General features: G+C 42.0%; 22 non-coding genes across 22 annotated transcripts; all 22 read left to right on the top strand.

Moving 5' to 3' along the window:
• Nucleotides 1–32780: 32780 nt before the first annotated feature.
• trnah-gug (transfer RNA histidin (anticodon GUG)) lies at nucleotides 32781–32852 on the top strand. Its single transcript has one exon. It is a non-coding gene; the product is annotated as a tRNA-His (tRNA).
• Nucleotides 32853–32951: 99 nt separating this feature from the next.
• On the top strand, nucleotides 32952–33024 carry trnar-acg (transfer RNA arginine (anticodon ACG)). Its single transcript has one exon. It is a non-coding gene; the product is annotated as a tRNA-Arg (tRNA).
• A 322-nt stretch (nucleotides 33025–33346) lies between these two features.
• Nucleotides 33347–33418, top strand: trnac-gca (transfer RNA cysteine (anticodon GCA)). The gene has a single exon. It is a non-coding gene; the product is annotated as a tRNA-Cys (tRNA).
• A 967-nt stretch (nucleotides 33419–34385) lies between these two features.
• On the top strand, nucleotides 34386–34458 carry trnar-acg (transfer RNA arginine (anticodon ACG)). Its single transcript has one exon. It is a non-coding gene; the product is annotated as a tRNA-Arg (tRNA).
• Nucleotides 34459–35125: 667 nt separating this feature from the next.
• Nucleotides 35126–35198, top strand: trnar-acg (transfer RNA arginine (anticodon ACG)). Its single transcript has one exon. It is a non-coding gene; the product is annotated as a tRNA-Arg (tRNA).
• A 322-nt stretch (nucleotides 35199–35520) lies between these two features.
• On the top strand, nucleotides 35521–35592 carry trnac-gca (transfer RNA cysteine (anticodon GCA)). The gene has a single exon. It is a non-coding gene; the product is annotated as a tRNA-Cys (tRNA).
• A 10766-nt stretch (nucleotides 35593–46358) lies between these two features.
• trnac-gca (transfer RNA cysteine (anticodon GCA)) lies at nucleotides 46359–46430 on the top strand. The gene has a single exon. It is a non-coding gene; the product is annotated as a tRNA-Cys (tRNA).
• A 217-nt stretch (nucleotides 46431–46647) lies between these two features.
• trnar-acg (transfer RNA arginine (anticodon ACG)) lies at nucleotides 46648–46720 on the top strand. The gene has a single exon. It is a non-coding gene; the product is annotated as a tRNA-Arg (tRNA).
• A 495-nt stretch (nucleotides 46721–47215) lies between these two features.
• On the top strand, nucleotides 47216–47287 carry trnah-gug (transfer RNA histidin (anticodon GUG)). The gene has a single exon. It is a non-coding gene; the product is annotated as a tRNA-His (tRNA).
• A 99-nt stretch (nucleotides 47288–47386) lies between these two features.
• trnar-acg (transfer RNA arginine (anticodon ACG)) lies at nucleotides 47387–47459 on the top strand. The gene has a single exon. It is a non-coding gene; the product is annotated as a tRNA-Arg (tRNA).
• A 322-nt stretch (nucleotides 47460–47781) lies between these two features.
• trnac-gca (transfer RNA cysteine (anticodon GCA)) lies at nucleotides 47782–47853 on the top strand. The gene has a single exon. It is a non-coding gene; the product is annotated as a tRNA-Cys (tRNA).
• Nucleotides 47854–47910: 57 nt separating this feature from the next.
• Nucleotides 47911–47982, top strand: trnah-gug (transfer RNA histidin (anticodon GUG)). Its single transcript has one exon. It is a non-coding gene; the product is annotated as a tRNA-His (tRNA).
• A 99-nt stretch (nucleotides 47983–48081) lies between these two features.
• trnar-acg (transfer RNA arginine (anticodon ACG)) lies at nucleotides 48082–48154 on the top strand. Its single transcript has one exon. It is a non-coding gene; the product is annotated as a tRNA-Arg (tRNA).
• A 322-nt stretch (nucleotides 48155–48476) lies between these two features.
• On the top strand, nucleotides 48477–48548 carry trnac-gca (transfer RNA cysteine (anticodon GCA)). Its single transcript has one exon. It is a non-coding gene; the product is annotated as a tRNA-Cys (tRNA).
• A 57-nt stretch (nucleotides 48549–48605) lies between these two features.
• trnah-gug (transfer RNA histidin (anticodon GUG)) lies at nucleotides 48606–48677 on the top strand. Its single transcript has one exon. It is a non-coding gene; the product is annotated as a tRNA-His (tRNA).
• A 100-nt stretch (nucleotides 48678–48777) lies between these two features.
• On the top strand, nucleotides 48778–48850 carry trnar-acg (transfer RNA arginine (anticodon ACG)). The gene has a single exon. It is a non-coding gene; the product is annotated as a tRNA-Arg (tRNA).
• Nucleotides 48851–49517: 667 nt separating this feature from the next.
• trnar-acg (transfer RNA arginine (anticodon ACG)) lies at nucleotides 49518–49590 on the top strand. The gene has a single exon. It is a non-coding gene; the product is annotated as a tRNA-Arg (tRNA).
• Nucleotides 49591–49912: 322 nt separating this feature from the next.
• trnac-gca (transfer RNA cysteine (anticodon GCA)) lies at nucleotides 49913–49984 on the top strand. Its single transcript has one exon. It is a non-coding gene; the product is annotated as a tRNA-Cys (tRNA).
• Nucleotides 49985–50212: 228 nt separating this feature from the next.
• Nucleotides 50213–50285, top strand: trnar-acg (transfer RNA arginine (anticodon ACG)). The gene has a single exon. It is a non-coding gene; the product is annotated as a tRNA-Arg (tRNA).
• Nucleotides 50286–50607: 322 nt separating this feature from the next.
• Nucleotides 50608–50679, top strand: trnac-gca (transfer RNA cysteine (anticodon GCA)). The gene has a single exon. It is a non-coding gene; the product is annotated as a tRNA-Cys (tRNA).
• Nucleotides 50680–50895: 216 nt separating this feature from the next.
• trnar-acg (transfer RNA arginine (anticodon ACG)) lies at nucleotides 50896–50968 on the top strand. Its single transcript has one exon. It is a non-coding gene; the product is annotated as a tRNA-Arg (tRNA).
• Nucleotides 50969–51463: 495 nt separating this feature from the next.
• On the top strand, nucleotides 51464–51535 carry trnah-gug (transfer RNA histidin (anticodon GUG)). Its single transcript has one exon. It is a non-coding gene; the product is annotated as a tRNA-His (tRNA).
• Nucleotides 51536–71404: the final 19869 nt, after the last annotated feature.

Raw genomic sequence — 71404 nt, 5'->3', positions numbered from 1 at the left:
GCACGCAAAGAGGAGTCAGATCGATTGCTGCATGGTGGGGGAAGCTGCCTAGCATAACGCCACTTGGTTACGCTGTCTTCATCCTTGATGGGCTTTGTCAGAGCCATAAACGCGCAGAGGTGTTCAACCTGGGTCAGAGAGCGCGGACGAACTGGCACGGACATTGATGAGTCCTGGGGGAAAAGAGTGCATGCATAACATGACCCATGTTGTCCTGCGGCCTGCAAGAATGATCTCAGAGTGTGCCACCAGACGTTACCGGTGATCCCATTACTGGTCTGACCCACATCAATGTTGCTATGGTCGCCTATGTATAGATTAAATGTAGATGTACCTATGGATGTCAACAGTGGCGTCAAAGGTTGCTTACGCTTTTCCGGGTCTGAGTTTTGGGCGCGATGTCTATGTAAAATGTGCCACACGGGTCGGCGCCGGATACATACAGACAACAAAATAAAATAAATGTGGTTCGCCCTGCTTTCCCCATGTACCTCTTAGATACCTCGATTTTGGCTGACATGCTGTGTGCTGAAATGGATACATAAAATATAGGACTAGTCCTAACACAACTATCATGGCAAGTATGCAGAGGAACCATTCTATGATTGTCCAGGCTCTCCAGTAGCATTCACATTGCTCACGGTTGCGTTGTCGTCTCTCCAGGCGAGCCCTCATCACGAGGGGGAAATGTTCCATGAAGTGTGTGTGTGTATTCTCTCGGTCGATTTCGTGACCCGGACCGTCAGACTTCGCACACTGATAACACAAACGAGGAACCAGAGAGCATATGGAACCGCTCAGCTGGCACTCGCTCGTGACACCTTGTGTGTAGTGTGTTTTGGTGTATGTAGTGCAAGTGTGGTGCTGGTGGTGACTTGGCCATGTCACTTGTTGTCATCTGTTGGTGACTTGGATATGTCACTTGTTGTCATCTGTTTCTATCGTTTCTCCTTTCCTGTGACCACGACCTTGCAGTGGCTGGCGTGGACCCATGTAGCTCTCTCGGCGACCTTGACCTCTGTCTGGGTGACGAGAAGCACCTGGTAGGGACCTGCCAACGATTGGATTTCCAGCTCTTTCTCCGGAAATCCTTGACCAGCACGAAGTCGCCCGGTTGAAGGCGGTGAAGCGGACCAGTGGCAGTCGCTAAAGTGGATGATAGGTTAACACAATATGACAACATAGCATCCTCACACAAAGTTGTGGAGGGAGGAGGACATCCTGGAGCCTTGAGTCCAATCTGGATTAGCATAGGATTTCAAATGGGCTGAGTTGACTCCGTGTTCTTTTCCGCATCCTCATGTACATCAGCACAATGGGCAGAGCTTGTGTCCATGACAGACCTGTGTCTGCACAGCATTTTGCTAGTTTGTAATTTTGCATAATGCAGATTAGCATGCTTCACAGTGCTTTTGAGCTGTTACTGTGAACCCCCTTGTGAACCACTCCTGATTTATAGACTCTAACATCCCCCCTTTTGACACATGATCCCACCCATGTGTCAACTTAGCGAAATGAGGGAAAAAAATGTCTGGGAAGACATGGATTGGAATTTGGGCCAACCCAAAAAACAGCCCCAGCAGCCTTCCATTGAGCCTTCTCAACTGGCGTAGCTAGCTGCTGCATGGAAGTCAGTGATGACATTTTGTCAGTAAAGGAGGAGACAGGGATTTTAACAAATGAGTGTGAGTGAGGTGCGAGAGGAATCAGGGCAGCTGCCTTTGCGGCTGAGTCAGCAGACGCATTTCCTAGGGAAACTGGGTCTGTACTGCTTGCGTGTGCGGCACATTTACAGACTGCAACCTCAGATGGGAGCAAAATGGCGTCTAGTAAGCCTGCAACCAGTACATGGTTAAGCACTGGTTTGCCATCAGATTTCAGGAATTGTCTACACTTCCAAATAGCCCCAAAATCGTGTACTACCCCGAAAGCATATCGTGAGTCAGTGTAAATAGTCACGGTTTTGCCTTCTGCAAACGTGCAGGCTTCAGTTAGTGCGATGAGCTCTGCTGCTTGTGCTGAGAGGTGACATGGAAGCGGTCCAGAACGGAGTACAGCAGAATCTGAAACAACAGAAAAAAACAAAAACAAAAAAAAACACAACAAAAAAAAACAAACAAATAAATTAGTGCCCCCTTGGTAAAAAAAAGAGGCAGACCCATCAACATACAAAATGAGGTCAGCGTTGGTCAGAGGAACGTCTTTTAAGTCCAAACAATAAAAACCTGTCTGTCTTTAAGTCCGGTCTACAGTAGGTGTGCACACAATGGAAATTATGTCAACCGTCTTCAGGCAATATTCAAACTAAATGAAGTCTCTCCTTTTGAAACATCATGTGTTGAAATAAACACCTGTAGTTAAAAAAAAAAAAAAATGAATTGCCTAATATTTTTGTTGTGGAATCAATTAATTTCTTTCTTTAAAGGCAAAAACATGAAAAAGCTAAGAGAAAAACCCTATTGATACAATATTATTTGGAGCAACTTAATTTATAAATAGTTGTCAACTTAAAAACATGTGTTCATGTTCAACATGTGGTAATTAAGTACATACAATTTAAGATTAGATTTAAATCATACGGTAAAACAAGTTGGAACTTTTGGAGTAATCAACTTAAAAACGTGTGTTTATGCTACCAATTATTAAGTGAGTGGTAATTGAAAACATCTCTGATTGCAGAGGAAAAGCCTTCTCCCCTAACCCAAATAACTTTGTTGCTTTAACAACATTTCAATAGAAGTTGTCTTAACTCAATAACCATCGATGCAACCTATTGCCTTGATTTTCTTTGTTAAGCCAAGGCATTTGTTGTTAGAGTGTACGTAGACTGGGCCTCCCATATAACCTGGCTGAGCCGATATAAAAACCAATCAGCAAATAACTTTTCAATACATTATTGATTACTATTTTTTAGGTACTTTTAGGTTGGAAGTGAACATAAGTCATAGGTACATGGTGTACTTTTCCTTCACTTCATGTATTAATACCTTTAGTTACTTCACAGATGTGGATGAATGATGTGAAATATAATCAAGTGTTAAATCAGACTTTAGTTCCACCTGGAGTGAATCCACCAGCTACCCTGCAGAATACAAATTCATTCAAACTAGCTGCACCTTCACCAGCTTTGAGAACACTTTCATGATCAATCATTATATAACATATCACATATATTATTCTGAAATGGACCAATCTGCACAACGACTACTTTTACTGTCTTTACTTTCACTATATTCTGATAATACTTTTCTACTTTTACTTGAAGAACATTTTGAATGCAGGACTGTTACTGTAACACTCTGGTATTTCTACTTTTACTCAAGTACAAGATCTGAGTACTTATTCCTTTACTCAAATACAATATCTGAGTACTTCTAATTTCACTACAATATCTGAGTACTTATTCCACTTCTGGTAGTGTATTAGTCTGAATTGTAGCTACAAAATCACACAGAGCTGCATAAAAATAGAATAATATGTACACGTGTGTACAATGATTTGTAGGTAATTTTGACTACTCAAGACACCTCACTTATACATCTTCAAAGTATTGGCTTTCAGAATATTAAACTTGTTTCGGCAAATTCAGATGATAAATACAACTTTGAAGCTTGTAACGGCATAATTACAAGCAGAGAACGGACTAAGGTAACATCACAGCAAGCATAACAACAGCCGTGTGTTATGAACACATACGCAAGAATGACATCATCTGTTGCTTAGTGACTTTTTTAACATTTAGTCTTAACACAAACGTGTGAATGTGTAAGGTTTACCATTATATTCAAATGTGAACAAAAATTGACTGTCTTTGTGTACCGGAACACTGGAAAAAATGCATTTGAGACATCTATGGCAGTAAATATGTTGCAGAGGCTGGAACTTGGGAAATAATCAGATAAGAATTCCGGACGAGCGTGCATGCACAGCTGCATTTACATCGTAAATCCTGGACAAATCTCCACTCGTCAGGAGGTTTGTCTCTGATCTTTTTGACAGGAAACACTGGAATCGTTACACGGAATAATGACCCCTTGTTTAAGCAGAGAGGTAAACACTGGCCATCAACAGCTTCACGTTTCAATGGGTACGGTACGTGAACGTGGACATTAACCCTACGTCATATCTGTGAGCTGCCCAGAGTGAGTATGGCACATCTGAAAGCGCGGCAGGAAGCTCAGAGATATGAGAATTACCTTATCCTCAACCAACAGCAATGTGCGCAGAACGGCTACGTTCGTGCACATTTTCCTTTGATACACGTCACGTGACAGAGTACATGACATATTCTGTGTGTGTAGGTGCCCAATCAGTGACTGACTCCCAATCTTTAACGATTGGACCCAAATCCCTCCATTTATCAGTGGGGCCCCCTGGCTAGTGAAATGTGTGGACCGCCCCTGGGATTTGACACAGCTGGTTGTGTCTTGTGTGTGTGTGAGTCTAACAGAGATAGTGCTACCCAGCGAATTCCAATACATTTTTAAATATGAGCTCATCATTCACACATTCTAACAGTAAAACTCTCATCATAGCAGTTAGGCGGATCTTTCAACCACGTTAGCAGTACAATGCAAAATGAGAAGTTTCCACACAGCAGGTGGAAAACCACGTTGACCAGTCAAATGCAACAACTCCTGAAAATCAGGATATGTCAGCAGCCCATTGATACACATTCACCAGTTCTTTATCATCAAATGACACTTTTTGAACCATCGTAGGAGATGGCTGTCGGACTTTAAGACCCTCATTTGTGGAAAAATGAGGTCCAAGCCGAACCGGAGAACCAGATCTCTGCCCAGTAAATGTATTGGGCAGACAGATGATAAAATAACTGTTTTTTACTGATGTGGGAAATGGATTACTGTCAACACCGTTATCTCCACTCTGAAGTGGTACAGAAACTTCTCCTTTTCATAAACCCAGCACATGAATAAATCTATCACTAAATTTGCATTCAGGCAAATCTACCCTTTTTTACCACAGAATGTGTAGCCCCAGAATCAACCAAAAATGTGTGGGACATTTCTTAACGCAAACATTCACTGTCATATTTCAAATATGTACCCTTTTTAATTACAGACATGTCCTCTAATTCTTCTAATTTCTCAATAGCATGTATGATGCGTGTGTGTGTGTGTGTCACTTCCCTGGTTAGATGCTGCTTGCTGAATTTCCATCTCGCTCGATTGGGCCCCTTCCCTGCTGTCCCCCTCTGCCTCCACTCCAGTGTTCTGTGAGCAGTCCCATAATCCAATGTTCAACACTTCCACACTTGGAAACATCTTTCTTCAAATGAACGTCTTGCTTCTTGTCCTCTGCCTCTGAAAACCTCCTCTGCCTCTCCCTCGGTATTGTGAGCGGCCAGCATTTTGTTTAGCTTGCGCTGTGTCTGTGAGTCCGTTGAGAAAGGCATTACTGAGGTTTGTTTCCCAAACACCTGCTTGGTCTCCTAGGGCATCGGGTTTGTTTATCCCGCTGTTGTCGAGCTTGGAGTTGACGCTGACTGCATGGCTGGGGCTTGTAGTGGAGGTGGTTGAGGTGTTCCAACCAGATTGCCAGGGTTGTACGCCGGAGGAGGGAAGGGATACCCAGTCGAGGAGAGGTCATTCAGGCCTGCAATGGAAGGACACAGAGATGTCTGGGGTTTACATGTCTTTTGGAAATAATGTATTTCTTTTCTTCACATTCATTTTCAACCTTAATATTTTATTTAATCCCCAAGGCCAACTGCCTTTTTTTTACTCCCCAGTATTATAAACACTTTCTATGAGTGTCCAGTTTTTCCAAGTCTTTTACTTTAATTGTACTCTTCTTTTTCATCCCATCTCCATACTCTTGTAATTTATCTCTTAGGTTTTTGATTTTTAATTTACTCAAAGAACCTCCCTTAGGAAATCCGAACATTTCCGTCCATATATTTAATTTAGACAGACTTTCTTCACCATATTTTGCTCGCATGACATCAACTATCGGACCCTCAGGAGGCTGTACATACCCCCCCCCTGCTTTGCCCCCATAGCAAAGTCTTTTAAAGTGTCACCAAAACACTCCGTGTCACCAAAACACTATTAAAGTGTCACCAAAACACTCCGTGTCACCAAAACACTATTTTTCATCCGTCGATGCTAGATATGCCAAATATCTCTGTTTTCGAGCAGTCCCTCTCCTGATGTCATGGAGTTTTAATTACGTTTAACTTTAAACAATTTAGACTTTGCACATCTCACCGAGTATTGAAAGCCCTTTGAGTTCGTTGGATCTCATGAAGTCAATCGGTTCCACCCCTCGCGCTGGTCCCCTCGTCCTGTACGTTTTATGTCGGGGTAGAGGAGGATCCAAGATCCCGGAGCAACCCACCAGCGTCCAGAGGTTTCCCCGATCAAGCATACAGAGATCCTGCCGACAACGCCATTTGTTATGGAAATCTAGGGCCCAACACAGCTGGAGAGAGTCAAATGATCATAACAAATAAATGGTGAATCGAGAAAAGCTGTCTTTTGGTTATTTATTTGAAGCTTCAAATACACGATATAATGATTGAATAATGTCACAAGTCGCACAGAGTATAAGATAGTCTGCGCGAGAGTGCGCAGAACAATGGAAAAGCAAAGGTTATATAGAAAAGGAGTGGGAAAGAGAACAATCTGGGTTCACACAGTCAGATTGTTGATGAGACACCCAGTGGCCTTGAGTAGATAGCATAACGGTTCTCAGAGCAGGGAAGTTCGTGATGTGTCTGACTGTGTATGAGTCTCCCAGTCTGCTGAAACAGCTGTGGCCTTGCAGAGACTGGGAAACTCATAAGAGAATATAATAGAATAATAATGGTAAAAGCACAACAAGAGGAAATAAGAAGCATTTGGTTTAAACATATGAAAGATATAATAAGGATAATAATAAGGATGATAATAATAACATTTTCCACTACACTAGCCAGAGATTAGTTGTGACTGACTTTGTCAGTAACTGAACTCTTTTTTACTTTCTTTGAAAATGTACCTCAACAAGTAACAAAATGCAGATTCAGTTTCAACAGTTGAAAATTAATATAATAGCTCTTACCAATATAAAATCTTTCTGTGTGGGTCAGTGGTAAAGAGGATGATGAACCTATGAAGGAAAACATTTCGAATCAGTGGATTTAAGATACATAATGAGATAAAAGACTACAAACAATTATAACAAAAGCACATGGAATATATACATACTTAAATATAACAAGTCCTCCTCTCTGCTCTTGTCTGTGTGTGTGTGTGTGTGTGTGTGTGTGTGTGTGTGTGTTAAACAATGCCAGTGCTAGCTAGATAGCTAACATTAGCTAAACATAGCCTCATGATGACGTGAATGTCACGGACCAAAGTTGTGTGGCTAGGCTAACTAGCAAACTACTTTACAGCGTTATGACTGCCTGAACGTGCAGTCGGCGGTAGTCACTAACTTTATGTTAAATCGGCAAAACAAAACTTCAGCCGTTGGCAGCACAGAGCCCCACATTATCTCGTATTTGTTCAGAAAATGAATAATAATCCTTGTCACAGACAGTCCTTGGCATGCGGAAAACAGTCGCTGTTTTAAAAAAAGTTCATATGACATTATTTTAAGTGTGGAAAGGGCACCAACAACGATAGCTTAGCCCGACCCGATCTCCATTCAGAAAAGGGCTGCTTTAAAGTGTTTTGCCTGCAGTTTTGCAACTACACTTCCCACAGTAGTCAATCATTGTTTAAATTAATCGGTGTCAGTATGTTGTTGATTCGGCCTAATTGTTATACGTTTATTACAATGAAATCACGGCAAATAAGCGAACTAAATGTACTTACTTGGACCGAGACCGACTCACATACACACGCGTGAGCACACTAAAACAGCCACACGTTCGCCATGCCCAACACTAGCGCTGAGCTTGATAGCTAACATTAGCAATACATGGTGTCATGTACATACACACGTCCCCGTAATTGTAAGATACCGAACGAATACAGCACTATATTGGAAAGGGGTACAAACATTTATGGAGCAGAAACATTTCATTTAATTAACTTACTTTTGGAGACTCTCACAGAGGTTGGCTTTGTGTAACCAACTGTTACTTTTCGCGGTAGTCGACACCTCTTCTTCTGTACTTTTTTTCGGCAGTTCCTGAGGACCAATCACAGCTCCGGACGCCACTTGAATATATACTTCATTTCCGTTTCTAACCCCATTCGATTACATTGATTAAAATGTTTCAATTAAATCACGTTCAGTCAAAGCGATTTAAATACAGAGATTTAACAAATAAATGTAATAAATGAAGTCTGCTTAATTAAATCACATTCAGAGACAGAACATGAACTAATTCCATTGCATTTACTGTTTTTATTTGTGTAAATTCAAAGAACCTCTATGTCCTTTTTTTTCAGTGTGCGTGTGTGTTCAGTGTTCACCTCTGCGTGTGTGTTCAGTGTTCACCTCTACGTGTGTGTTCTGTGTTCACCTCTGCGTGTGTGTTCAGTGTTCACCTCAGTGTGTGTGTTCTGTGTTCACCTCTGCACCTTTTAAGACCTCATCGCAACTTTGAGTTCTAACCGGTTACATTGGCGACACACTTGACCTCACATTTGCTATATTGATTGTAAGACAGCACAACTAAACAGAGTGCAGACAGACTACTGAAGCCTCCTCTCCACATGAACTTCCACCTCTCTGTGAAGGTCAGGGTTAATGCAGCATGCTGCTTTGTTGCTTCTGTACTCCGTGCTCTTTCATTCCAGTAGAACTCCTCAGAAACCATTATAAACCAGTATTTGACCATTAAACAAAACAATTGACAAAACTTTGAACTATGAAATATATGAAACTTCATGAGCTTCAGCGGGGTAATGCCATATAGAGCTCCCTCACAAATACCCAGGGGTTCAATTGGGCTGGGGCTGTCCGGGGCTAAGCCCGGCACAGAGGACGATGCTCTGACGTCATCGCCCTCACACATTTGTCATATGTTTACAAATAACGATAAATATGTTAAGACTTTTCTCGTTCTTAATAGGGTCGATATGTGTTGACCTTACTTTAAAATAGCAGATCTCTGTGACCGGATATAGTTTGGCTTAGACCCCGGCCCCACGAGGACGCAGACAGGAAAACGCAAACGCAAAAAAGTCTTCCGTTCACACGCATTCGATTCATTAATGTGTCCGTTCACACTAGACCGCTGGAAATGCTGGAAACGCTGTAGTACACATGCCAGGCCTGTAAGTGGCGCTGCTGCCGCCACAAAATACACCAAAAGCAGCGAAGAAGACCCCAGAGCATGGTTAACATGGTCGCCCTTCTGTTTATTCTCCGCGGTGGACGGCGTGTTCTCCTGCTGTATATCTCTCAGGTAGTCCACCAGCAGATAAACCCCCCCCCACACACACAGAGCGGAGCAAGGCAACGAAACTTAAAATAAGAAGCAGAATTTTATGGCACGCTATGCATGGGGCCACCTTGAGGGGTTTCCCGACATGTTGTTTCAGTAAAGTAAAGGGTGTTTCATGTTGTCGTTGCTGTGGACCTTCTTCATACCTTGGAAAATGCCGTTTAATACTTTTTAATACTTTTTAATAGCCTTAATTTTCGCTAAATTGATTTATCAACTTTTAATACTTTTTAAGACCCCGCGGACACCCTGATTTTAAGGATGAGCACCAGCAACATCTCCAGGTGCTCCTTTGAGAACCAGGGCAAACAAGTGATGTGCACCCCTGATTATAAGTGTATTTAGCAACGTAACGATAACCAATCAAAGGCCGGGGGTCATTGGTCAAACAAAAGACCAATGAAAGCAGTTGTTTTTTTATTTGTTTTCTTTTCTGAGACAGCGGCGGGAAAACAAGATTAGACATTAGAGATGTTTGCGTATGTTAAATACACTGACGGCTACAAAGCCGTTGTCCCAATTTCTTTCATAAAACATTTTTGATTTAAAAACCTACCAAAGAGATATTCTTTATCAAATTATTTGGGAAAACGAATACTTCAACGGTCAGGTTCTCCTAGTGAAAGGTAAGTGACATAACTATTTATTTTCTGAACAAGCTAACGTTGGCTTAATTAAATGACTAGCCAATAAGCTAATAAGATCTTGGCGCATTAATTCCACTGCAGCGGGTAGCTCGCTTTGGTTGCGTTTCCACTTGGCCTAGCACCGGCTAGTGGGTCCTAATTCACAGTTTTTCTGGCCCCATAAAATTGTGGTTCTAGGGCGAGGAACAACCAGGCTGAGTCGGGCTGAGTATGCTAAACTAGAGAGAGAATCGCTGGCTCGGGAGCTACAACTACAACAAGATGAACATATTTGACCGTGATTTAATTGTAATACACGTTTCAAAATGATGCCGAAGTAACAACATACTGATACCGGTTAGTAAAAAACATGAATTAATGCTTTGACAAGTCTGCAGACAGACGGCAGGCGAAAAACCCTTTTAAAATGCGTGTTTTCTAAATGTAGCTCGGCTAAGCTAACGTTATATATGCTCCGGCCGTCCTCACTCACAACAACGGCCTACAGGCATAAATAAACCAGCGACTGTGTTCTCCATGACACAGGCAGTCTGTGGTTTGTACTTGTTTAACTTCTGTCTAGTTTCTGAACAGATATGAGGAGCTGTGAGCTCTGAGTGCTAACAGCTAACGGCTGTGTTATATTTCTGGGGTGCTCATTGAAGATGACGTCACGGCTCCGCCTACACTGCGTTACTATAGTAACTACCCCAGTTCCTAAACTGTAATGGAAGCGCAGCATTAAAGTGAGCCTAACCAAACCGAGCGAAGCCCAGCGAGGCCTGCAGTGGAAACGCGCCATAAGATAGCTATCAAGTTAACACAGACGCTTAACATTTACTACATTTTCACTCACCTTTTAACAGAAACCTGAGAAGAGATTGAGGAGTCAACTGTGAATCCTAAAAAAAGGATAAGAGTCCCCAAGATCCATCACGAAGAAGGCGTTATGGAGGAGAACAATGAAGGGACATCCGCCGAAAAAGATGGCTTAAAAAAGAAGACGGTATGTATTAGGAATTAAGTGACTAAGAAATAAGAATAGCCTACTTGTTGTCGTTTGACGCTAAATACATCCCAACTTTTTGAAGGGGGAGTGGTAACAAGGTGCGTTCGGCCAACGGGGGAGGGGGGGGTACTCTGTGTCGCCTGTCAGCGCAACTTACATGATGCCGTTTAGACAATATAATAATAAAGGGTGGTGCTGGCCGTCAGCGAACCGATCCGGCCTTTCTGCGCGACTGTCACTCAAATGCGAGACGTCTCAAGCCCCGGCTCCACAAGTATGAAACGTGTCCGCATAATTCTCTTGCGTATAGCCCTCTGAGTCCCACGAGGCCGCAACTAAACGATAGAAACGACTCGGAAAACGATAACGGCTAAAAAGGCAGATAGATCTGGGAGCGCTCTGGGGGGTCATATGGCTCCGTGGGATCGCCTCTATGCGATAATTTTTTATACGTTGACGCAATAGCCCCACCTCTCCTGCTCACCCCCGCATCAAAGTAAACTGCACACTGAATTCAGATTATGTATCTTTCTCTCGATATGGACATAAACGCGAGTGAAGTCTAACGGAGCGTCCACACAGCAGCGTGCGTTGGCGCTTGGAGCTGGGCGTGTCTGAAGCTTGGGGATTTTTTGCTACCAATCACATGAATCTCCCGCCCCCGGCATACAAAGCAAGAGCAATGTTAAAACGAAGTAAACTGGATATAAAATCCCCAAACAGGCGAAAACCTACCAGTTTCACCCACTGTCTCTGCCACCTCCCTCCATGCCTCGCTCCTCCGGTTTGTATCCCGGTAGATGAACAGAGACTGATCATACAGCACCGGGTGATCCACGACCGCTATAATGAATTTTCCCTCCATTTTTTGGAATATGAGGAAAAGACCTACGTAGTCTCTCCCAGCATACACGCGGTTTGATTGGCTAGCGCTTGTACTGGCAGATTTGCATAAACGGGTTTTCATTGGCTGACGCCTCCGTCGAGGCCAGCAACGCTCCACGTCGCTTCCCAAAATGCAGTTCGGCTAAAAGTGACGTCACCCCATTCAAAGTGAATGGGCAGAAGTGTTGGAAGCTTCAACGCACGCCGCTGTGTGGACGGGCCGTAATCTGACAGGACGGAGACACGCAGCCCTGCTCACATGCAGCTCCTCCCGCTGTGAAGCAGCGGTGAACGGAGCAAATCACACACTTCAGTCAGATCATCACCCTTAGCTATTTTAACTACCTCTCAAACTCCCTAAGCTAGTTATAAATATGTTTATATAATATATTTACTGTCGGCCGGGTCACTCATTACTGGATCAGCTGCTGCATGAGACAGACACTGACGCTGTCAGAAGAGAGGGAAAAGAGAGGCTCCGTGTATTTCATCATTATTTAGTCGTTATTCATTTGTTTTAAAGCTCAATAAATAACAAAGAAGACCTTTGACTGGCACTTTTATAATTTTGTCCGGAAGATTTAAACTTTAATACATGTTGACTGGCGAATAACTCGCCCGGTTCCATCTCGGATAATAAACAGAATGACAACCATGCGCGGGAAATCTTCTTCGCTGCTTTTGTGGCAGACTACAGTGCCACTTACAGGCCTGGCATATGTACTGCAGCTTTTCCAGCGGTTGGAATTAAACGGTGTGTCAATGTGTGGGACACGGAACAAATGATAAAAATGCTGTGCAGTCCCATACAAAGCGGGACACCTGGTCACCCTACACAGACACACGGTGCTGCCCCTCACACACACACACACGCTTCAAATCAAGTTGCATAAATGCATGAGCTACGTTTTATTATAATTACTGTGAAATGTATTGTGTTTTCGTCATTATTACAACAAATACACACTTGCAACTGATAACACTGGCAATGATTTTATATTTATTAGACTATTAAAAAAAGAAATCATGCTTCAAATAAGTGGGGGTATGGCGTACCCCCGCGTCCAACACCCACTACATCACTGGCGTTGGTGAGGCAGAGTACATGCTGACAGCTCTCCGCAGCAGAGTGCACCGCTTGCCTACAGAAAAACAGAAAGTGCTTTATAAAAAATAAAAATATTCATAGCAATAATTTCACCATTCTTCGCCGTATTTTTTTACAATTAAAAATGATTATATATATTATTATTTTAATCATCTCATAATGAACAATTGCTTTATAGAAATGTATAGTAGCCTATTGTAAGGGAAATCGGCAAATCAGATTCGTAACTTCGGGATAAGGATTGGTTCTAAGGGCTGGGTCGGTCGGGCTGGGGTGCGAAGCGGGGCTGGGCTCGAGCCGCGGCTGGGGGAGCAGTCGTCCCGTCGCCCTTCCTCTCTCAGCCGCTGGATTCGCGGTCGAGGCCCGTCCTCTCCAGGGGCTCTCGTGCCGCAGCGCGGGAGCTTTCGGTCGGGGGTGGTGTCCGAGGTCATGCGGAAGGCCCCCCAGTGAGATGATAGTGAACTGTTCATGAACTTGTCATGAAAAGTTCATGGAATATCAGTGAACCATATTCATGAACAGCTCATAAACAGCTCATAACAAAGTTGATGAACTGTTCATGAATTGGTCATGAACATTAAATGGCACTAGGGCAGTTCATGAACTACTCATGAAACTCCTGTGCTGGAATGGTTCATGAACAATTCATGGAATATGGTTTTAGGCAGGTTCATGAACAATTCATGAAATGGAGTTTTCAGTGAGTGTGTAGGGATATTCAGTTTTCAACCAAGAACATTTCAAGAATTGTTCATGAACATATCAAGAACTGTTCATAACAACTTCATGAACCATTCATGAACAGTTCATACCCAGTCACTGAATATAATTCAATGGCTGGCTATGAACCATTGACTGTGGGTCAATTGGCAACCATAGAAAACAACAATTATGTCAATCTCAATTGAACTTTACTCAAATTAACAAACAAACATACATACATGTATACAGGTGGAGCACTACAATTAATCCTATCACTATTTGAAGCACAGTTCTTGATACTCAGCTGCACAAAAAAATGTGTTACGGGTCCCAAAAGCTTGGGTACCACGGCAACAATAAATGATTTCTGTAGAAAACAGAAAAGTGCAGCAGCAATAATTATACACAGGATCCGGTTGATCGTCTGGAATGCTTCTTATTCAAAATTCAAAGTACACAGTTACATTCAAATAGCTGTACTTTACAAACATCACATTTCTCCATTTAAGTTATCCGTCTGTCACAGTCAATTACTGTATCTCAAGGAGAAATTCAACATAGTCAATATAAATTATTACATCACATTGCATTTAGCTGACGCTTTTATCCAAAGCAACTTACAATAAGTGCGTTCGACCAACAAAATACAAACTTGAAGAAAACAGAATCATAAAGAACATCAGGTTTCATAGAGCAAAAACATGTCAAGTGCTACTCAACTGGCTTTAGGTAAGCCAGTCCTTTGTTAGTATATAAGTGCTTTGTTAGTAGTTCTATCGCTCGAGGTGGAGTCGAAAGAGATGAGTTTTCAGTCTGGAAGGTGTGTAAGCTTTCTGCTGTCCTGATGTCAATGGGGAGCTCATTCCACCATTTTGGAGCCAGGATAGCAAACCCACGTGTTTCTGCTGATGGGAACTTGGGTCCCCCTCGCAGTGCGGGTGCAGCGAGTCGTTTGGCTGATGCAGAGCGGAATGCACGTGCTGGGGTGTACAGTTTAACCATGTCCTGGATGTAGGAAGGGCCAGATCCATTCGCAGCATGCACCAGTGTCTTGAAGTGGATTCTAGCAGTTACCGGAAGCCAGTGGAGGGAGCGGAGGAGCGGTGTGGTGTGGGAACATTTAGGAAGGTTGAAGACCAGACGAGCCGCTGCATTCTGGATGAGCTGCAGAGGTCGGATGGCACATGCAGGTAGACCAGCCAGGAGGGAGCTGCAGTAGTCTAGGCGTGAGATGACGAGAGCCTGGACCAGAACATGCGTGGCTTTCTGGGTCAGCTGGGGACGTATCTTCCTGATGTTATAAAGCGTGTATCTGCAGCAGCGGGTTGTAGCAGCTATGTTTGCAGTGAAGGACAGGTTGTTATCTATAAACACATAACGCTATCAAATAATACTTTCTATCAATATATCTATCTTTACCAAATATAACATATTATGGAAATCACAAAAATACACTGTCAATGTTAATAAACAAAAAACAAGGCAATGTGCCTGCAAGACTGCACTCAGGTAAACAAAACATATTACCCGTGCGCAGCAGCTAACCTGCCTGCGAGCCTTCGCTCAGGTCACTATTACCCAGGCGCGGCTGAAGCCCGCGAAAATGGCATCTATTGTTGCCGACAGTTTAGTATTTTTAAAATACCGTTACTATGTCAAACATGCTCAAAACTTTCTGACACACTCTCCTAAACATCTCCAACATCATATCTAATTCACACAAGTTATCATCGACCATTTTCATTATGTACTGACCTGTAGAAAACAGAAAAGTGCAGCAGCAATAATTATACACAGGATCCGGTTGATCGTCTGGATTGCTTCTGAGGAGGGGGCGGAAGTGTCCCCCCTAAAATAACCCAGATGTCACCGCTCACCTGCCAAAGGTTCCACCTTGGCGCTACTTACTCGTACTGCTTCTCAAACAGTACAGATAAACCATAAAATGATATGAATGTCACCAAAATAAATATAATGTTCAGTTTCAAATTCACTATTGTTTTTTTTTAAGATTAAAAGTTTTTAAAAATAAAGACATGTTCAAATAGTAGATGAATATTCAAGAGGTCTTTAAAATCATCACACTGATCATCAAAAGTTCATAAAATGCTCATGAATATTCAAAAATATTCTGAACTTGCCACAATCATCCAAAAGTCATGAAATGCTCATAGTCATGAAAAATTCATGAAATGCTCATGCAAACTTTTTGGGGTTTTAATTATAATGTTGTGATTGGCTGGATCATGAAAAGTTCATAAATTGCTCATAAAAGTCTGTCATGAGCAAAACAGGAACTTTATATGAATGAACAATGTTCATAAACATTTCATGAACTGCTCTTTAAAATGGTTCATGAGCATTTTAAGAATTTTGGTTCATGAACATGACAAGTGAACATATAATGAGTTGTTCATGAATGTTTCATGAGTGCTCATGAACAGCTCATAAAGTCATGAACTCCATCTCGCAGGGGTGTTTTAACAATTCCTTATATGTAATCTCCTTTCTTTAACAGGCACCGTATTAACATTTAATGTCACATTTTGTTTTTGCAGCTGTGGCATCGATCATGGTAGTTGCACAAGTGGGCAGGTCAGAAGGGCCGCTGAGACTCTGGTAGCCACCAGTTTCACAGAGACACATGCTGCCTATATGTGCCGTTCAGACCTCATGGCAGATACCCACTACAGGATGCCAGTGCCTTCAACTATGGTGGCCACAGCTGTGCTGTTGGACGCCCTGCCTGGGTATGTCTTCACCTTACATTGACATAGCACATCACAATGACATGAGTCAGTTGTCCAATTTCTAATATGTTGAATCATATTTTCCTCTATTTCACAGCTTTACTCCTGAGCGGTACCTCCCTACCCAAACTGATTCTCCCGGCTCGTGCATGTCAGGAAAATAATTCTCTGACTTTCAACACACATTTCCTGTTTCAAGGGACTGCCAGCCACCAACAAAGAAGCAGAGGGTCGAAGCAGGGTTTTCAGAGAACCGTGTATACTATGACAGGTGGCGAAAAGGCCAGTATGCCGATCGACAGGAACATCTGTTGTGTAAGTATTGGAATCATTAACAGTGGGCAATTGTATTCAGTGTCACAAATTCATGACTGAATGTATCGTATCCTTTCTTTCAGCATACTACACATATCGGAAGCCATCAGGCAGAAAGATAGAACGTCTCATTAGCAAGGAGGGGTGGACGTCCAACTGTCCCAAGGCGCAAGACATTTTGGACATGTGGACACCAGCCCTCAAATACGTCATTGAGAGTGATAAGAAGATCTTGAACAGTTGTTCTCGGCAGAAGTGGAAAGGCCTTGCCATCAAATCTTTTGATGGACAAAAGGGGGAAGGTAAGACAATTGAGGAAATAGTATCACTCAAATTAGCACTATAGCGTTTTGAAAAGTGTGCCAACTTGCAAAGTTTATTTCGTTCATCGTCTAACTCGATGTTATGCTCTCTTTATCACAGGAGTTGTTGCAACAACACATTTCACTGAAGGTGACATAGTGTGTGACTACCATGGAAAGGTCATCACAAAAGCTGAAGGGGAAATGATGATGAAGGACCAAGGAGACCAAGCCGGTTACTTGTTCTTCTTCAAAGCTGGTGGGGAGGCCCTCTGCATTGATGCGCAGACGTGGCCATGCCCGTGTCATGCCGGTGTGGAAACATTTGGCCGCAAGATAAACCACTCATCAAAGCATCCAAACATCAAGCCGCTTTGTGTTGTTTTGAGGCTGGATGATGAGGACGTGCATACTATCCTCTTCAAAGCAACAAGGGACATCAAAGTGGACACTGAACTGAAGTTCAACTACGGAGTCAACAGAAAATCTTTCCGAGGAGAGGCTTTGGACCTTGATTGGCTGGATGAGTAGGCTACTCATAGGTGGATGAACAGCCCAGTGTGTGCGGAAGAGACACCCTGTCCTCGCTGTGCAGCACCTTCAGCGACAGGCTGCTCACACGGAGAGATACCGCAGGTCCTTCCTTCCTGTATTTTTTCATTTTTTTGAAAATTATGTAACTTTTTTAGTTTTTATCCTTTTTTTTAGCATATTGTTTATTATATTATAACTTAGTACTTTTTTTAACGCATTTAAGATATGCAACACTAAGCTGTCTGTGGCTCTTTCCTGCTGTAACGCTGTAAATATGCATTGAGATGTCGCAATAAACTGGTTCAAACCCCACTTTCTCTTTCACAAATTGTCATAATATAACCATTGCTAATTTACCCTAAACATGCTTCAAAGTACACATGGCATACATTTAATTAAAGGTGAGACTCTGTTGTTCGCAGCAAGCATTGTCTCATCTATCTTGCACAAAGTGTCCTCGAGAAAATAAACTTTGAAGTTGCTGAATCACACATCTCTGTAAAATCCAGAATCCTGTTCACATATTAGCAAGTCCATTTTGGCCCCAGAAACTCAAATCCTGAAATGCTTGATGTCCCTGGAATGGTCTTAATCTCAGTTTTCGGATATCTTTGATTGAAGTATGTGAGACAAACGATGGTTGAGTTACAGCCCGAAACATAAGCCGATTGCGGGACATATAAAGTAGATATGCCGATTTGTCCACCTCAAAACTTCACTATTGAGCTCAGACTTTCTGTCAGAGACTTGGTTCAAGGCTCGTTACAACGAACACAATCCAGGCTTTCAGGATATGCAAAGCTGGTGTAATTCTAAGCAGGTGAAGGATGACTGGCACCCTGTTTAGTTTGGAAATTAGCTTTCAAAGCACAATGTACACTCTGATTGTGTCTGATTACTCCGTGATTAACCTTAATCATATATTCTTTTGCAGTTATCATTTATCGAAGTATATTCAGTACTTTTCAATATGTTTTGCTGCAGTCAGCGTGTCGTTGTGTCCCTGGGACACTTCACCCCACATTCCTCCAGTGGTGATTGCCTACAGTATTGAGTATGTAAGTCGCTTTGGATAAAAGCGTCTACTAAGTCTACTAAGTGTAAGAGAGAGACACTGATTTAGATGTTGAAGTTGTAAACGGGCTTGGCAGAATCAGCGGTGAAAGAAGACCCTGTTGAGCTTGACTCTAGTCTGGCACTGTGAAGAGACGTGGGAGGCTTCGGCCGACGCTGAAATACCAATACTCTTATCGTTTTTTCACTTACCCGGAGAGGCGGTATATATATATTGTGAGTTTGGAATAAATATGCACTTTATGAAAATGATTAGTTGGTTACTGTTAGTAAAAAACAGTAAGGTTAATACGGGATGTTTGTTACACTTGGATATGTTTTCTGTAATACTTGTAACATAATTATTCTCCAGTTTATGCATTTGAGCGACTTGCAGTTAATGCTCGACATGACAGTTTAAAGGGCTACTATGCTACTTTCAAGTTTTTAGAAGAGTAGTATTTAATACTGTGGAAAAATGTTTTTACGGTACAATACATGTCTACTGAATGCGAAATTCAAGTGAAATATGTGTTTATCACAGAAAAGGGTAACTGACAGTGAATGTATGTTAGTGGGACTGTGTCAGGAAAGCGAAGTGTTAATTAAAGAATGTTAATGAAGAACTGAAATGCATAGAAGAGAAAGTTAATTGACATGCAACAAAACAATCAGAGAAGCGATCTGCAAGGTGCTTAATACAGGTCTCATCACTGGTCAAATCGGGGACCCGTTACAATAGTTGAGATGTGAAGGGGTTCCTGCAGTGTTTTGAACAGACAGTTCACACGTTCAGAGGATGAAGCTGTTAACGTGCTGCTAACATAAACTGGCTGTCGCCCACAAACTGAAGCGGAATGATCAAGTTAAATAATAACAAGCTCCAGTGTTAGAATTCCATAATTCCATACTCATAAATAAAATGACATGCAAATAACATTTTCTTGGCTGTGGACTTGTACTGTACATAATTATGTTGAGCTCATCCTAACCCTAACCCTGGGCGAGAGCTGTTGGTGTCTGAACTGCCAACTGTGAGGGATATCCTGAGGTATGGCAGCTACTAGAGGGATCAAACTAAAGATGGCAGGAGGAACTACCCAGTGGACCAGCTGGTGGGTGACATCTTCCCTGGTCTGATTGGTCAGTGGAGCAAAGCGAATGCTCTTTTCAAGCCACCTGTTATTAATGAAAAGGTGACCATCATGTCCAAGCTCAAGGAGGTCTGGAATCAGGCAGTGAAGTGTTCCCTTGGGAAGGGCACACTTGATGCCAAAGAGAGGTTTAGTGTCAAGTTAGTCACATTATTTGATATTTTCACTTGCAAGTGTCGGATTACCAGTTGTGAGGCTGTGATGGCTGTGTGATCCAAGCCCACTTTAACTTTTCCTGCAGCAGAGAAAATGATTCCTTTAAAAGATCTTGCATACATCAAGGGACAGAAAGAGAAGGTCCCCACCAAATGGGGCCCCTGATCTGCAGGAGCACAAGAGACAGGTGAGGACATTGGAAAGGCAGGGGATGGAAAACATGGCTGAGGAAAGGAGAAGGAGCAAGGAGGGAAATGCTGCAGCCAGGAAGGATGTGAAGAGGTGTTTGGCAGATGGTGATGAGGATCTGGAATTGGAGAGTGGTGCTGAAGATGAGTTTGTTCCTGAAGTTGAGCTCTTCCCTGAAACTGAACCTGAGCTTCAACAAAAGTACAGAAAAACTATGATGATATTCCAAATATTGCCAGTGTAAGGTATGGCATAGGGCTGAGACCAACTGCAACTGATTGATGCAGGAATCATCACAGAAGACAACACAAGTAAAGTGATTGATAAGAACAAGGTCAAGAGAGCACAGGACAAGCTGATGAGAGAGCTGGGAGAAGAGTTTGAGGACAAGTGCAGGGAGATGGGGATGCAGATTAATCCCTCTGGTGCCGCCAAATGTCAAAGGTTATGGCTTAAAATGTAACAAAACAGGAGGTGGCGTCAATACACACATGGGTACCTCCATAGATATATATAACCACTAGATGGCTCACACGCGCTGCTGGCCAATGGAGACCGACGTTGCCACTTGGCCACCATCTTGCTACAGGCAGTGCTCTCATTCATAACATTATGGTTTACTATTTAAATAACCATAGCTTGCTCAATTTTCAACCGATTTTCAAACGGTTTGGTTTTTTATAAACATCAAAGATGTAGTTATGATACTGCATACTTATAATCATGGACTTTCATATGAAAATAACATTAATCAGATAAAGCAATAGCTATACACACACACAAGGTATTTATATTAAATATTTGCCGGTGTATATATTTCCATTTATTTTATTATATTGTCAATATTTAAAATAAATTATAAATAAATTATAAAATTAAAATACATTTATATTTTATATATAAAAATCGGTCTCATGTTACCACTCTGTAAACCAAGAGTTGTTAATTGAGCAATGCCTTAGCTTGAAGAACAGGGACACAACTAATGACAATAGCATATGTTGGTATATTATTTAGATATTCACACCTTTATCAGAAGAACCAAACCAACATAAAATGTGCTCACAGACAGGCCAGTTCTGTCTAATTTATCACAATTATTTTTGACATGAGATCTTCATATCATCCTAGTTTTGTATTTAGTTTCTAGATTTGTAAACAAATCCAGAACCTTTGAAATATGTTATTGAAAAAAGACCAAGAATAATATAAACTGTACCATATGTCCTCCTGTAGTCCATTTGTGGTTTGTCTTGACTCACCCCGGCTGATATATCACAAAATCCACTGTTTAAATTGTTCCCTATATTGCCCCTATGCCCCTGTAAGGTGTCCTTGGGTGTTATGAAAGGCGGCCCCCCAACATAAATGTATTATTATTAATGCTGTCAAAATTATCGCGTTAACGGCGGTAATACATTTTTTGAATTAATTGCGTTAAAATATTTAACGCATTTAACGCATGTGCAGAATGGCCCGCCCCATACGTGCCACCAGTGGCAGCGCCAGGGTATGGCTGGGGTAGGCTACACCCATACCAAGAAATGGCTTAGCCCCACCATGAAAAATGATGTTAAAGTAAGCAAAATAAAGTCCACCAACTCGCGGAGTAAATTGCACAGACAGCAGTTAGTAAGATTGATTTCAGTAGCCACGGTTTTGAAAACTTTTGTCACGTAGTGATCGTCTTCTCAATAGAACATCTTTGATAACGGCGTGGTGTTGTTGCAGGAAGTCCCGACGGAGAATACTTTTGCTGTAGTTCAGGGCAGAGCCATATAATAGTAATAATATTACCATATAATAGTAATAATATGGCTCTGGTACAGGGGTGCACATAACTGGTACGCAGGTTATGTGCGTCATCTGAAATGCGTACCGTCACTTGTGTCACAAAGCGCATTTGCGTACCGACGTACTTGTGAAGCTTTTCCAGAAGGCGGTTCGATCACCGGACGACAGAGTCGGTCTCCGTGTGCACAGACAGGCTGCTGTTAACGTCGGTCTGTACAACGGAACTGTGCCAAAACTACGGCAACCGGCTGCGGAGGGAGACTCCCCCCTTCACTGGAGAACTGCGCTAAAACAGCTGATCACAACGTTCACACTAGGCTTGTTTGAGACACATTGCGGCTCGCCTCGAAAGTAGACGAGAGTAGCCGATCGCAGCCGGGGGAGGTGTCAAAATGCTCGTCTTAAGTCGGACTGCATAAGTGCAGCTGCTAAACTGTTATCTGAAAAATAATTTACATCATTTAAAATCATATCCAGATTGTTGGAATGCAATTTAGTTGTTTACTCACCATTTTGTAGTCTTTGGGAAATGTCTTGTGAGACTCTTACAGTGATGTCTCCCTGTCCATCACGCAGTGTAAGCACCACAAATTCCATTTTACCCACTGTAGACAAAGGTGATCTCCATTGCTTTATATAGGTTTGTTAATTCAGTCATGATGAGGAACCACACCAGTGACTGGGTTCCATAATTAGAAATGCTCCTCCCTCTTAATGTTTGCAAAACTGATAGGTGACAGGCTACAAATGATCAGTCCCTTCAGATCCGCACACATGAAGCTTCATGAGCATGAACTGAACAGACCTGCTGCTGTGTTAATTCTTTAGCTGCCACTTTAAGCTTTATGATGTGTACAACATGGATGTAATTTGATTTAATCTTGCCATTTTAAATGATGTATTCAATAAATAAGGTTAAACCAAATCATTACATTACAATAGATTTTATTTTAATGATTTGGTTTAACTTATAGAGAAACTTTATTGTTATTGCACATATTACAGGTACTGAGACAACGAAATGCAGTTTAGCTTCTAACCAGGTGCAACAAGCAGTGAAGTGGAAAGTAATGTACACAATCTACAGAATAACATATAGAATGAATTGAATGATGAATAAACAGTGGGGTATGAATACACTAGATATCAGCCTGAGAGCAGTATGAACAGTGTGTATGAATATGCTAAGATATATAAAGTATGAAAACGGTAAGCAGTATAGTATAAAATATATAGATATTAATTTCATGATGATAAACATTGTGGAACAATGATGAAAAATGGGAATGGATGTGGCGACGTAAAACTGACACAAAACAACAACAAACTTTTGCCAGCCAATTGGAGAGTTTCATCAGCAGCACGTGGTATAAACCACCAATGAGCGCTCAGCTCGAGATACCAGCGAGCCGTTTCCCATCAAGCATTTCGCTTCCGCAGCTCGTGGAGAGCAACTGCGCCAACTCGCCTCGCCTCGCTCTCAAGGCTGCGGGCGTCTTTGTCCCGCGAGATTTCAAAGTCTCATGTGGGCGAGCCTCCAGAGCAAGTCAGACAAAATGACTAACCATCATGCAACGCACTAGCAAGACGTTGATCGCAACTGCGCAGGTCTGCGCAGGTCTTGCTTGTCTCAAACAAGCCTACTCTGTGGTCACGAAGTACTCCACTAGCCCCCCCCCCCCCCTCTGTCGACTTTCCTGAAGTACTCCCCCGTTGATAGAAATCAACACGTAATGAATTAAGACCCCACGGTTTGATGATTGATAGGTGTGTGGGTTGTCTTTCATTTTGACACGCAGAAAAATGTTATAATAAACATAGATACTGTATGTTAAATGGATATATCCGCCTTCTTTCATTTATCTTTCCATTCCCACAACAATATACATAAATAAATGGCATATTTTGGACATAGTTCGAATGGTGATTAATCATGATTAATTAATTTTTAAACTGTGATTAATCTGATTAAAAATGTTAATCGTTTGACAGCCCTAATTATTATTATTAAGAAGAACAACTTGGTGTGGTGTGGAGGGGATTTAGGAAGCAGGAGCAGGTGGGGAGAGATGGGGCTTCAAGGTTCAAGGTTATTTGTTTTAAATGTGTCTTGCACACAATAAAATAAAATACAGTATACCACAAAACCAATAAGACACACGGTGACACATGGCACACTAACAATCAATCATCGTCCAGCCTCAGCTTTGGTATTCTTTCACAACCATGTTATGGGTTTATTAGACTGAGCAAACATATGTGGTGATCCCACGGGTTCTTGTTTGCAGACAGTGGCGATTGGAGCATCCGTAGGCTGCACAAAAGTCCGGCATAGTCAGGTACTTCTGTAAACACAAAGCCAGCAAATTCCTGTATCATAATGCAAGATGTTTTTAACAAGCCAAACCACTTGGAAGAAATCATGTGTAACTTAAGTTATGTTGCTGGGTGAACTTTGTAATACTAGGTCTCACTGACAGCCTCTTGTTATTAGCCAGCTAATAAATACAACCAGATACAAAGAAAAGCTGCAATTTCAACATGTCCAAGCATCCTGTATCATAGCCATGCTAATAATGTTTATAATAAACCAAACCGTTTGTAAATCAGTCAAGATTTCAGCGAGTTAAGAGTATTTTTGTGCAGATCACCAGCTACCAGCTACCATAACGCGAATCAGAGTAACTGTTGACTGTAGCAAGATTGCGGCCAGTCAGCTACACTGGAAAATCTCCCATGAGCCATCTAGTGTTTATATATATCTATGGGTACCTCCCTCCCCCTTAAAAAAGAATAGGTAGCCCGATTGTTCCCTTCCACGTCGCTCAGCAGCTGACAAGGGTGCCGTGGTAATCTCACCTGTTTGTTAAATAAATAGCAAGGAAAATGTTATTACGTTGAGTGATAGCTATCATAGTAGTGTTTTTACTACCACTCATATATAACAATTATAATACACGTCTACGGTAGTAAACCCTGGAGTCATTGAATGTTTTGGCTTATAACTAAACAATTCCCCCCCCCCCAGGATAGCCCTGCAAGGTGATCATATCCAAGCAGTGTGTATTATAGGAACATGTAGCTGTGCGTGTGAGGATCAGCATTCAGGAGGATATGCAGCTATATGCGTGTACACGTGAGCAAGAGAGATGCATTCGCTGCGCGGCATCAGGACAGAGTGAGCTGGAAAAGGCTTCCACACGCTGTTTATATAGAGGTGGAGGAGGGGCTTATTTCCCGTGAAACCTCCGTATGTCACGGTGAGAATCCATAGGTGTTTTCTTAATCCTGTTTTTGACCTTTGTGACCCCAATAAAATGTTCATTCCAAATTGTTATATTTTCTCTGTATTTATTTACAATTCACGTGTTCTCTAAAGTGGAACTCCATTTAAAGAGCAACTTGCAGGGTTTTTTTTATACTACATTTATGCTTAACCTTGCCTGAAAATTACAATTAAAAATGTTAATGCAGGAATTCAGAGGGAAAGGAGCCGTTTTGAGCTCTGCTACTAAAAACTGCTTTTTTAGCAGTCATACGTCAAACGCGTCATATTACATCACATCGGGGAGCAACTTCCTCGGACTCGTTCTCTGCCCAATCCGCGGTAGTAGTTTGTAGTTGGTTTGAGCGGTTGTGATTTAGTGAGCTGGTATTTTTACGGTAATTTTATTAGGGATGCACCGAATATTCGCCACCGGAAATTATCGGCCGAAAATGGTTAAAAAGGCCCTTTCGGCCGAAAGGGTTTTAGCACCGAAAAAATATCACCGAATGTTAGAGAACGTGTTGTTGTGATGACGTAAGCATGCTCGCGGCTGGCTCACAGCCAACATGTCTGCCGCTTGGAGATATTTCAAAATATCAGAGAAAGAGGCGCGGATTGCAATTTGTAAAACGTGTTCAGCTGACATTTCTCGAGGGGGTGTAACTGCAAAGACTTTCACCACTTCGGGATTACTCCACCACTTGAAATCAAAACACCCGGACAAATATGCGGAGTATGATCAAATCACAGGCGCACCGAAGAAAAAAATGTCCTTCCCAGCACCTTCTGTGGCGGACCTTTTTGAAAAGGTAAAAAAGTTTCCCAGTGATGGTCCCAAGGCAAAGGGCATTACTCGGAAGTTAAAGAGCATCTTGCAGGTTTTTTTTCTTCTACATTTATGCTTAAACTTGCTTGAAAATTACAATTAAAAAAGTGAATGTAGGATTTGATATGTTTTATGAGACATAAGGGCAGAAATTCAGAGGGAAAGGAGCAATTTTGAGCTCTGCTCTTAAAAACGGCTTTTTTTAAGGTCATACGTCAAACGCGTCATTACATCACATGGGGTAAACATCTCCGCTCTCTGGCCGCGGGTGTAGTTAGTAGTTGCGTTGAGTTGAGCGGTTGTGTTTTAGTGAGCTGGTATTTTTCGGTAGTTTTACATTGTATTTCACCATCTGTAATCATGGTGCAGTATTGTGTTTGTGCAGGTTGCACAAATACCAGCCTGTCAGGACATCGAGTCCACAGTTTCCCTAACAGGAAAAGAACGCTAGCTAACTTTCGGTCCTGGGTTCGTTTCGTGCAGACAAAGAGACTGAACTCCAATGCTGCGTCTGTGATGAAAAACGCGGTCGTGTGTAGCGCTCATTTTTGACCGGATGATTATGAGTCAAGTGATGTGAGGGAGTGCAGTATGGGATATCGAAGCCAGGGCCATGTGAGGCTGATAGCTAGTGCGGTTCCGTCAATACACACAGCTCCGGCAGCAGCAGCAGCAGCCGCCGGTAGCGGCGGGTCAGAGCGCGGCAGCGTCGGTCAGAGAGTCAGCAAAACGAAAACGTGAACTGTGCACCGTAAGTATTGTTTTTCTAACGTTTGCTAACTTCCAAATTAGTCAGTATAATGATTTCAATAATGACAAGCAACGTGTGTTTAGTATTTATTGCTGTAAGTTAATGTTGCTAGCTTGTTCAACCCACTTGCTAAGTCATAATGGATAATGTTAGCTATAATTAGCGTGGGGACTTTATTTGCATAGCTAATGGCGCAGTTGCTATTTATTTTGATGTGTAGTCCTGTGTTTCATGTGTGTGTTTTCAAGACTTTGGGAGACAACAGTACTGCAGATTCACCTACAGCCAGTGATGCTGGGCTTATAGACCCAGAGCAAGAGGTCATCTCTCCACTGGTTCCTCAGCCAACATCTGTGCTTCACTGCGGCTCAGTGTAACCTCAGACCTTTGCATCGTTCATCAGGTAAATGTAACGCAGAAGTAGCGCGCCCATTTTACATCAAAACGCGGTAAAGACTCGGCATAGTTTTTGTACATGTTAAAAACATATTAGAAAAACATCTCAGTATGATGCAGGCTGTTACAACTCCAAGACCATCAAAGGAGCCACTGCAGCGAACTAATGTTGATCTCAAGTAAGGCTTCTTTTAATGTTAGATGGTGTGTATTACCAAATTGTGTCAGTCAGAAATAACAAGTGTTTTTTTGTTTTTTTCAGTGCTGCTGACAAGTTCATTGTGTGCCAAAGCCAGCTGATGTCCTTGTTCACCATTTGCCCTGCCTGTTGTGGGGAAACCCAGGGTAATGTGGAGCAGCAAGAGGGAACATATATAAAGAGGATGTGTGTGAATTCCACTGATGTAAAAATAAAGGTTGTATCATAACCTGTATGTAAATGTTTGTTTTATTTTGATGTTTTATCAACTCACTGTGTCTATACTTCATTCGTTTTATGGTATACTTGATTTTTGACTCACTAAGAGTTGTACTGGCAATGTTCTGCTTTTCACATCTCTTAGGTGTGTGCAGCATGTGGGTATGAGTGTTTTTGGCAGAATAGAATAGAATATATCTTTATTGTCATCACACATCAGTGCAACGAAACTCAGTTGGCATCTCTCAATGCAATACATAACATAAATAAGAACACATCCATAAAAACAGTGATAAAGCAGAGATCGTAGCAATAATAATCAGGGTCATCATATGCACTTTACCAGAATGTTAAAATATATAAAGCTACAATGTTTCAATATAAATAGTTACTAAAAAATATCAGTTGATACTTAATAAAAATAAAAATAAATAACATGGTATTTGAGGCTGCAGTCTTTGATGGGAAGTAGTGTGTTTGTATGTGTGCATGTTATAGTGCGTTTTGTGGTTGGACAGGGATGGGAGGGATGGAGGCCACAGCTCTGGGAAAGAAGCTGTTCTTCAGTCTGTTGGTGCGTGCTGTTATTGACCTGAACCGTCTGCCGGACGGTTCGAACAGTGAGTGGCCGGTGTGTGATGTCTCTGATGATGCTGCTGGCTTTCTTCTGCAGTCGACTTTTGTAGATGTTATCAAGGTTGGGCAGCTCAGTCCCAACGATGCGCTGAGCGGCCTTCACCACCCGCTGCAGGTCCTTCCGCTCTGCGGCTGTGCAGCTGGTGTACCACACAGTTATGCAGCTGGTCACTGTGCTTTCAATGGTCGACCGATAGAAGTTTACCAGCAGTTTTTGTGGAAGCCTGGCCTGTCTCAGTTTCCTCAGGAAAAACAGTCTCTGCTGAGCCTTTTTCACCAGGTTTGAGGTGTTTGAGGTCCATGTTAATTTATTGGAGATGTTGACTCCAAGGAACCGTAGGTCTTCCACGCTCTCCACTGCTTCTCCATGGATGTGGAGGGGGAGATGGACTTCCTTTTTTGTCCTCCTGAAATCAACAATGAGCTCCTTAGTTTTGGATGTGTTAAGGACAAGGTTGTGTTCCTTACAGCAGTCAGTCAGATGTTCCACCTCGAGCCTGCAGGCTGTCTCCTTATTGTCTGTGATAAGACCGACTACTGTGGTGTCGTCTGCACATGTTACTATGGAGTTGGAGGTGTGGATGGGGGTGCAGTCGCTGGTAAAGAGTGTGAAGAGCATGGGACTAAGCACACAACCTTGTGGGGCTCCTGTGTTTAGTATAAGGGGGGATGATAGGTGCTTACCAACTCTGACTTGCTGTGGTCTGTCAGTCAGGAAGTCCATGACCCACGAGCAAAGTGAAGAGCCAAAGCCAAGAATATTCAGTTTGCTGACCAGTTTGTGGGGCATGACGGTGTTGAATGCAGAGCTAAAATCCAAAAACAGCATCCTCACATAACTGCCTGGTAATTCCAGATGTGTCAGAGAGGTGTGGAGGGCTGCGTCGATGGCGTCTTCTGTGGAGCGGTTTGGCCTGTAGGCAAACTGATGCTTGTCAAGGTCAGGTGGGATGATTGTTCTGATATGGGCAAGCACCAGTTTCCAGTTTCATGACTATTGGTGTAAGCGCGACTGGGCGATAGTCATTTAGGCACTTCACAGATGTCTTTTTAGGCACTGGAATGATGGTTGAGGATTTGAGGCATGTTGGAACAGTAGCTTGTTGTAATGAGAGGTTGAATATATCAGTAAACACCTCTGTCAGCTGGTCCGCACATGCCTTCAGTACCCGGCCGGGCACTCCGTCTGGGCCTGCAGCTTTGCTAGGTCTGATTTTCCTCAGAGTGGTCCACACCTGATGGTGCTGTAGAACCAGCGTTGTCTCCTCAGCAGGTGGGTGGATGAGTGGAGCAGATTCCTCTCCCGGGGTGTCAAAGCGGGCGAAAAACTGGTTTAGGACATCAGGGAGTTCTGCATCATTGCTGGGCAGCAGATTGGTGCTTTTGTAGTCGGTTAGTGCCCTGATACCGTTCCACATGCTGCGGGGGTTGTTGTTGTTAACAAAGTGATCCTCAATACGTTGCTTGTGATCGTGCTTAGCATCCCTGATGCCCCTCTTGAGTTTCCCCCGTGCTTCACTGTAGGATTGTTTGTCCCCAGACCTGAATGCTGCGTCCCGCTCCTTAAGCAATGACTTCACATTGCTAGTAATCCATGGCTTTTGATTTGGAAACAGCTTTATTGTCTTCTGAGTTAAAACATTCGCTGTGCAGAACTTTATGTATCCTAGTGTCTCAGTGTATTCCCCAAGATCTGACCCTTCAGCAAACAAATCCCAGTCTGTGCGTTCAAAACAGTCTTGCAGCATTGAGGTGGCTTCCTCAGACCACACTTGTACTGTCCTGATAGCTGGTTTTGTTTTGCAGATCCGTGGTTTGTAAACTGGAGTCAGAATTAGTGAGATGTGGTCAGATTGTCCTAGATGTGGGGATGCTGTTGCTTTAAATGCCCCTGGGATGTTTGTGTAGACCTGGTCCAGGACGTTGTTTTCTCTTGTTGGGAAGTTCACATTTTTATAGAATTTAGGCAAGACTGCTTTGAGATTAACATGGTTAAAATCACCTGCTACAATGACTACACCATCCGGGTGCGCCGTCAGCTGTTTGTTGATGTCATCATGTAGCTTTTCCAGTGCTAATTTAGCGTTAGCTTGGGGGGGGATGGAGACGGCAATCAGTATTATTGTTGTAAATTCTCTCAGTAACAAGAAAGGTCTGCACTTTACCGTTAATGCCTCCAAGTTTGGGCAGCAATGTTTACTAACAATGTCCGAGGCTGTGCACCAGCTGTTGTTTACGTAGACACAAAGTCCACCCCCTCGGCTCTTTCCGGAGTCCTTCGTGCGATCCGCTCTGTGAATAGAGCAGCCGGCTAGCTCGATAGCGGCGTCAGGGATGTTGTGGTTCAGCCAGGACTCTGTGATGATCGTCACACAGTGGGGTGCACACCTCACCCTGATCTCGTCCATCTTGTTGATTAGAAACCTGGTGTTGGCGAGGAATAGGCTCGGAAGCGCCGGTCTGTACGGGTTAGCCTTTAGCCTAGCCCTTAGCCCAGCTCGCTTACCCCGCTTCTGTCTCCTCTCCTTCCGCTGCCTCGCTGGTGGGACGGTGAAACCGATTGCCTCCGGGCTGCGTAGAATCTCCGGAGGGATGAAAGTTGTGTCCAACGTGCGTTGAAGCTTCCAACGCGCGTTGAAGCTTCCAACGCTTCTGCCCATTCACTTTGAATGGGGTGACGTCACTTGTAGCCGAACTGCATTTTGGGAAGCGACGTGGAGCGTTGCTGGCCTCGACGGAGGCGTCAGCCAATGAAATCCCGTTTATGCGAATCTGCCAGTACAAGCGCTAGCCAATCAAACCGCGTGTATGCTGGGAGAGACTACGCAGGTCATTTCCTCATATTCCAAAAAATTGAGGGAAAATTCATTATAGCGGTCGTGAATCACCCGGTGCTGTATGATCAGTCTCTGTTCATCTACCGGGATACAAACCGGAGGAGCGAGGCATGGAGGGAGGGGGCAGAGACAGTGAAAACTGGTAGGTTTTCGCCTGTTTGGGGATTTTATATCCAGTGTACTTCGTGTTAACATTGCTATTGCTTTGTATGCCGGAGGCGGGAGATTCATGTGATTGGTTATTGGTCGCGTTGCTCGCAAAAAATCCCCAAGCTTCAGATACGCCCACTTCCAAGCGCCAACGCACGCTGCTGTCTGGACGCTCCGTTACTGAGTGGGGTCATCCACTTCTCAGGTTGCATGGCTACCCAGACAATACGGATGTTGAAACTGTTAGGGCTTCAGTGCATCAGTGTCGGCACCTTCTTCCACCATCAACGCCTGTACACAATCCCTACTATCGTGCAGGCCTGGCAAAATGAGCAGGCTGGGATCATCCGAGAACTGAAGGAGATGGGGGGTGGGCTAATCCTCTCTCGTGACTGCAGGTAGAACACTTCAGCTTGTATTATTGATATTGTTAGTGTATTCTAGAACCCTGAAGGCAGGAGAGACTGAAAAGAGTCAAGGGAAGCTTATAAAAGTTAACAGCATTTAATTACACAAAAGATGCGGTGGTGTACAAAATGAAATGTGCGAGTGGAGGCGCTCTCCTCATCCGACCGGTCAGTCCAGGTCAGCAGGTAGAAGAGGTCAATCCTTGGCAGTGTGCTCAGTGTACAACATCACGTCATTTCACCGTTGATTCATGGTTTGAAAATGCAGCATTTCGCCACATGCTAATGCTAACCGGAAGTGAAGCATTTTCAGAATAAAAGTATTAAGTTAATAGTTAGTGAACTTCCGGTTTTTCAGAATAAAACTGATTTTAATTAAATAGTGTATTTAATTCAAATGACGCCATATCAACATTGATTTTAATTTCTAACACACCCCGGGTCGAATCCGGGTCACGGCAGCAGTTGCAGTCTGCTTTTATGTTTTTGCCTCAACCTACCAACTGCATTTTTAGTTCATTTTCTACAGTTTAAAAGCTGCTACGAAAGCAAAAAACAAAGGGTTAGTGGCGCAATGGATAACGCGTCTGACTACGGATCAGAAGATTCCAGTTTCGTCTCGCTTTAGTAAATCAATTGTTCCTCATTTCTTAATGTATTTCTCAAAAAGATGTCCGTCAAAGTACACCTGGAATGAGGGATTGATATGATGATGGGTACTGTTGGGTACAACAGTACTTCTCAACAAACAGTCCATCAAAGTCAGTGAACATTTGAAACGAGGAACAACACTATTATGGCCCTTCAACATGAAACCAAGCGAATGTGAAATATTTCGTTTTTAGCCTACGTGGCTTTTGACTTCTGGTCATTTTAGCTTTACAGTAATGTCCAGCCTATAAGTATGTGTCTGAACTCTTTAAGTCATACGGGCTATACCTCAGTGGTAGAGCATTAGACTGCAGATCAAGACGTCCCCAGTTCAAATCTGGGTAACCCCGTTGTAAGTGTTCTTGCCTTTAAAATGCCAGTTCAAATCTGGGTGCCCCCTTTGTAAGTGTACTTTCCTTCAGAATGGTATGTTTGCAATACTGTGAGAACTACGGCGGCTGTGATCGTATAGTGGTTAGTACTCTGCGTTGTGGCCGCAGCAACCCCGGTTCGAATCCGGGTCACGGCAGCAGTTGCAGTCTGCTTTTATGTTTTTGCTTCAACCTACCTACTGCATTTTTAGATCATTTTCTACAGTTTAAAATCTGCTACGAAAGCAAAAAAAAAAGGGTTAGTGGCGCAATGGATAACGCGTCTGACTACGGATCAGAAGATTCCAGGTTCGACTCCTGGCTAGCTCGTCTCGCTTTAGGAAATCAATTGTTCCTCATTTCCTAATGTACTTCACAAAAAGCTGCCCGTCAAAGTACACCTGGAATGAGGGATTGACATGATGATGGGTCAATAGGCTTTCAACATTTCCAACAGTACTTCTCAACAAACAGTCCATCAAAGTCAATGAACATTTGAAACGAGGAACAACACTATTATGGCCCTTCAACATAAAACCAAGCGAATGTGAAATATTTCGTTTTTAGCCTACGTGGGCTTTTGACTTCTGGTCATTTGAGCTTTACAGTAATTCCCAGCCTATGAGTATGTGTCTGAACTCTGTCAGTCATAGGGGGTATAGCTCAGTGGTAGAGTATTTGACTGCAGATCAAGAGGTCCCCAGTTCAAATCTGGGTGCCCCCTTTGTAAGTTTACTTTCCTTCAGAACGGTATGTTTGCAATACTGTGAGAACTACGGTGATCGTATAGTGGTTAGTACTCTGCGTTGTGGCCGCAGCAACCCCGGTTCGAATCCGGGTCACGGCAGCAGTTGCAGTCTGCTTTTATGTTTTTGCCTCAACCTACCTACTGCATTTTTAGTTCATTTTATACAGTTTACAAGCTGCTACGAAAGCAAAAAACAAAGGATTAGTGGCGCAATGGATAACTCGTCTGACTACGGATCAGAAGATTCCAGGTTCGACTCCTGGCTAGCTCGTCTCCCTTTAGGAAATCAATTGTTCCTCATTTCCTAATGTACTTCACAAAAAGCTGTCCCTCAAAGTACACCTGGAATGAGAGATTGACATGATGATGGGTCAATGGGCTTTCAACATTTCCAACAGTACTTCTCAACAAACAGTCCATCAAAGTCAGTGAACATTTGAAACGAGGAACAACACTATTATGGCCCTTCAACATGAAACCAAGCGAATGTGAAATATTTCGTTTTTAGCCTACGTGGGCTTTTGACTTCTGGTCATTTGAGCTTTACAGTAATGTCCAGCCTATGAGTATGTGTCTGAACTCTTTAAGTCATACGGGCTATACCTCAGTGGTAGAGCATTAGACTGCAGATCAAGACGTCCCCAGTTCAAATCTGGGTAACCCCGTTGTAAGTGTTCTTGCCTTTAAAATGCCAGTTCAAATCTGGGTGCCCCCTTTGTAAGTGTACTTTCCTTCAGAATGGTATGTTTGCAATACTGTGAGAACTACAGCGGCCGTGATCGTATAGTGGTTAGTACTCTGCGTTGTGGCCGCAGCAACCCCGGTTGGAATCCGGGTCACGGCAGCAGTTGCAGTCTGATTTTATATTTTTGTCTCAACCTACCTACTGCATTTTTAGTTCATTTTCTACAGTTTAAAAGCTGCTACGAAAGCAAAAAACAAAGGGTTAGTGGCGCAATAGATAACGTGTCTGACTACGGATCAGAAGATTCCAGGTTCGACTCCTGGCTAGTTCGTCTCACTTTAGTAAATCAATTGTTCCTCATTTCCTAATGTACTTCACAAAAAGCTGTCCGTCAAAGTACACCTGGAATGAGGGATCGACATGGGTCAATGGGCTTTCAACATTTCCAGCAGTACTTCTCAACAAACAGTCCATCAAAGTCAGTGAACATTTGAAACGAGGAACAACACTATTATGGCCCTTCAACATGAAACCATGCGAATGTGAAATATTTCGTTTTTTAGCCTACGTGGGCTTTTGACTTCTGGTCATTTGAGCTTTACAGTAATGTCCAGCCTATGAGTATGTGTCTGAACTCTTTAAGTCATACGGGCTATACCTCAGTGGTAGAGCATTAGACTGCAGATCAAGACGTCCCCAGTTCAAATCTGGGTAACCCCGTTGTAAGTGTTCTTGCCTTTAAAATGCCAGTTCAAATCTGGGTGCCCCCTTTGTAAGTGTACTTTCCTTCAGAATGGTATGTTTGCAATACTGTGAGATCTACAGCGGCCGTGATCGTATAGTGGTTAGTACTCTGCATTGTGGCCGCAGCAACCCCGGTTTGAATCCGGGTCACGGCAGCAGTTGCAGTCTGCTTTTATGTTTTTGCTTCAACCTACCTACTGCATTTTTAGTTCATTTTCTACAGTTTAAAAGCTGCTACGAAAGCAAAAAACAAAGGGTTAGTGGCGCAATGGATAACGTGTCTGACTACGGATCAGAAGATTCCAGGTTCGACTCCTGGCTAGCTCGTCTCCCTTTAGGAAATCAATTGTTCCTCATTTCCTAATGTACTTCACAAAAAGCTGTCCGTCAAAGTACACCTGGAATGAGGGATTGACATGATGATGGGTCAATAGGCTTTCAACATTTCCAACAGTACTTCTCAACAAACAGTCCATCAAAGTCAATGAACATTTGAAACGAGGAACAACACTATTATGGCCCTTCAACATAAAACCAAGCAAATGTGAAATATTTCGTTTTTAGCCTACGTGGGCTTTTGACTTCTGGTCATTTGAGCTTTACAGTAATTCCCAGCCTATGAGTATGTGTCTGAACTCTGTCACTCATAGGGGGTATAGCTCAGTGGTAGAGCATTTGACTGCAGATCAAGAGGTCCCCAGTTCAAATCTGGGTGCCCCCTTTGTAAGTGTACTTTCCTTCAGAATGGTATGTTTGCAATACTGTGAGAACTACAGCGGCCGTGATCGTATAGTGGTTAGTACTCTGCGTTGTGGCCGCAGCAACCCCGGTTGGAATCCGGGTCACGGCAGCAGTTGCAGTCTGATTTTATGTTTTTGTCTCAACCTACCTACTGCATTTTTAGTTCATTTTATACAGTTTAAAAGCTGCTACGAAAGCAAAAAACAAAGGGTTAGTGGCGCTCTCGGTCGCCTGTGAGTCGAGCTCATTCTTGGTAGCGACAGCCAATCACGTTCACGTCTGCTACCAAGATTCAACCAAGAATTGAGAGCTCTGGCCAATCAGCGGCCGTATTGCTACCAAGAATTGCTCCCGCAGCAACCAAGAATTGACCAATCAGCGTCTCCGTAGGCGGGGCTACTATGCGGACGCCGCGAGCGAGAGATTCACTTTTTTCCAACATCACGAAAGTAAGTACATCATCCTTTAACTGTGTTGTCAATGCTTATAAACTGTCATATTAGATGTCTAGATATATGTTAACTAAACAACATGTTGCACGGGGACATTTTACTAATGACTAGCGAACCGGACATGTCCCGCCGTAACCTTTCCATGTATGTGATGTTTACCGGTAGCGGATTATTATGTACATGTTTCGTCAATGTAATGTTGACATATCTGGCTAAAGAACATGCCTGTTTATGACATGACCCAGCTTAAGTTAAGGACTAACATAACTACGAGCTAGAGAGAATCTCGGACGGGAGCGAACGAGCGGAGCTTCTTTTATTGTCCGTCACCGGCAGCCACCGACGTGTTTTAAAAGTGCATTTAGTCTTTAAGCGAGCTTTAACAGCATGATATATATACAAATAAAACAAGGGCAAAACAAATCTTGCCCTTGACTGTAACCGCGACATCTGTTTTTATTTTACCATTAATTTAAATACTAAACCTCACCTGTAAACAATGAAAGTCCGGGGGGGACAGTGAAGGGCAGTTAAAATGCAGTTGTTACAATGCAGTTAACACCACCTTATATTATGAAATACACCACCTTATATTATGAAATACTTGTACTTGAGTAGGCAGGCCTGTTTCCATTATAAGGTACTTTAATACACTATAATTGAGAGGAAATTATTAAATAGTTAGTATGAAGGTCGAGTTTTTCATACAAAAATATAGGCTACTTATACCTTTTCTCATCCTATGGTTAGATTAATCACCATTGGATTGGAATAAATAACAGCTGTGTTTTTATCTATACATATGTTGAAATGATCTGAAATAAAAACACGATACATTCCAAAATGTACTTTACAGGTACTCTGGCAAGTAACACCTTTTTCCAAGCCTATCTTTTGGATGGACTGGCACGCTGGAATGAGGACCGGGCTGTGGCAGCAACCAGGGATGAGCAGCAGCATCCACACTGCTACAATCACCTTCTTCGCCATGCGGTGAATACTCTGGCAGAGGAGGTTCTAGGCAAGAAGATCATCCCTTATGTTGGGCCACGAAAATACACTGGTAGATATATATTTTATTTGCTTGTAGTATACTAATAGCCTACCATTTTATCACTTGCATTATGTTTTCTGATTGATATGCAAATAACATCATCTAAATACCAAGAGTAATTAGATGAAGTCATTTATATTTAAAATTATATTATATATATGATGGTGTATTATCTAATTGTATTTTTATTTGATTTGAAAGGGGAACTGATTGGAGTGGAGTACCTTTACCAGCAAACTGGTCAAGTTCTTCAGGACTACAAGCTGGCCATACAAGAGTCAGAGAGCAGCGAGGTGGCAATAGAGGTTCATGAAGGTCATGCTGAACCTGAGGAGTTTCAGGACTGTCCCCACCTTCCACCTTCAAAGGTTACCTGCTGCCTCATCAAAAGCACCGTCCTCTGTATCTCCATCTCCATCCACCAGCACCCTGTCCTTGCGGTCTGTGGTCTCTCCTCCATCCTCCACCAGCACCCTGTCCTCACTGTCTGTGGTCCCTCCTCCATCTCCATCCACCAGCACCCTGTCCTCATTGTCTGTGGTCCCTCCTCCATCAGCACCCTGTCCTCACTGTCTATGGTCCCTCCTCCATCCTCCACCAGCGCCCTGTCCTCATTGTCTGTGGTCCCTCCTCCATCCTCCACCAGCACCCTGTCCTCACTGTCTGTGGTCCCTCCTCCATCTCCATCCACCAGCACCCTGTCCTCACTGTCTGTGGTCCCTCCTCCATCCTCCACCAGCACCCTGTCCTCATTGTCTGTGGTCCCTCCTCCATCCTCCACACTGTCCTCACTGTCTGTGGTCCTTCCTCCATCCTCCACCAGCACCCTATCCTCACTGTCTGTGGTCCCTCCTCCATCCTCCACACTGTCATCACTGTCTGTGGTCCTTCCTCCATCCTCCACCAGCACCCTGTCCTCACTGTCTGTGGTCCCTCCTCCATCCTCCACACTGTCCTCACTGTCTGTGGTCCTTCCTCCATCCTCCACCAGCACCCTGTCCTCACTGTCTGTGGTCCCTCCTCCATCCTCCACCAGCACCCTGTCCTCACTGTCTGTGGTCCTTCCTCCATCCTCCACACTGTCCTCACTGTCTGTGGTCCTTCCTCCATCCTCCACCAGCACCCTGTCCTCACTGTCTGTGGTCCTTCCTCCATCCTCCACACTGTCCTCACTGTCTGTGGTCCTTCCTCCATCCTCCACCAGCACCCTGTCCTCACTGTCTGTGGTCCCTCCTCCATCCTCCACCAGCACCCTGTCCTCACAACAATCCACCTCAGTCGATATAAGGACCAATTTACCTTTCTTATGTTTATGTACATGCTTGTAATCTGGGTTATGTCAGTTACAATTAATAGCATTTTTTGTTGCTATCAAATATGTTTGAATTATCTTTCTTTGTAGGATTGTGTTGGCCCTGACAATATCGAGGGGTATGGAGCCGTCCAGGAGCTGGCAGAGTTTTTGTTTGGTCTCCGAGAACACCTACTGGCCTTAAGTGGAGACGAGTGCACCAAAATAATCACTCTGTGGCAGGCACTGGGGGATTTCGACAAGAGGAAGACCATCTATCCACCCTGTCACAAAAACACACTGAAGCAGGGGCGATTCAGGGCAACAAAAAAGATTGTGGCACCATGTGTGGAGAGCACTAAAAGGTTTGTTATATTAAGTAGAACTTTTTTGAGATTTTTTTTTTTGATATACTTTATTAATCCCCGTGGGGAAATTGTTTCTCTGCATTTGACCCATCCTAGTGTTAGGAGCAGTGGGCAGCCATTTTGAACAGCGCCCGGGGAGCAGTGTAGGGAACGGTGCCTTGCTCAGGGACACCTCGGTAGCACTTGGTCTTGCCGGGAATTGAACTGGTGACCTTCCAATTGCCAAGCCAAGTCCCTATCGACTTCGCCACCACCGCCCACAGAACATTTTAAAATGACTGAAACTGTCTGAAATACTGTCTTCACCTTAATAAGTGTAGTCAAGTTTATTAAAGGATCCTTATTACAGGGTGTCCGCGGGGTCTTAAAAAGTATTAAAAGTTGATAAATCAATTTAGCGAAAATTAAGGCTATTAAAAAGTATTAAAAAGTATTAAACGGCATTTTCCAAGGTATTAAGAAGGTCCACAGCAACGACAACATGAAACACCCTTTAATTTACTGAAACAACATGTCGGGAAACCCCCTCAAGGTGGCCCCATGCATAGCGTGCCATAAAATGCTGCTTCTTATTTTAAATGTCGTTGCCTTGCTCCGCTCTGTGGGGGGGGTTTAATCTGCTGGTGGACTACCTGAGAGATGTACAGCAGGAGAACACGCCGTCCACCGCGGAGAATAAACAGAAGGGCGACCATGACAACCATGCTCCGGGGTCTTCTTCGCTGCTTTTGGTGTATTTTGTGGCGGCAGCAGCGCCACTTACAGGCCTGGCATATGTACTACATACGTACTACTTTTTGCATTTGCATTTTTCTGTATGAGGACCCTCGTGGGGCCGGGGTCTAAGCCAAACTATATCCGGTCACAGAGATCTGCTATTTTAAAGTAAGGTCAACACATATCTACCCTAAATATAGTCTATATTAAGAACGAGAAAAGTCTTAACATATATATTGTTTTTTGTAAACATATGACAAATGTGTGAGGGTGATGACGTCAGAGCATCGTCCTATGTGCCGGGCTTTGCCCCGGACAGCCCCAGCCCAATTTAACCCCTGGGTATTTGTGAGGGAGCTCCTATATGGCATTACCCCGCTGAAGCTCATGAAGTTTAATATTTAATATTTCAAAGTTTTGTCAATTGTTTTGTTTACTGGTCAAATACTGGTTTCTAATGGTTTCTGAGGAGTTCTACTGGAATGAAAGAACACAGAAGCAACAAAGCAGCATGCTGCATTAACCCTGACCTTCACAGAGAGGTGGAAGTTCATGTGGAGAGGAGGCTTCAGTAGTCTGTCTGCACTCTGTTTAGTTGTGCTATCTTACAATCAATAGTAAATGTGAGATAAAGTGTGTCGCCAATGTAACCGGTTAGAACTCGAAGTTGCGATGAGGTCTTAAAATGTATGGAAAGGGTCTTAAAAAAGGTCTTAAAGAGCTTACGAAATGAAGGACAATACTTTTCTTATTACGATAATATATATACTATTATTAATGGGAAATCATGTCATTCATGACAATATGCCCGCAGTATTTATAAATCGTGGTTTATTACAACTTTCCATGCTCACTTCCGATGTTACACGACCGCTCCGAACAAAACAGCTTTCGCCGGTTAGTGACGTCACGCACGTCACGAGTAGAACACCTGTTGAATAATACACTACCTCTGTGGCTGATGTCGGACTCTGGAGACAGAATCGAGTGACAGACAAGACTCATTTGGCGGAGATCCGATGCGGCAACAGAACACAGACTGGTATACATTTGACTTTAATTCAGAGATTCTCAAAAAATAGTAAATCAATAATAATACATCGTAATGTAGCAGGCAAACTTGGCTCAGGCAACAGAACAGAGACTGGTATATACATTTGACTAAAATTCATAGAGATTCTCAAAAAATAGTAAATAAATAATAATGACTGCTGAAATAACCAGTTTAGATACATGTAGCTGGTCAGGCTGTTGTAAATTGACCAGCCAGTATATATTAGGCTGGAATGGTTGGCTGGAGAGGGGTTTTGGACACTTCAGCTGGCCAGGATGGCTGGTTTATCCATCTATCACCAGCTTATGTTTAATAATAGTATTAAATATACCCTGCTGGGAGCTTACCAGGATTCCAGGTGACCAGCATACATTAAATACTGGTATGATTATTTAAACAAGAGAACATAAATATATTACAAAGATTCATTGTGTCATGTATTGTGGTATCTACAAAATAAAGACATTGTATAGTGTTCATAATAGTATTTTAATTTAATAAATAGCTAGTTAATATAATAAAATACACAGTAACAATACAATAATTATACAAATAACAACCAACCTGCAAATCAACCTACACATCAAAATAAATATATTATCTAAAACCGGTGCATTTGATTTAAAATAAAAGTAATACATAGAATTCAATATTTAAATGGTAACAAAAACCGTAACACTATGCATGATAAGAACAAGGCAACAAAGAAAGTGTTTGTTGTTTTTCCTTGTTCATGTCTATAATGTTTCCCGTTGTGTAGCGTGCAGCCTTTCCCAATCTGGCCTGCACTTCTATCTGTTGAAGCCACTTCTTGAAGCAAACTGAAAAGAAATGTACAGATATAAGTACACTGTAAAAAGAAAACTTAATATTTACGTTAACATTTGGGCTGCTGTGGTTGCCAGAACCGTTAAAGTATAATACATTACAAATTACAGTTGGTTGGCATAGAGTCTAGACGTTACAGTCAACAATTGCTTATGGTGAATTACAATGGCAAAAACAAATAGAGCGAGTGTACACGGTGCAGCTGTATTATCTGGGAAATAGAAGAATCGGATCAGGATTCGGTATTGGCAGACAATCAATATCAAATGAATCGGATCATTATTAGCATCTGATCACCTTTGTCGACTTGCAGCCTAAATACAAAGATAACTCCACTCCTCTCCTACCACTCTTACCTCTAATAAGCCTTGGTAGAACTAGTGTCCGAGTCATAGGGTCCAGAGGCCTGTACTACGAAGCCGGTTCAACCTAACCTGGATATGTTCGAGTTAGCCGGTTGGCCTAATCCAAAACATACGTGCTCTCGCTAAGCGGTCCTACGACGCGGGTTATCAAGTGGATCGCTCAAGCCAGCCGTGTCCTATCTAGTTAGGTGCGCGTTCACATGAAAGGGGTGGTATCTGGAGCATTCGACCAATCACAAACATGGAGAAGCGTACTGACAGCGCAGCGTCATACTTCCTGAATGAAAAGTGCACTTTAATACTAGTCAAATATGAAGAAGTTAAACTTTAAACATCCATGACTTAAACACTTGATCAGGATCAAAGCCACAGAGCTGCACCTGCAAGGTGAATACAGCTGGGAACAGAACAAGTCTTTGAATGCGTACATTAACAGGTTTATGATATCACTGCCCCGTCTAACACACCATCTGACTTTCATTACCTCTGACTCCAGTGTTTCCTCAACTCAACGTGTTGCAAAAATAATACTTCTGCATACAGTATGTGACGCTGTGAGTGTTGCACGGCCAGATACGGCTCAGCTGACTCAGATCAGGAGATATATGATACATTATGAAGTGATATGCCGCGGACTGTACTTAATGTTACTCTGACCTGGGTACTGATGTTGAGGCAGATATTTAAGTAAGCTTTCTTAACACTAATGTTATAATAGTCAGATTGCTCTGAAGATGGAGGTGATATTCTATTCATGTTCACGTTCACACAGTCGGTGATTTTTGCCGGCCGTCTTTCCTGCAACGGCAGCTTTTCTGTGTTTCCTTTCTCCTGTAATATGACTTGATCGCTTTAAACTCCGCACACTGAGCTCTGATTGGTCAGCAGGCGGTGCTTTCACTGAGTTGAGCTCTTAGCCTGCAACATAACCTGCTCCGGGGCAGTTTAGCCGTTCAGCATAAGTTACCATGGAGATCTAGCCCGCTAAGAAGAGAACCAGCGTCGTAGGACCGGAAAGCCGGAGTTTTCCCTGAAGTTAGCCGCGAAGAGAACATCCTGCTTCGTAGTACAGGCCTCAGGACTGACTGAAGACATGTGGAACAGAGGACAGGCATGGTTCCATGTACAGGAAACTGGAACTTTGAACAGGTGTTTTCATCTTTTCTGCCTGAAGATTCACAAGTTCTTGATCAGGTGTTTGATGTGGGCTGGCAAGATCCTTTCTGCAGCGATAAATAAAGAAAACAAAGACATTTTTTTAAATAATGGTAATGATGGTAACAACAATAATATTAGTATAATTATGTATAATTATGTATATAGCACTTACACAATTGCAAAGTGATTCTCACAACAAAAATAAAGAACAAAACAATATCAACAATAAAAAAAACAAATTATTACAGGAATGTTGAGACAAATAAATGTTTTTTCAGTCTTTACAATGCAGAAATGACCTTCCAAAGGCTAAATTTAAACTCAATACCATAAATAACTGGGTACCAAAGTGCTTTACCTGATAGAACACGCTCCACACGGAGCAGCAACCATCCGGCTCGGCCTTTTGCTGCATATCATCTCCTCCCTCTCTACTGTTTCCAGTACATCTCTACTGTCCAATACAACTTAAATTCCCCAAAAAATCCTATTAAAAAAGTTAAAAACAATGACTGGCTGTTGGCATTGAAATGGATTAGAATCTCACCTTTTTCCTGGATGTCAGGAAGGCCATGGAGTCGTTCCCTTCAAGTCCGCAACCAGTCATAGGAGTTCAAATGCAAAGCCTGAATGATGACAAGAGCGAGAGACATACATTTTACAATTATATTTTTAATTCATACCAGAGCAGTGTGTACAGGCCCTGTACGACATGCAAAGAACAGATCAAATCCCCTGACAGACTCACACACTTTGGTGATGTCCTCATCTGATAATGTTTCATTTTTTAGCAGCATAGTAACATTACTCAAAGTATATGTCAGACCCAACTCATTGACAGTATGTTTTGCATCTCCTCAATAATGGTCTGTATAGTTGAGTAGAAAAAAACTGTCCCTACAATTTCAGGTAGATTAACACACATTTGTAAGAAAAGTTTACAATGAAGCACAAAACCCCTCTTTGTATTAAGCGAGCTGCCACAGAAAGTGCAGCTTAACATGCTAACCTTTGGTGAACTACAGTAAAGCTAACTTCATGCTCAACACAAAACCTTTAACGTGCATTACATTGACGATTTTAAACACAACTTAACTTTCTCTACTTGTAAGATAACGTTTAGTTAACTTACCCTTAAATAACTACATCACGTTTTTCAGTGGAAACACAAACTGCAGAAAACGTTAGCTGCTAACTGTTGTTAGCTAAGACAGCTAGCTCTTAAGGGAAGTAAAATAGCCTCATGGCAAACGTAAGGTTGAGTTAACGTAACGTTGTAAGAAAGCAAAACGAACCTTCGAGAAAGCGTTTACTCTCTCTCCTTAGCGGGCATTGTTGATTGTTCGAAACACGATCTCTCGATGTGCTGCCCACACATCGTCGGTTTCATCGACCCCGGGTTACCTGGTCTAGCAAACGTCCGCCTCGTACGACGCACTTGTTTTGTCCATATACGCAACATTTGATCATTTTTTGGCCACAAAAACATCCCATAACCAGATGTTGAGACGGCCCCACATCCCCATACAACATATCGCTTGCCAATTATTCTTGGCGTCTTATTGCTGTGCATCCTTTGTCGTAATATTTGGCCCTTCAATGCATTCAAACGGGACTGAGCTCAGCTGTGTTCCACTCATGACGTCACTGCCGGAAATGGCCGAAGTTGATGTTTCCGGCGCAACGAACGATTGTTACTAACTGACAACTTTTGTATGCTGTTATAATCGTGATTTATTCAAAATAGATCAATAATAAAAAAATCATATGGCACATTCCACAATACAAATGCAACCTCTATCATATACTAAGCCCACTAACAGGTGCTAAAAGCATTTCGTAAGCTCTTTAAAAGGTATTACATTTGACTTCAGGATTCCTGCATATACCCTGTATTAACTTGAACATCCATCCACTTGGTACCATCTGTGCAGCTTCCTCAGATGATGCTTCTCAACATGCCATTGCCATCAGCTGCTCAGGCCCCCCTAACATCCGGTCAGAGTAACGTGCCATACACCACACAGCAGTACAGGAAAAGAAAAGAGGAGAGGGAGCAATCGGGATCAGGCAAACGAAAATATATCAAAAAGACAGACACCATCCTTTGTAAAAAGTGCAACCAAGACAGGAAGCCACCAGCCCATTCACAGTACTTTGGAAATTGGTACTGTCAAGACTCCGAGACCCAGTCCTATGAGGACTGGAGGGCTGTGCTGGAGCAGAGAGGGTATGGGGAAAAAAAGAGAGGGGATGCACATTAAATGACCAAATGTTGTGAGCCGGTGGGTCATTTTGTTATTTATTTGACACTTTATTTCTTTACATTTGATGGCACTGTTTAGTTAGTTATGTTATATATGGTACACTTTTATTATTATTATTGTTTATATTGGTATTACAATGTTGTTGTGACCTCATAGCACGTATAAAACAGTTTTGGATGTTTCTGTATTTTTAACTTCTTTTAAATATTTGTTATTTATTTTAAATATATAAATACATATAAAACAAGTTTGGATGTTTCTGTTTTGAATATTTCATCATCATATTTCACTTTCATTATTGTTATATGTACTTAATACTTTGTTCTTAAGTTTTAATACATTTATTAAAAGTTGTAATTATAATAGTGAATGCACAACATCACAATAATCCTCATACATATTGGTCATATTACTATTAAGTACTATTCTATATGAAGTACATTTATAGAAGTACTGTACAATGATGTACTTCCTTGCATGCTCCTTAATACTTCACTACATTTCAGAGGCAAAGATTTGACTCTGAACTTCATTGATTTGATAACATGAGTTACTTTGAAGATTTAGATTATGTTACAAAGTACAATCATATAAACAGACAATGAATCACGAATTATTATGGTGAAGAACTTACATGATCCATTGATTTAAAAGTGTGGTAAAATAATAAATAAGCTCCAAGCTCCACCTTTACATTTATGCATGTTCTGACATACAAGGGATTGAGCGGGATTCGAACCCGGTTCGCAGGGTGTATTTCGGCTACTTCACGGTTATCAAACATAGACTCACAAGCTATGTCCTTGGCGCAATGGATAACGCGTCTGACTAAGGATCAGAAGATTCCAGGTTCGACTCCTGGCTAGCTCGTCTCGCTTTAGGAAATCAATTGTTCCTCATTTCCTAATGTACTTCACAAAAAGCTGTCCGTCAAAGTACACCTGGAATGAGGGATTGACATGATGATGGGTCAATGGGCATTCAACATTTCCAACAGTACTTCTCAACAAACAGTCCATCAAAGTCAATGAACATTTGAAACGAGGAACAACACTATTATGGCCTTTCAACATAAAATCAAGCAAATGTGAAATATTTCGTTTTTAGCCTACGTGGGCTTTTGACTTCTGGTCATTTGAGCTTTACAGTAATTCCCAGCCTATGAGTATGTGTCTGAACTCTGTCACTCATAGGGGGTATAGCTCAGTGGTAGAGCATTTGACTGCAGATCAAGAGGTCCCCAGTTCAAATCTGGGTGCCCCCTTTCCTTCAGAATGGTATGTTTGCAATACTGTGAGAACTACGGTGGCCGTGATCGTATAGTGGTTAGTACTCTGTGTTGTGGCCGCAGCAAACCCGGTTCGAATCCGGTTCACGGCAGCAGTTGCAGTCTGATTTTATGTTTTTGTCTCAACCTACCTACTGCATTTTTAGTTCATTTTCTACAGTTTAAAAGCTGCTACGAAAGCAAAAAAAACAAAGGGTTAGTGGCGCAATGGATAACACGTCTGACTACGGATCAGAAGATTCCAGGTTCGACTCCTGGCTAGCTCGTCTCACTTTAGTAAATCAATTGTTCATCATTTCCTAATGTACTTCTCAAAAAGCTGTCTGTCAAAGTACACCTGGAATGAGGGATCGACATGGGTCGATGGGCTTTCAACATTTCCAGCAGTACTTCTCAACAAACAGTCCATCAAAGTCAGTGAACATTTGAAACGAGGAACAACACTATTATGGCCCTTCAACATGAAACCAAGCGAATGTGAAATATTTCATTTTTAGCCTACGTGGGCTTTTGACTTCTGGTCATTTGAGCTTTACAGTAATGTCCAGCCTATGAGTATGTGTCTGAACTCTTTAAGTCATACGGGCTATACCTCAGTGGTAGAGCATTAGACTGCAGATCAAGATGTCCCCAGTTCAAATCTGGGTAACCCCGTTGTAAGTGTTCTTGCCTTTAAAATGCCAGTTCAAATCTGGGTGCCCCCTTTGTAAGTGTACTTTCCTTCAGAATGGTATGTTTGCAATACTGTGAGAACTATAGCGGCCGTGATCGTATAGTGGTTAGTACTCTGCGTTGTGGCCGCAGCAACCCTGGTTCGAATCCGGGTCACGGCAGCAGTTGCAGTCTGCTTTTATGTTTTTGCTTCAACCTACCTACTGCATTTTTAGTTCATTTTCTACAGTTTAAAAGCTGCTACGAAAGCAAAAAACAAAGGGTTAGTGGCGCAATGGATAACGCGTCTGACTACGGATCAGAAGATTCCAGGTTCGACTCCTGGCTAGCTCGTCTCCCTTTAGGAAATCAATTGTTCCTCATTTCCTAATGTACTTCACAAAAAGCTGTCCGTCAAAGTACACCCCGAATGAGGGATTGACATGATGATGGGTCAATGGGCTTTCAACATTTCCAACAGTACTTCTCAACAAACAGTCCATCAAAGTCAATGAACATTTGAAACGAGGAACAACACTATTATGGCCCTTCAACATAAAACCAAGCAAATGTGAAATATTTCGTTTTTAGCCTACGTGGGCTTTTGACTTCTGGTCATTTGAGCTTTACAGTAATTCCCAGCCTATGAGTATGTGTCTGAACTCTGTCACTCATAGGGGGTATAGCTCAGTGGTAGAGCATTTGACTGCAGATCAAGAGGTCCCCAGTTCAAATCTGGGTGCCCCCTTTGTAAGTGTACTTTCCTTCAGAATGGTATGTTTGCAATACTGTGAGAACTACGGTGGCCGTGATCGTATAGTGGTTAGTACTCTGCGTTGTGGCCGCAGCAACCCCGGTTCGAATCCGGGTCACGGCAGCAGTTGCAGTCTGATTTTATGTTTTTGTCTCAACCTACCTACTGCATTTTTAGTTCATTTTCTACAGTTTAAAAGCTGCTACGAAAGCAAAAAACAAAGGGTTAGTGGCGCAATGGATAACGCGTCTGACTACGGATCAGAAGATTCCAGGTTCGACTCCTGGCTAGATCGTCTCCCTTTAGGAAATCAATTGTTCCTCATTTCCTAATGTACTTCACAAAAAGCTGTCCGTCAAAGTACACCTGGAATGAGGGATTGACATGATGATGGGTCAATGGGCTTTCAACATTTCCAACAGTACTTCTCAACAAACAGTCCATCAAAGTCAATGAACATTTGAAACGAGGAACAACACTATTATGGCCCTTCAACATAAAACCAAGCAAATGTGAAATATTTCGTTTTTAGCCTACGTGGGCTTTTGACTTCTGGTCATTTGAGCTTTACAGTAATTCCCAGCCTATGAGTATGTGTCTGAACTCTGTCACTCATAGGGGGTATAGCTCAGTGGTAGAGCATTTGACTGCAGATCAAGAGGTCCCCAGTTCAAATCTGGGTGCCCCCTTTGTAAGTGTACTTTCCTTCAGAATGGTATGTTTGCAATACTGTGAGAACTACGGTGGCCGTGATCGTATAGTGGTTAGTACTCTGCGTTGTGGCCGCAGCAACCCCGGTTCGAATCCGGGTCACGGCAGCAGTTGCAGTCTGATTTTATGTTTTTGTCTCAACCTACCTACTGCATTTTTAGTTCATTTTCTACAGTTTAAAAGCTGCTACGAAAGCAAAAAAACAAAGGGTTAGTGGCGCAATGGATAACGCGTCTGACTACGGATCAGAAGATTCCAGGTTCGACTCCTGGCTAGCTCGTCTCACTTTAGTAAATCAATTGTTCATCATTTCCTAATGTACTTCTCAAAAAGCTGTCTGTCAAAGTACACCTGGAATGAGGGATCGACATGGGTCGATGGGCTTTCAACATTTCCAGCAGTACTTCTCAACAAACAGTCCATCAAAGTCAGTGAACATTTGAAACGAGGAACAACACTATTATGGCCCTTCAACATGAAACCAAGCGAATGTGAAATATTTCGTTTTTAGCCTACGTGGGCTTTTGACTTCTGGTCATTTGAGCTTTACAGTAATGTCCAGCCTATGAGTATGTGTCTGAACTCTTTAAGTCATACGGGCTATACCTCAGTGGTAGAGCATTAGACTGCAGATCAAGATGTCCCCAGTTCAAATCTGGGTAACCCCGTTGTAAGTGTTCTTGCCTTTAAAATGCCAGTTCAAATCTGGGTGCCCCCTTTGTAAGTGTACTTTCCTTCAGAATGGTATGTTTGCAATACTGTGAGAACTACAGCGGCCGTGATCGTATAGTGGTTAGTACTCTGCGTTGTGGCCGCAGCAACCCCTAGTTCGAATCCGGGTCACGGCAGCAGTTGCAGTCTGCTTTTATGTTTTTGCTTCAACCTACCTACTGCATTTTTAGTTCATTTTCTACAGTTTAAAAGCTGCTACGAAAGCAAAAAACAAAGGGTTAGTGGCGCAATAGATAACGCGTCTGACTACGGATCAGAAGATTCCAGGTTCGACTCCTGGCTAGCTCGTCTCCCTTTAGGAAATCAATTGTTCCTCATTTCCTAATGTACTTCACAAAAAGCTGTCCGTCAAAGTACACCCCGAATGAGGGATTGACATGATGATGGGTCAATGGGCTTTCAACATTTCCAACAGTACTTCTCAACAAACAGTCCATCAAAGTCAATGAACATTTGAAACGAGGAACAACACTATTATGGCCCTTCAACATAAAACCAAGCAAATGTGAAATATTTCGTTTTTAGCCTACGTGGGCTTTTGACTTCTAGTCATTTGAGCTTTACAGTAATTCCCAGCCTATGAGTATGTGTCTGAACTCTGTCACTCATAGGGGGTATAGCTCAGTGGTAGAGCATTTGACTGCAGATCAAGAGGTCCCCAGTTCAAATCTGGGTGCCGCCTTTGTAAGTGTACTTTCCTTCAAAATGGTATGTTTGCAATACTGTGAGAACTACGGTGGCCGTGATCGTATAGTGGTTAGTACTCTGTGTTGTGGCCGCAGCAACCCCGGTTCGAATCCGGTTCACGGCAGCAGTTGCAGTCTGATTTTATGTTTTTGTCTCAACCTACCTACTGCATTTTTAGTTCATTTTCTACAGTTTAAAAGCTGCTACGAAAGCAAAAATCAAAGGGTTGGTGGCGCAATGGATAAAGCGTCTGACTACGGATCAGAAGATTCCAGGTTCGACTCCTGGCTAGCTCGTCTCGCTTTAGGAAATCAATTGTTCCTCATTTCCTAATGTACTTCACAAAAAGCTGTCCGTCAAAGTACACCTGGAATGAGGGATTGACATGATGATGGGTCAATGGGCATTCAACATTTCCAACAGTACTTCTCAACAAACAGTCCATCAAAGTCAATGAACATTTGAAACGAGGAACAACACTATTATGGCCTTTCAACATAAAATCAAGCAAATGTGAAATATTTCGTTTTTAGCCTACGTGGGCTTTTGACTTCTGGTCATTTGAGCTTTACAGTAATTCCCAGCCTATGAGTATGTGTCTGAACTCTGTCACTCATAGGGGGTATAGCTCAGTGGTAGAGCATTTGACTGCAGATCAAGAGGTCCCCAGTTCAAATCTGGGTGCCCCCTTTCCTTCAGAATAGTATGTTTGCAATACTGTGAGAACTACGGTGGCCGTGATCGTATAGTGGTTAGTACTCTGTGTTGTGGCCGCAGCAACCCCGGTTCGAATCCGGTTCACGGCAGCAGTTGCAGTCTGATTTTATGTTTTTGTCTCAACCTACCTACTGCATTTTTAGTTCATTTTCTACAGTTTAAAAGCTGCTACGAAAGCAAAAAAACAAAGGGTTAGTGGCGCAATGGATAACGCGTCTGACTACGGATCAGAAGATTCCAGGTTCGACTCCTGGCTAGCTCGTCTCACTTTAGTAAATCAATTGTTCATCATTTCCTAATGTACTTCTCAAAAAGCTGTCCGTCAAAGTACACCTGGAATGAGGGATCGACATGGGTCGATGGGCTTTCAACATTTCCAGCAGTACTTCTCAACAAACAGTCCATCAAAGTCAGTGAACATTTGAAACGAGGAACAACACTATTATGGCCCTTCAACATGAAACCAAGCAAATGTGAAATATTTCGTTTTTAGCCTACGTGGGCTTTTGACTTCTGGTCATTTGAGCTTTACAGTAATGTCCAGCCTATGAGTATGTGTCTGAACTCTTTAAGTCATGCGGGCTATACCTCAGTGGTAGAGCATTAGACTGCAGATCAAGACGTCCCCAGTTCAAATCTGGGTAACCCCGTTGAAAGTGTTCTTGCCTTTAAAATGCCAGTTCAAATCTGGGTGCCCCCTTTGTAAGTGTACTTTCCTTCAGAATGGTATGTTTGCAATACTGTGAGAACTACAGCGGCCGTGATCGTATAGTGGTTAGTACTCTGCGTTGTGGCCGCAGCAACCCCGGTTCGAATCCGGGTCACGGCAGCAGTTGCAGTCTGCTTTTATGTTTTTGCTTCAACCTACCTACTGCATTTTTAGTTCATTTTCTACAGTTGAGTAGCACTTGACATGTTTTTGCTCCATGAAACCTGATGTACTTTATGATTCTGTTTTCTTCAAGTTTGTATTTTGTTGGTCGAACGCACTTATTGTAAGTCGCTTTGGATAAAAGCGTCAGCTAAATGCAATGTGATGTAATAATTTATATTGACTATGATGAATTTCTCCTTGAGATACAGTAATTGACTGTGACAGACGGATAACTTAAATGGAGAAATGTGATGTTTGTAAAGTACAGCTATTTGAATGTAACTGTGTACTTTGAATTTTGAATAAGAAGCATTCCAGACGATCAACCGGATCCTGTGTATAATTATTGCTGCTGCACTTTTCTGTTTTCTACAGAAATCATTTATTGTTGCCGTGGTACCCAAGCTTTTGGGACCCGTAACACATTTTTTTGTGCAGCTGAGTATCAAGAACTGTGCTTCAAATAGTGATAGGATTAATTGTAGTGCTCCACCTGTATACATGTATGTATGTTTGTTTGTTAATTTGAGTAAAGTTCAATTGAGATTGACATAATTGTTGTTTTCTATGGTTGCCAATTGACCCACAGTCAATGGTTCATGAACAGTTCATGTACATGAACAGTTCATGAACAGTTCATAGCCAGCCATTGAATTATATTCAGTGACTGGGTATGAACTGTTCATGAATGGTTCATGAAGTTGTTATGAACAGTTCTTGATATGTTCATGAACAATTCTTGAAATGTTCTTGGTTGAAAACTGAATATCCCTACACACTCAGTGAAAACTCCATTTCATGAATTGTTCATGAACCTGCCTAAAACCATATTCCATGAATTGTTCATGAACCATTCCAGCACAGGAGTTTCATGAGTAGTTCATGAACTGCCCTAGTGCCATTTAATGTTCATGACCAATTCTGTTTATGAGCTGTTTATGAGCTGTTCATGAATATGGTTCACTGATATTCCATGAACTTTTCATGACAAGTTCATGAACAGTTCACTATCATCTCACTGGGGGGCCTTCCGCATGACCTCGGACACCACCCCCGACCGAAAGCTCCCGCGCTGCGGCACGAGAGCCCCCGGAGAGGACGGGCCTCGACCGCGAATCCAGCGGCTGAGAGAGGAAGGGCGACGGGACGACTGCTCCCCCAGCCGCGGCTCGAGCCCAGCCCCGCTTTGCACCCCAGCCCGACCGACCCAGCCCTTAGAACCAATCCTTATCCCGAAGTTACGAATCTGATTTGCCGATTTCCCTTACAATAGGCTACTATACATTTCTATAAAGCAATTGTTCATTATGAGATGATTAAAATAATAATATATATAATAATTTTTAATTGTAAAAAAATACGACGAAGAATGGTGAAATTATTGCTATGAATATTTTTATTTTTTATAAAGCACTTTCTGTTTTTCTGTAGGCAAGCGGTGCACTCTGCTGCGGAGAGCTGTCAGCATGTACTCTGCCTCACCAACGCCAGTGATGTAGTGGGCGTTGGACGCGGGGGTACGCCATACCCCCACTTATTTGAAGCATGATTTCTTTTTTTAATAGTCTAATAAATATAAAATCATTGCCAGTGTTATCAGTTGCAAGTGTGTATTTGTTGTAATAATGACGAAAACACAATACATTTCACAGTAATTATAATAAAACGTAGCTCATGCATTTATGCAACTTGATTTGAAGCGTGTGTGTGTGTGTGAGGGGCAGCACCGTGTGTCTGTGTAGGGTGACCAGGGGGGTATACTGCGAAGCAGGATTTTCGCTTAGCCGGCTAAATTCAGGGAAAACTCCGGCTTTCCGGTCATCCGAAGCTGGTTCTCTTTTTAGCAGGCTAGATCTCCATGGTAATATATGCTAAGCAGCTAACCTGGTCGGGACCAGGTTAGGTTGCAGGCTAAGAGCTCAACTCAGTGAAAGCACCGCCTGCTGACCAATCAGAGCTCAGTGTGCGGAGTTTAAAGCGATCAAGTCATGTTACAGGAGAAAGGAAATACAGAAAAACTGCCGTCGCAGGAAAGACGGCCAGCAAAAATCACCGACTGTGTGAACGTGAACATGAATAGAATATCACCTCCCATCTTCAGAGCAATCTGACTATTATAACATTAGCGTTAAGAAAGCTAACTTAAATATCGGCCACAACATAAGGAACCGGATCAGAGTAACATTAAGTACAGTCTGCGGCATATCACTTCATAATGTATCATATCTCTCCTTATCTGAGTCAGCTGAGCCGTGTCTGGCCGTGCAGCACTCACAGTGTCACATACTGTATGCAGAAGTATTATTTTAAGCATCACATTAAGTTGACGAAACACTCGAGACAAATGTAATTGAAGTCAGATCGTGTTTTAGACGGGCAGTGATATCATGAACCTGTTAATGTACGCATTCAAACACTTGTTCTTTTACCAGCTGTATTCACCTTGCAGGTGCAGCTATGTGGCTTTTATCCTGGATAAAGTGTTTAAGTCATGGATGTTTAAAGTTTAACTTCTTCATTTTTGACTAGTATTAAAGTTCACTTTTCATTCAGGTAGTATGACGCTGCGCTGTCAGTAGCTTCTCCATGTTTGTGATTGGTCGAATGCTCCAAATACCACCCCTTTCATGTGAACGCGCACCTAACTAGATAGGACACGGCTGGCTTGAGCGATCCACTTGATAACCAGCGTCGTAGAACAGTTTAGCGAGAGCGCGTATGTTTTGGATTAGGCCAACCGGCTAACTCCCACATATCCAGTTTAGGTTGAACCAGGTTCGTAATATAGGCCCCAGGTGTCCCGCTTTGTATGGGACTGCACAGCATTTTTATCATTTGTTCCGTGTCCCACACATTGACACACCGTTTAATTCCAACCGCTGGAAAAGCTGCAGTACATATGCCAGGCCTGTAAGTGGCACTGTAGTCTGCCACAAAAGCAGCGAAGAAGATTTCCCGCGCATGGTTGTCATTCTGTTTATTATCCGAGATGGAACCGGGCGAGTTATTCGCCAGTCAACATGTATTAAAGTTTAAATCTTCCGGACAAAATTATAAAAGTGCCGGTCAAAGGTCTTCTTTGTTATTTATTGAGCTTTAAAACAAATGAATAACGACTCTAAATAATGATGAAATACACGGAGCCTCTCTTTTCCCTCTCTTCTGACAGCGTCAGTGTCTGTCTCATGCAGCAGCTGATCCAGTAATGAGTGACCCGGCCGACAGTAAATATATTATATAAACATATTTATAACTAGCTTAGGGAGTTTGAGAGGTAGTTAAAATAGCTAAGGGTGATGATCTGACTGAAGTGTGTGATTTGCTCCGTTCACCGCTGCTTCACAGCGGGAGGAGCTGCATGTGAGCAGGGCTGCGTGTCTCCGTCCTGTCAGATTACGGCCCGTCCACACAGCGGCGTGCGTTGAAGCTTCCAACACTTCTGCCCATTCACTTTGAATGGGGTGACGTCACTTTTAGCCGAACTGCATTTTGGGAAGCGACGTGGAGCGTTGCTGGCCTCGACGGAGGCGTCAGCCAATGAAAACCCGTTTATGCAAATCTGCCAGTACAAGCGCTAGCCAATCAAACCGCGTGTATGCTGGGAGAGACTACGTAGGTCTTTTCCTCATATTCCAAAAAATGGAGGGAAAATTCATTATAGCGGTCGTGAATCACCCGGTGCTGTATGATCAGTCTCTGTTCATCTACCGGGATACAAACCGGAGGAGCGAGGCATGGAGGGAGGTGGCAGAGACAGTGGGTGAAACTGGTAGGTTTTCGCCTGTTTGGGGATTTTATATCCAGTTTACTTCGTTTTAACATTGCTCTTGCTTTGTATGCCGGGGGCGGGAGATTCATGTGATTGGTTGTTGGTAGCAAAAAATCCCCAAGCTTCAGACACGCCCAGCTCCAAGCGCCAACGCACGCTGCTGTGTGGACGCTCCGTTAGACTTCACTCGCGTTTATGTCCATATCGAGAGAAAGATACATAATCTGAATTCAGTGTGCAGTTTACTTTGATGCGGGGGTGAGCAGGAGAGGCGGGGCTATTGCGTCAACGTATAAAAAATTATCGCATAGAGGCGATCCCACGGAGCCATATGACCCCCCAGAGCGCTCCCAGATCTATGCCGTTATCGTTTTCCGAGTCGTTTCTATCGTTTAGTTGCGGCCTCGTGGGACTCAGAGGGCTATACGCAATAGAAATATGCGGACACGTTTCATACTCGTGGAGCCGGGGCTTGAGACGTCTCGCATTTGAGTGACAGTCGCGCAGAAAGGCCGGATCGGTTCGCTGACGGCCAGCACCACCCTTTATTATTATATTGTCTAAACGGCATCATGTAAGTTGCGCTGACAGGCGACACAGAGTACCCCCCCATCCCCCGTTGGCCGAACGCACCTTGTTACCACTCCCCCTTCAAAAAGTTGGGATGTATTTAGCGTCAAACGACAACAAGTAGGCTATTCTTATTTCTTAGTCACTTAATTCCTAATACATACCGTCTTCTTTTTTAAGCCATCTTTTTCGGCGGATGTCCCTTCATTGTTCTCCTCCATAACGCCTTCTTCGTGATGGATCTTGGGGACTCTTATCCTTTTTTGAGGATTCACAGTTGACTCCTCAATCTCTTCTCAGGTTTCTGTTAAAAGGTGAGTGAAAATGTAGTAAATGTTAAGCGTCTGTGTTAACTTGATAGCTATCTTATGGCACGTTTCCACTGCAGGCCTCGCTGGGCTTCGCTCGGTTTGGTTAGGCTCACTTTAATGCTGCGCTTCCATTACAGTTTAGGAACTGGGGTAGTTACTATAGTAACGCAGTGTAGGCGGAGCCGTGACGTCATCTTCAATGAGCACCCCAGAAATATAACACAGCCGTTAGCTGTTAGCACTCAGAGCTCACAGCTCCTCATATCTGTTCAGAAACTAGACAGAAGTTAAACAAGTACAAACCACAGACTGCCTGTGTCATGGAGAACACAGTCGCTGGTTTATTTATGCCTGTAGGCCGTTGTTGTGAGTGAGGACGGTCGGAGCATATATAACGTTAGCTTAGCCGAGCTACATTTAGAAAACACGCATTTTAAAAGGGTTTTTCTCCTGCCGTCTGTCTGCAGACTTGTCAAAGCATTAATTCATGTTTTTTACTAACCGGTATCAGTATGTTGTTACTTCGGCATCATTTTGAAACGTGTATTACAATTAAATCACGGTCAAATATGTTCATCTTGTTGTAGTTGTAGCTCCCGAGCCAGCGATTCTCTCTCTAGTTTAGCATACTCAGCCCGACTCAGCCTGGTTGTTCCTCACCCTAGAACCACAATTTTATGGGGCCAGAACAACTGTGAATTAGGACCCACTAGCCAGTGCTAGGCCAAGTGGAAACGCAACCAAAGCGAGCTACCCGCTGCAGTGGAATTAATGCGCCAAAATCTTATTAGCTTATTGGCTAGTCATTTAATTAAGCCAACGTTAGCTTGTTCAGAAAATAAATAGTTATGTCACTTACCTTTCACTAGGAGAACCTGACCGTTGTAGTATTCGTTTTCCCAAATAATTTGATAAAGAATATCTCTTTAGGTTTTTAAATCAAAAATGTTTTATGAAAGAAATTGGGACAACGGCTTTGTAGCCGTCAGTGTATTTAACATACGCAAACATCTCTAATGTCTAATCTTGTTTTCCCGCCGCTGTCTCAGAAAAGAAAACAAATAAAAAAACAACTGCTTTCATTGGTCTTTTGTTTGACCAATAACCCCCGGCCTTTGATTGGTTATCGTTACGTTGCTAAATACACTTATAATCAGGGGTGCACATCACTTGTTTGCCCTGGTTCTCAAAGGAGCACCTGGAGATGTTGCTGGTGCTCATCCTTAAAATGAAATGAACCGTAACTTTTGAGGGGTCTTGACTTTATTTGCCAGACACACGGCACTGAACACACATGCAGAGGTGAACACTGAACACACACGCAGAGGTGAACACAGAACACACACGCAGAGGTGAACACAGAACACACACGCAGAGGTGAACACTGAACACACACGCAGAGGTGAACACAGAACACACACGCAGAGGTGAACGCAGAACACACACGCAGAGGTGAACACAGAACACACATGCAGAGGTGAACACAGAACACACACGCAGAGGTGAACACAGAACACACACGCAGAGGTGAACACTGAACACACACACTGAGGTGAACACAGAACACACATACTGAGGTGAACACTGAACACACACACAGAGGTGAACACAGAACACACACAGAGGTGAACACTGAACACACACACTGAGGTGAACACAGAACACACACGCAGAGGTGAACACAGAACACACACACTGAGGTGAACACTGAACACACACGCAGAGGTGAACACAGAACACACACGTAGAGGTGAACACTGAACACACACGCAGAGGTGAACACTGAACACACACGCACACTGAAAAAAAAGGACATAGAGGTTCTTTGAATTTACACAAATAAAAACAGTAAATGCAACGGAATTAGTTCATGTTCTGTCTCTGAATGTGATTTAATTAAGCAGACTTCATTTATTACATTTATTTGTTAAATCTCTGTATTTAAATCGCTTTGACTGAACGTGATTTAATTGAAACATTTTAATCAATGTAATCGAATGGGGTTAGAAACGGAAATGAAGTATATATTCAAGTGGCGTCCGGAGCTGTGATTGGTCCTCAGGAACTGCCGAAAAAAAGTACAGAAGAAGAGGTGTCGACTACCACGAAAAGTAACAGTTGGTTACACAAAGCCAACCTCTGTGAGAGTCTCCAAAAGTAAGTTAATTAAATGAAATGTTTCTGCTCCATAAATGTTTGTACCCCTTTCCAATATAGTGCTGTGTTCGTTCGGTATCTCACAATTACGGGGACGTGTGTATGTACATGACACCATGTATTGCTAATGTTAGCTATCAAGCTAGCGCTGACATTAGGTCAGCGCTAGTGTTGGGCATGGCGCACGTGTGCTGTTTTAGTGTGCTCACGCGTGTGTATGTGAGTCCGTCTCGGTCCAAGTAAGTACATTTAGTTCGCTTATTTGCCGTGATTTCATTGTAATAAACGTATAACAATTAGGCCGAATCAACAACATACTGACACCGATTAATTTAAACCATGATTGACTACTGTGGGAAGTGTAGTTGCAAAACTGCAGGCAAAACACTTTAAAGTGAATGGAGATCGGATCGGGCTAAGCTATCGTTGTTGGTGCCCTTTCCACACTTAAAATAACGTCATATAAACTTTTTTTAAAACAGCGACTGTTTTCCGCATGCCAAGGACTGTCTGTGACAAGGATTATTATTCATTTTCTGAACAAATATGAGATAATGTGGGGCTCTGTGCTGCCAACGGCTGAAGTTTTGTTTTGCCGATTTAACATAAAGTTAGTGACTACCGCAGACTGCACGTTCAGGCAGTCATAACGCTGTAAAGTAGTTTGCTAGTTAGCCTAGCCACACAGCTTTGGTCCGTGACATTCACGTCATCATGAGGCTATGTTTAGCTAATGTTAGCTATCTAGCTAGCACTGGCATTGTTTAACACACACACACACAGACAAGAGCAGAGAGGAGGACTTGTTATATTTAAGCATGTATATATTCCATGTGCTTTTGTTATAATTGTTTGTAGTCTTTTATCTCATTATTTATCTTAAATCCACTGATTCGAAATGTTTTCCTTCATAGGTTCATCATCCTCTTTACCACTGACCCACACAGAAAGATTTTATATTGGTAAGAGCTATTATATTAATTTTCAACTGTTGAAACTGAATCTGCATTTTGTTACTTGTTGAGGTACATTTTCAAAGAAAGTAAAAAAGAGTTCAGTTACTGACAAAGTCAGTCACAACTAATCTCTGGCTAGCACAGAAACCCCTGCACAATAATAGTCTTATTCTTATTTGAATATCACTGCCAATAGGTTTATTTTACTATTGAGTCATCACTGTCAACATTTTTATATACATATATTTTACATTTCTTATTTGTATTTTACTTTTTAAGTCTTGAATTATTGTGTAATATGTATGTTTATATTTGCTGTTAATAATTGTTTATTTTCTAATTGTGTACATGCTGCTGTGGAAGGCAATTTTCCCCAATTGGGATCAATAAAGTATATCTAATCTAACAAAAATATAAACATGTGGAAAACACATTCAGTGGTTGTTTAGTGTTCAGTTTGACCTGTACATCAATTTGGAAGTGTTAGAAGATTGCCATCATTTGTGTTGAACTTGGCTAGACAGATTAATTTTTTGATATCCTCTATACAGCAAATTGACTTTTAATAAAGACTAACCATTGTCGTTATCTATGTTACAGGGTTCCGTGCAGGGAATGTGGAGTTGTAAGGGGTGCAAAGAAACTGTGTCAAGTAGGTCCAAGCTGTTGCATCATTACAAGTTAAAGCATCCACATTTTGGGCGTACTTCTAATTTTCCTTGTACATTTAAGACGTGGAATGCCCTTATTGTCCACCATAGTAAAATACACTTCTCAGACTTCACTCGCAAACAGGAAGCAATATTTAGTTGCCACCTTTGTGCTTGTAGTGATTTGGCATCGGAGAGGGATTATTTTTGTCATATAAATGCACATCTAAAAAAAAATGAGACCGTGAGTTGTATGTTTTTAGGTTGTGACTTTAAAACAAACGTTTATTTACATTTACATCACACAAAAACAGGAAACACTGCCATCACACATTGGTTGATTTCAAACCAGGAGTAGTGGTACATTCTAGAATATCATCTGTGAATGAATCGGATGAAAATGACCAAGAGTATTTAGAGCCTGAATCAGATACTTCCGTTCCATCAAGTAGTCATTATCAAACTGAGGACTTGCAGAAGGTCATAGAGCAAATATTTGCTGCTGCTTTGCTTAAAGGGGACCTATCATGCAAAATGCACCTTTTGTACGTCTTTTATACATGAATATGTATGTGAATATGTGTTCCAGGGAACTCACCAAGTGTCAGAAAACACAACCCTCTCTATTTTCCTCCTTCGCCAAATCTCTAAAAAAAGGGGCTGCAACAGATCTGAAAAAAACGGATCCAGATTCCAATACTTTTCTACGTCACAAAGAAGTACTCCGCTTATTGGTCAACTCTCCACCTATCAGGGGAATGAGCCACGGCCACGTGCATTGCCAAACCTCTCATTCGCATATAGGCTATCGGCAGGCTAAATAATCAACACCCCAGTCACATCTGTGTTTTTGCCTGCTCTTGCCAGGATGTCTAAGCCAATTAAACGTTGTGCTGTTGTTGGCTGCAAGACTCGGGACAGGGGACTGCATGCAATGCCATCAGTGGAAAAATAAATGAATCCGTGGCTAGACTTCATTTACAAGGGACATGTGCCAGAAGACCACGGAAGATTTCTGTTTGTGTGTTCCAAACATTTTACCACAGACATGTTTATTAACTTTATTAACTACCAACCTAATGCTAAACCCGGGATCAATACCAACCATCCGGGACCAGGCCAGTGAGGACACATCCAATTTTGAAGCTGTAAGTTTTTATTTAGCGGTGTTTTTCCTGATAAAGCTATCTCTAGCTTGTAGCATGTAGCATGTAGCTTCGCTGTATCAATGTCGCCTCAAACCCAAATAGTAATCGGTTAGGTGTTTATATATTTTTGTAGCATTTTATTTTGTACGCTCCGCAGTCTTTGCTTTGTCATTTGAATTATCAGGCATTTGCTAACATGTTCAGACATACTGCCGTAATGGCGATCTGTGTGAAGGCTGTAAAGCCACGCCCTAGGCGATAACACAAGTATTTATTCTCCTATTTATTAGTATTTTGTATCCTCTACAATCATATTGAGTAAGTTATAATAACAAACGTAATCTTCTGTAGGCAAGTGCCGTTTTGTCCAGCGTTATATGTAAAAGCTTTTGTGATTGTAGTCTGTAAGAACGATCAGATATCATCGATCTGTAAGCTAAGCTACGCTAATGAGACATGCCGTGTTTTGCAGCGTTATATGTAAAAGCTTTTGTGTGTTTACTTGTTTGCGCACATGAATATAAATGGGGGTGTGTTAGGATACAACACTGTGTATGTATGCGAGGGGGGACACACACCACGAGTAAAACTGAGCTAAAGCCCCGTCGGTCTGTTGTTGTTGACAAGGCCTTACCTCTAGCAACAGGCTAATTAGTGGCTAGCACTCATTACAGTCAGTCTACTGAGCTCAGCCCCTCTCCAACACATCACCTGCATTGAGTCAGAAACACAGCATGCACGTTACGGTTCAAAACTAACTCAGATTGGAAAAGGCTAAGCAAAGAGCTTTGCTAAATAGAGAGCTTTGCTAAATAGAGAGTTTTAGCCCCAACTTTTGGGATTTCAGACTATATTTATCCAAATAGTATTTTCTCATCCTGAATACTAAGTTGAGATGATTTTGTTCTAACTATGTGTTCTTCTTTACAGGCCAGCACCTCACATACTTACTAATTAGTGACAATTTGTACATCCTTTGCTATTATTTACATTTTTTTTTATCATGGCGGAAATGAAAGACTGTACCTGGCAGCCCTGCACTACAATGAAAACGCTGAGCGTGCACAAGCCACTACATCCACTGGAAACCCTCTGTATAAACTGCAGTTCCCAAAGGCCAGGAAGGGAGAATGCAGAGCAAAACCAGTAAAGACTGACCCCACATTCCGTAAGTGTTTAAAATATTTATTATACAACTATTTACAAATATAAAATAAAAGAATTAGAAAGAAGTTTCAGTTTTTTACATGCATATACAGGGTTGGGTTGTAACGGAATACATGTAACGGCGTTACGTAATCAGAATACAAAAATCAAGTAACTGTATTCAGCTCGCGTTACATTTGAAAAAGGAGTAATCTGATTACAGTTACTTTCGTAAACCTGAAGTGAATACAGATGGACCAAAAAAGCATTTGAAAAAAAATCGCGGGTCCGCTCAGTGAAACAATAACAACGAAACATGGAGGAAGTCTGCGTTTAAATCACGTGTGTGTGTGTGTATATACATGTAGGTGTGTGTGGTTAAAACACATCAGCCTGCGGTCGCTCTTTAGCCTTACTAATGATTATTTCTGAAGGTATACACAGTGAAGGCGGTGCGTGAAAGGCGGTGTGTGAAAGGCACTGCGCGGCGCACTCGTCTTCTCAGAGGCTGAGTTAACCCTCCCGCTGCCTCCTGGCGCTGCAGAGAGTTCATGAAGTGAAGGAGGTGTTCCTTCTATAAAACAGCTGCGGGCAGCAGATACTGTGAGTGTCACGGACATGAATTCATAGATCAAGGCAGACTGGTGCACACACTCTCCTGTTTTGCCTATCCGGTGCTTAAACAAATATAGCTCTACACCCCTGGCCGAAATGTCCTTAAAATGAAGTCCGAGTTAGACATTTTAATTCATGTACTGCCAACACTGGCAGGACAGAAGGCGGGCGACACGCCCGTTCTAAGCCGTGTCCCTCACTCCTCACATCCCAAGCTGCATCCCCAAAACGTGTATTATGTTGTTGCATCGTTTCAGATGTGATGTTTCAGTTGTGCTCTTGATAAGCCATTAAAACAGTAAAAACACGTTCAGTTTCCTTTTGCTTTTTGTGTCTCCTGTTCACCAAAACATACCCAATTTGGAAAGTAATCCAAAAGTAATCTAAAAGTTACTTTTTTAAGACACGTAACTGTAACTGTATTCGGATTACTTTCAGAGCCATGTAATCAGTAACCAGTAACTGATTACATTTACAAAGTAACCCTCCCAACCCTGTGCATATACTAATCTAAACCACATTTTTTGTTGTGCTTTTTTTACCATTGCACAGCCCTACGTGGCCAACTTGATGGACCTCATCTTCGACCAAGTCTTTGTGGACCCTGCACCATTATGAGCGACCTGACAGGGAGGAGGTCATCGCCAGGTATGCTACACGATTCAATTTGGCTGCTGTCTGAACCCAACATCGACATTTCACGGATCAGGAAACTCCCTGCGTATCCTGAGGACAACGCAGGCCGGAATCACCACTCTGATCCTGCGTCCAAGGAAGCCCCAGCACCAGCTCACAAAGCTTCTGTAAAAATATTTAGTGTAATTTATACAAAATACAAGTAGGCTACATTTAGTTTTTTTTTATGGGTTTTTTTAACCGTTGATTTTGACAATAAAGTTCCAAGTTGATATCAAAATGTGTCGTGATTATTCATGTTTGGATGGGTAAAGAATATTCTGATTTCAAAAGCATAAGGTTGTGTGTGTGTGGACCAAGCGGCAAACTGTGGGGTAGAGCCGGGAAGCCAATGCGGAAGTGTCACACACTGCAGTTCATATATTGGCCGATAGGCGATGGCTGCAGAAAGGAGCAATTTCCATAGACCCCCATGTTAAAATGCCCAACTTTACAGCAGAAAAAAACATGTTTCTACCCCTGGCTCCATACATTTTTATTATCGATATAGTTAGATTCCACCTTCATGATTATGGATCTGTGAGTGAATTGTTTTCTAACGTGACCCTTTTATTTATATTAGGTCTTAAAGTGTGTGCATAAATTAGGGCGTGGTCACATTGAGTGACGGCTCTGTCAAGTGCCTGCCGCTGTTAGCTTCTTGTCTCTCTGCTAGCTGCTCCGTGAAGCTAGCTACAGGGACTCTGCCTGCTCAGCTCATCCAGGAAACACAACTTGTAGCCGGCCGTGGTTGTTTGTTCTTCATGCTTATATATCGGACTATTGTGACTCGCTCTGCGGTTGAAACAGACGGTGCATTAATGCGGTAAGTGAAATTCGAGTGCTTTATTTATGTGTTAATGATTTTAATCAGCTACGTAATGAATGGTAAGGCTTGGGTTAGCATGTAAGCTAGTGGTAGCTACATCGGTGCTAACGATTGTAATCGTAGCCTCCAAGTTAAAATCATAGACTGTATATATAAAGGTTAAAACGAAATAGACAAGTGTTAAGTGGGATAATACTGTTGAACAAACGGCTTCTGTTTGAGGTTGATAAAATAAGGTTACATCCTTGTAACTTAGAGATATTTTATTATGTAGGTAGAACTGTATGCATCGCTAAGGTTAATTTAAATTGGCTATGATCAAGTATGTAGACAAGCTAACGTTGAAGTAGTGTATGTGAAATCAACCTCACAATAAGATGTGTGTATATTAGAATTATTAATGTCATATTTCAAGATGATTACTTAGATATTACAATATGGTTGGTTGAGCTGGAGTTCATTATTGAGCTTACACGTTAACGTCACAGTCATCTGAAGAACGAACCCAAACCTTGTTGTTTTTATTAATTGCATTACCAAATGGGTATCAAATAAACAGTAAGCATTGGTAACACAACTTCCAAAGTTACAGTAAAATAAAAAGGACCCTGACTCGGACAATACACGATCCAACAGAAGAGAATAAGTTATATTGTTTGTACACATGGTACACATGGTACTTTACATATATATATATATATATATATATCTGTTTGTTTAAGGTGTCCAGGTGATGCAGACAGGCTGGACCAGAGAGTGAGAGACAGAACTGGACTCCTCACAGCAGTGAACTTCAACACAGGTACACATACTCTTTTTTCATACTGTACAAAGAATCAAGAAAGATATTGGTTTAAATGAATGAAGTATTGACTTTAATACACTGATATACATTCCATTAAACAATACTAAATACTAGATCACCTACACATCAGTTAAGTTGAGGGTTTTTTCCATGCAAAAAGTTACATTTAGATATTTAGCAATATGACTTTGTCAGCTTTCTAATTTAATGTATTGAAGGCAAAGATATTTAACACATAGTGAGAACTGCTACTATTTATCTCTCAATATTTTCTGTAAAAAACGTGGTAAAAGTTATTCTTTCAGTGAGACAACAGAGCAAGCAATGCACTACGTTTTGTAACAGTTAAATATTATTTTGATAATAACATATATTTCAATGTTGATGAACTTCATACTGTTCATTCATAATCTGATTGTCTTTGTAGCTCACTGTTGAAATAAAAAAAAACATTACAAAATAATGATATCTACAGCCCCTAAACACACAAACACACCGCTTTCATAAATAACACACTTGTTCTGCAATAATATGTTTTATGTTTCCTGTCATTTTTGTTAGGAAAAGACATGCCTGAAAGACATGACATTTTCTCCTTCTCTGAGGGTCAAGAAGAACATCCAAGAGGAACATTAAGAGCTGATGTTATGAGATTTTAAGACCAGTACAGGACATTCACTAAGAAACTACTTTTATTGTAAAAACATAGTCAGCTGATCGAATGCACCTATTTCCACATCTACACTCAATCAGCTGATTATTTCTATTTGCCTCACTTTATGAGCTTCACATCACTTGTACCGCAGAGTTTGCAACATCACAAATAAATGGGGCCAATCTTCAGTCAGATCATGTGTAATCTAACATTTTCAGTAAGAATAATGGACAAAAGGAGTGCAAATACAATTTATTGAAATGTGAACCAAAAGTTAATCAAATGTTTTAAATAAAAAGCACATATGGACAGAAGGTGTAAACCTATTAAATGTATAAGTAAACACATTTAGTCAAATAAAGTGACAGACTAGGCCTGTGCAGTTGGTATCAGCTTTGCCCAGCATGGGCTCCTCCATCAGCCCTGGTCCTCCTCGCAGAGGAAAGACCCTCAGTCCTCTCCAAACCAACAGACAGGACGTCCATCACACGGAGGTTTCTCCCTGAAGTCTCTGCTGCTCTCTGGACACCATGCTGTCTCAATCCGTCCACACTGAATATGAGAGGGGGAAAATAATAAATGCTTTTTTAGATTGTCAATACTATTACTGTATAACTAATATCTGAGGTTAAGAGGCACATTCAAATAAAGATTGGTCTTTAAATACATTTTGTCTTTTGAATTGTTTGTCTAAAGTCAAGGATCTAGAACTGGTACTTAGTTTGAATGATACAGTCTGGTTATTATGCTGTTGGCCTCACAGGTAAGAGCACTAACTAGCTACCATCACATGTACCTTAGCTTGACTTAAATGTATTAAACGTATAGTTAAGTGATATCAAAATATAAATAACTAATGTCATGCAAACATATTAATATTTGCTTGATTCCAGAGTTGAATTTAGCACAATTGCATACACACGTTAAGGGATTTTAAGATTCTGAAGTATTATGCTAAAAACTCAATAACTTAGATTATTATTTATAGTTTTGCTGAATACTTTCATGTCCGCTTACCTTAGAAACGTAAAATGTGACGGCAGTGTGCAGATGGGGAGCATGTTAGCTTAGCTTGGTAGCTTCAGCTTGCTCTGGAACTTCCAGCTCAGTGGCAGCAGGTCCCGCCTCGGCTCCGCCTATTTGCCCTTATTTGGAGCAGGCTGGAGAAGGCGGGAGTTGAACTCTGACGTCACTGTTGAGCCGTTAGTGGCCGACTCCGCCTACTAAGGGCTTCACGGCAACTCTGCAGAATCCTATGGGTGACGTCACGGACCCTACGTCCATTTATATATACAGTCTATGGTGTGGAGCAAGCGGCAAACTCTGGGGAAGAGCCGGGAAGCCAATACGGAAGTGCCACACACTGCAGTTCATATATTGGCCGATAGGCGATGGCTGCAGAAAGGAGCAATTTACATAGACCCCCATGTTAAAATGCCCAACTTTACAGCAGAAAAAAACATGATTCTGTCCCTGGCTCCATACATTTTATTATCGATATAGTTAGATTCCACCTGCATGATTATGGATCTGTGAGTGAATTGTTTTCTAACGCGACCCTTTTATTTATATTAGGTCTTAAAGTTTGTGCATCAATTAGGGCGTGGTCACATTGAGTGACGGCTCTGTCAAGTGCCTGCCGCTGCTAGCTTCTTGTCTCTCTGCTAGCTGCTCCGTGAAGCTACAGGGACTCTGCCTGCTCAGCTCATCCAGGAAACACAACTTGTAGCCGGCCGTGGCTGTTTGTTCTTCATGCTTATATATCGGACTATTGTGACTCGCTCTGCGGTTAAAACAGACGGTGCATGAATGCGGTAAGTAAAATTCGAGTCCTTTATTTATGTGTTAATGATTTTAATCAGCTACGTAATGTAGGCTTGGGTTAGCATGTAAGCTAGTGGTAGCTACATCGGTGCTAACGATGCTAATCGTAGCCTCCAAGTTAACATCATAGACTGTATATATAAAGGTTAAAACGAAATAGACAAGTGTTAAGTGGGATAATACTGTTGAACAAACGGCTTCTGTTTGAGGTTGATAAAATAAGGTTACATCCTTGTAATTTAGAGATATTTTATTATGTAGGAGGAACTGTATGCATCTAAGGTTAATTTAAATTGGCTATGCTCAAGTATGTAGACAAGCTAATGTCATGTATGTGAAATCAACCTCACAATAAGATGTGTGTATATTACAATTATTAATGTCATATTTCAAGATGATTACTTAGATATTACAATATGGTTGGTTGAGCTGGAGTTCATTATCGAGCTTACACGTTAACGTCACAGTCATCTGAAGAATGAACCCAAACCTTATTGTTTTTATTAATTGCATTACCAAATGGTTATCAAATAAACAGTAAGCATTGGTAACATAACTTCCAAAGTTACAGTAAAATAAAAAGGACCCTGACTCGGACAATACACAATCCAACATGTTCAACAGAAGAGAATCAGTCATATTGTTTGTACACATGGTACTTTACATATATATATATATATATATATCTGTTTGTTTAAGGTGTCCAGGTGATGCAGACAGGCTGGACCAGAGAGTGAGAGACAGAACTGGACTCCTCACAGCAGTGAACTTCAGCACAGGTACAAAGACTCTTTTTTTCATACTGTACAAAGAATCAAGAAAGATATTGGTTTAAATGAATGAAGTATTGACTTGAATACATTGATATACATTCCAATAAACAATACTAAATACTAGATCACCTACACATCAGTGAAGTTGAGGGTTTATTCCATGCAAAAAGTTACATTTTAGATATTTAGCAATATGACTTTGTCAGCTTTCTAATTTAATGTATTGAAGGCAAAGATATTTAACACAGTGAGAACTGCTACTATTTATTTCTCAATATTGTCTGTAAAAACGTGGTAAAAGTTATTCTTTCAGTGAGACAACAGAGCAAGCTTCTACAGTTGCACTACGTTTTGTAACAGTTAAATATTATTTTGATAATAACATATATTTCAATGTTGATGAACTTCATACTGTTCATTCATAATCTGATTGCTCACTGTTAAAAAAAACAAAAAACCATTACAATTACAAAATAATTATATCTACAGCCCCTAAACACACAAACACAACGCTTTCATAAATAACACACTTGTTCTGCAATAATATGTTTCCTGTCATTTTTGTTAGGAATGCCTGAAAGACACGACATGTTCTCCTTCTCTGAGGGTCAAGAAGAACATCCAAGAGGAACATTAAAAGCTGATGTTATGAGACACTCCATCAGCTGATTATTTCTATTTGCCTCACTTTATGAGCTTCACATTGCTTGTGCCTTGTACCGCAGAGTTTGCAACATCACAAATAAATGGGGCCAATCTTCAGTCAGATGTGAATGTGTAATCTAACATTTTCAGTAAGAGTAATGGACGAAAGGATGCAAATACAAATACAATTTATTGAAATGTGAACCAAAAGTTAATCAAATGTTTTAAATAAAAAGCACATATGGACAGAAGGTGTAAACCTATTACATTTATAAGTAAACACATTTAGTCAAATAAAGTGACAGACTAGGCCTGTGCAGTTGGTATGAGCTTTGCCCAGCATGGGCTCCTCCATCAGCCCTGGTCCTCCTCGCTGAGGAAAGACCCTCAGTCCTCTCCACACAAACAGACTGGACGTCCATCACACGGAGGTTTCTCCCTGAAGTCTCTGCAGCTCTCTGGACACCATGCTGTCTCAATCCGTCCACACTGAATATGAGAGGGGGAAAATGAAAATAATAAATGCTTTAGACAATAAGAAACATAAAGTTGACTGTTGAGTTGCTCAGTTTTTTTAGATTGTCAATACTATTACTGTATAACTAATATATCAGGTTAAGGGGCACATTCAAATAAAGATTGGTCTTTAAATACATGTTGTCTTTTGAATTGTTTGTCTAAAGTCAAGGATCTAGAACTGGTACTTAGTTTTAATGATACAGTCTGGTTATTATGCTGTTTGGAGGAGGCCTCACAGGTAAGAGCACTAACTAGCTACCATCACATGTACCTTAGCTTGACTTAAATGTATAATTAAGTGATATCAAAATACAAATAACTAATGTCATGCAAACATATTAATATTTGCTTGATTCCAGTGTTGAATTTAGCACAATTGCATACAAACATTAAGGGGTTTTAAGATTCTGAAGTATTATTCTAAAAACTCAATAACTTAGATTATTATTTATAGTTTTGCTGAATAGTTTTATGTCCGCTTACCTTAGAAACGTAAAATGCGACGGCAGTGTGCAGATGGGGAGCATGTTAGCTTAGCTTGGTAGCTTCAGCTAGCTCTGGAACTTCCAGCTCGGTGGCAGCAGGTCCCGCCTCGGCTCCGCCTCTTTGCCCTTATTTGGAGCAGGCTGGAGAAGGCGGGAGTTGAACTCTGACGTCACTGTCGAGCCGTTAGTGGCCGACTCCGCCTACTAAGGGCTTCACGGCAACTCTGCAGATTCCTATGGGTGACGTCACGGACCCTACGTCCATTTATATATACAGTCTATGGTGTGGACCTTTTTGTCGTACACATGGGTGTGTTATGCCATTGCTGTGTAGTATATAATAGTACAATGACAGAATGAAAGATTGCATAAAGCCATATACACCAGTATTTATTTCCATGAACAATATTAGCATTCGTTTTACAATTTCAGTCAAAACAAACAAACCACTCACTGCTCTATTTGTCTCAACTGTAGTCCACCATGTTCAGCTCTGTAAATATGCAACGCATTCTGCAGGGAGAACACATTTAGGCACACAGGCTCCAATCCAGGATGGTCCACCATACAGGTTACAGAGTCCTCAAGTTACTGCATCCGTCTTGACACATTGTGATAAACATATATTGAATGACATGTGAAAAATGTATTTAAACAGACAACTTAGTAAAGCTATCAAAAATGTTACCTGTGGTATCTCCATGCAGCACACATTCTCCGTTCAGAAGGCATCGTGGCGCAATTTGCACAAAGAAGTCAATAACTGAGCTTTTAAAAACACATGAAACTACACACATTGCTGACAACTGAGGTGTTGTTGGAGTTATACTTTTTATCATCCTAAGTTATTCAACTTTCCAACGGTTGTTGCAGGATGTTGGAAGAAAAGGACTGTAAACTATTAAACGCAATGAGGCCATTGTATATATGCTGAAAATATGAATGTCTCCCTTTATAAATATATATATATATATCGCTGTTTTTGCGTTACAAACTGTACACATTGCATTCTTGCTAATTAGCCAAAATATGAACGGAATAAGGAGCAAGCATCGTAACAGAGTAAAATAAATAGGGACAACAGCTTGTCAGCTAACCATTCAGAAACGTCCTGCTGCAACCGAGATTTTTGCACCTCCACCAAAACCTCCGCTGCTTCAGGGTCAGTCTCTGGATCAAATTGATAGTATGCTTGAACACATGCATTGCTCTGAGATGACATGTTTATTCGACACTCGTAATCACAGCAAGCATGGTAACGTGACTCTCGCCGGCTCATGCCTGCTCTTCTG

Source organism: Pseudochaenichthys georgianus, chromosome 18, assembly GCF_902827115.2.
Source record: "Pseudochaenichthys georgianus chromosome 18, fPseGeo1.2, whole genome shotgun sequence".
In the NCBI taxonomy this organism is placed as follows: domain Eukaryota; kingdom Metazoa; phylum Chordata; class Actinopteri; order Perciformes; family Channichthyidae; genus Pseudochaenichthys; species Pseudochaenichthys georgianus.
This window is presented reverse-complemented; position numbering and strand designations above follow the sequence as displayed.